The sequence below is a fragment of the Nilaparvata lugens genome, chromosome 2, assembly GCF_014356525.2.
Source record: "Nilaparvata lugens isolate BPH chromosome 2, ASM1435652v1, whole genome shotgun sequence".
Lineage (NCBI taxonomy): Eukaryota > Metazoa > Arthropoda > Insecta > Hemiptera > Delphacidae > Nilaparvata > Nilaparvata lugens.
In genome coordinates, this window is record NC_052505.1 from 45,617,847 (window position 1) to 45,678,794 (window position 60,948).

Genomic DNA, 60,948 nt, shown 5'->3' on the forward strand with positions numbered 1-60,948 from the left:
AAATTATGAATACAAAAGAAAAAAATAAATAGAACTCAACTAAACATCCAAAACGATTCAGTTTAACTAATAATATTAGATATATTATTGTAGAGAAAGACTCCAAAAAGTTAACGAGAAGGTAAATTCTGTATGAAATTAAAAAGAAAAAGAGGAATAAAAAACATCCTAATTCATATTTGAATATTCAATCTAGTATCTATGAACATCTACGCCCATTTGTATAAAATGTGTGATTTAATCAAATAGAAACGATTTAAAATATTGGTGTGGAATGAACTTTTGCCTACGGTACATCATTTTCCCATACTATTCTACATGGATATTCCAGATGCAAATACAACACCAATTCATACACAGGGTTTTCTGTGTTGAAATTTTCGTACCGTATATGAATCGAATCAACTCAAACTAGGTCATCAACAGGAGTCAGATGCCTAGCAGCTAGCAGCCTGTAATAGAACATTGATCATCGTAATGTTGACTGTCACCAGACACTTCTACTGTGCATTTCCTTGCTAAAAATAATATTTCACAACTGTTGCAAGGTTTCCATCTTGGAATCGAATCGGCACAAGCGTGGAGCGCGTGTGCCTCTCGATGTGTCAAATATTTTCGATTCATGTGCCTGGTCAAGTTGATCGTTCTCAGTTGATCTCATGCATATCAAATGTAGGTTTTCTGTGAGCATTATTTTTATGCATTACGTACGATATCCATTATGTATTATGTGCTGAACAAATTCATCTAATGTATCTTGAGATACGTGTAGTTCTGCTCTATTTGGTTTCTGTGGGTCATGTATATACTATTTATTATATATATATATATATATATATATATATATATATATATATATAGGTATTACTTGAAACTAGATGATATAAAATAAGATAAGAAGAGGTTGGGTTATCTTCAAATGTTGAAAAGACATGGAGCGAAGAATAGGCCATAGGCACTTACATTGAAAGTAACCAATTCTCTTGTTTAATTAGTTTTTCGAGTTTTATTTTATATGTGAATCTTAATAAAGGTATACTGTGTTAAAATAAATTTCCATTGGTTACTAATCTAAAAATCTTGAATAATTCAATCCTAAACAACGATGATAATTGATTTGCTTTGCGAATGTATTAAATTGCAAATGATCTATTGTTGGTTACTATTCGTAAATCATATTTGATTTTATTTTATTCAGAAGACTATTCATAATAGCCTATTTGTCTGTTTTTTAATTATACAGGGCTACTTAATAGTTTTTTATAGATCTACCAATAGCCTTCTAATGGTTACCTTTTGAATATAGTCGTATCTTCAGAAAATAAAGGGTAGGTCTACTAATAATTCTATAAAAAATTAATTATTATTCAATGAAAGTGAATGCCAACACTTCAATGAATAGTAATTATCAGTAGAAATTGTGCATCTTCTGATTCATCATTACGAGTTGCATAATTTTCAAGCGAAGTAGTTATAACGCTTTTAAAAACCACAAATCACTCTTTCATCATTGTGCATCATGAACCACCATCCTCCAAAAATCTCTGCCAATTTGGTACATAAGATTAAGTCATTATGTACTGCGAATTACTCATTATTGTAATTTTTATTACTCTTCAGAGATAATCAAACAAAAAATCAACAGGAATAATCTTAGCATCATTGTCTGTTACTTTTGAAGACGAGGATTTTTTGTGCATCTGAAGAATTGAGTAACTCAATACTTCTACCTATTACTCAACATAGTGAAAGGAGAAACGAGTATAGTCTTTAATTTTCAAGTTTGTTCTAGCCGGTTACATTCCAACTTCAGGACGTAGTTCAACAATTTGTTAAATACGATTTAGATTTCGTCAGTGTTAATGAAGTGAATCTGAAAGGAATATTAGACGAATATCAAATGTGAAGGGGGTCTCAGTTCAGTATTTGAATGTTGCTGAACTTATATAATTTATCATATAAAACATGATCTATCAAGCTGGTGGATTATCTAAATATACTTTTTATGATTATTCCAATGCATATAATCAATTAGATTTAGATCAACTCTAATAAAAGCTTTGCGAAGCTGTAAGTGGCCTCTACAGATTCAAGCCCTGCTATTTTCAAATCTTATACAATTGTATTTGTTTACAATAATGTGTGTACAATACAGAGTTGATAACAGATTCTCCAATAGTATCATCTACAGAGGGGTCCAAAAAATGTATACACAGTTTGACAGTGAATATCTTGGTTACGCACTGGTTGACCGTTTTGGATCGCCGTACGTACGTCTTAGCTTCAGCGACGTCTTTTGAAAAAAACATATATTATATTAATGCTAATCAATCTGTCCATTTCACTTTACATCCTGCTCCTAATCCTGCTCCTAAAAAAAAGTTGAAAAACGAACAAGGTTCTCCGGATCATCACCTCGTCTCATCAGCTGTAACACTTTGCGTCAATCTTTAAGAGACTGAATATTATGAAAGTCTAAAGTGATTTTCTGTTTAATTCGCTGTTACTGTTGAGAATAGGCTAACATACCTTTCAGAATACTGGGTTGATGACCTTGAGGTTGTGAATGAAAGTCATACATAATTTCGCTCCTGGGTTTTGGAAGATTTTGTGTTATAAATAGTCACGGATAAGTACAAATTTTGTATTAATTTCATTATTAATGTTTCTTGATCACGTTTTATCATTTTGTTTTAGATTTTAATTCTTAATTCTATTTTATAAGCCAAACATCGTTTAGAGGTTATTTTGAGGTTAGGTTTTCGAGATTTAAAAATAAACATAGATAGTTTACTTGACTAAAATTATAACCTAATTAAAATCCTATCATTTATAAATCAATTATTATTATTGCAAGTAATATAATTTCTTAGATAGGAAGATGAGCTCAAATAGAACACCGAAGGTTATTAATAGAAATGTAAACATTGCGGGAGTACTTACGCGTTCCCAAAACCAAAATTCAAAAACGCCAAAACCAAAAACCCCAGTTCCTCAAACTACTTTAGCCGAAAAAGTTGCTCAACTACAAAGTAGCCACACTAATTTAAAAAACCAATTAGAAGTAACTCTAAAAACGTCTGAGGAAGAAAGGTTAGGGATGGTAGAAGAAATTAAATCTTTGGAACTGATTATAAAATTACAAGATGAAGACCATAAAAAAGAAATACTAAATCTAAAAAATCAATGTAGTCTAATGTCGGAGGAAATAAAGAAACTAAAATCTAAATTTGATAATACTAAATGTATGATAGAACCTCCGTCCAAATGCAAAAAAATAGAATCTAACCTAAATGATGGGAAATGCTCTGAAAATGGTCGAAATAAAACGTACAGTGAGGTTTTGAAGACAGCAACCAAAAATATAGCTGAGGGAAATAAAGATAGGAAAGGGAGAGTTCTGCTACTGACGTCCAGTCATGGACGTGATTGCAGTGATCTCCTTGATAAAAGATTGAAAAATAAATTTGATGTCCAATGTTTTTTCAAGCCAAGTGCATCAATTAATGCAGTTGTAGAGTCAGCTAGGGAACAAACTAAAGACTTTGATGAAAATGACTATCTAATTGTACTGGGTGGCTCAAATAATATAAATGAACCTAACTTGAATCATCTTCCTCAAGTAACAGAAAAAATCAAGGAAATTGTGCCACTCAGCAAAAAAACAAACTTAATAATAAGTACTATTCCTAATAGGTTTGATAGGCCAGAATTAAATGAAGCAATCAATTCGACAAACAAATCAATCCATAATACAATCAACAGCCTAAAAAATAAGAATTCTAAACAACTGGGGATTTGTTTTCTAAATGAAAGGCTGAAAAGACATAACTTCACTAATCATGGGTTGCATCTAAATCGATCTGGCAAAGTAATATTTTGTAATAGATTGGCAGAGCTGATTGAAAGCCGTTTGCAATCCTCTGGTTTAAAAACAGTCAAAAAAACAAATAACGATTTTTTAGTAAATTGGCTCAAAACAGGGAAAGGGAAATAGCTACAAATGCTAGAGATAGAGTAGCACAAGATGGTAAGGTTTTTAGTATTTATCATCAAAATATTCAGTATCTTCGCAACAAAATTGACAGATTAGAAGTATTTCTTAACAGGAGGATCCTGACATTGTTATTTTCACAGAGCATGGCTTAAAAATAAAGGAAATAAATCAAGTTAGGATTCCAGGCTATTCACTGAGATCAGAATTTTGTAGAATAGCTCATAGAAGTGGTGGTGTATGTATATTCACTAGCAATGCTAAACATACCCAAACTTATGAACTGGATTTTGTTAAGAGATTTTCTGTTGAGATGGATTTAGAGGTGACGGGACTAAGGTTAAAATTGATGATCGATTTGAGGTAGCAGTGTTAGGTATCTATAGGTCACCAAATGGAGACTGGCAAAAATTTTGTGAGCTGCTCCATACACTTTTGGAAATTACAACCGCTCGTTTCACAAATGTTATAGTAGTAGGAGATTTCAATACCGATTTTGCCAGGCAGGATAAAATGACAGAGGATATTAGAGATATTATTAATATGAATAATTTAGAAATTAAGGTCCACGAATATACAAGAGTAACTCGAACTTCACAGACAATTATTGATAATATCCTCACAAATATAGAAGGTTGTAATGTCAGGTTAGGTAGCTCAGATCTATCAGATCATAACTATCAAATTTTAGATGTTAAGTTGCAGGGCCAGAATCCAAGCAGAAAAAAAACTTTTGTGAAAGAAATTCAGCAATATGAGCTAGGAAATATAAATTGTTTGAAGCAGGAACTGCTTCAAGAAAATTGGAGTAGTGTTTATAACAGTTGTAACCTAAATTACAAATATAAGCAATTCATTGATACTCTAAGATTTCACATTAGTGTATGCTGTCCAATAAAAAAAGTCAAAGTAAAAAGTAAATTAAACAAAGTAGATGAATGGATAACTGAAGATATTCTTACTCAAAGAAATATTGTTAGGGAAGCTTATGAGGAATTTAAATTAGTGAGGGATGTTCCGAGTGAAGTCAAATACAAATGTCTAAAGAAAAACTATGCAAAAGAAGTGAGGAAAGCTAAGTGTAAGAAAACAGCTGAAATATTAACAACTAGTACCAATTTTAACTCTGCTGTTTGGGAGGTAATTAATAGAAATAGGAGAGCAGCTCAAAAAGATACAGTTACTAATGTCCCTAGGATAATCGATGAACATGGAAATTATATGGATGATAGTATAGACATTTGTAACTTTTTCAATAAGTATTATCAACAGGTTGCATATAATCTCCAAAAGTCACTGAACACTAATACTTGTAATACAACTACATTAAATGCTGAGCCAATTGAAAAGGTATTTAAATTTCATCCATTATCAAGAGATGAGTTGTCAAGAATAATAAAAAATTTGAATAACAAAAAAACAGTAGGATTGGATGGGGTCTCAAGCAAAATTTTAAAAGAATGTGAAAATGAATTACTGGACCCTTTATTGCATCTCCTTAATACTTCACTAGAGCAGGGTATTTTCCCTGATGATCTGAAACAAGGAAAAATTTTGCCAATTTTCAAGAGCGGTGATTCTGAAAGAGTTGAAAATTATAGACCCATTAGTATTCTAAATGTAATAAGTAAAATTTTTGAAAGAGTAGTTTTAAATAGGCTATTGATGCACCTGGAAGAAATTAATTTCATATGTGATGAACAGCATGGGTTCCAGAAAGGGAAATCTACTAAGACTGCAATAGTATCCCTTGTTGAAAGACTAATAGATATAATAGATTCAGGTGAGAAGGCAGCCGCAATATTTCTTGATTTATCCAAAGCTTTTGATTGTGTGAACCATAGAATATTATTGGAAATACTAAAAACTGTAGGTGTGAATGGTATAGAACTAAAATGGTTTGAATCATATCTCATAGGTAGAAACCAGTGTGTTGAGCTTACCAAGGTGGATGGGAATGAAATAGTAAAAATTAAATCTCAAAAACTGGAGGTCCAGGCTGGAGTACCTCAAGGCTCAATTCTGGGTCCCTTACTGTTTCTGTTGTATGTGAACCAATTACCAAAAGAGTTAAAAGATCACAGAGCTCTGTTGTTTGCTGATGACACATCGCTTATCTTTAACAATTATTTATTAGATAGTCTAGAAATAAATGCTTTTACTGGAGTACAGTCAATTGTCCAATTCTTGAAGCAAAGGCAATTAACAATAAATAGTAAGAAATGTCAATTCCTACAATTCAAAAGTAAATATAATTCAGTAGAGGATAGAGAAATAAATGTGTTTGTAGAGGAAAATGAATTAGACCAAGAAGAGAAAGTAGCATTCTTGGGAATTTTATTGGACAGGAAATTAACATGGCATCCTTACATTGAGAGGATATGTAATAAGATATCATCTGGGGTATTTGTCCTGCGGCAGCTTGCTAGGCTGAATGATAAAAAACTACTGTTAACTGCTTACCATGGACTTATACTATCTCATATTAGGTATGCTATTTTAGTATGGGGTAATTCATCTCAACAAAATATGGACAGGGTGTTTAAGATTCAAAAGAAGGCACTCAGATGTATAGAGAAAGTGAATAGGTTAGACTCTTGTAGGCCTTTATTTAAAAAGCTTGGTCTATTAACTGTGCCATCTTTGTATGTATATGAAGTTGTAATGCATGTGAAAACGAGTGGTGTGATCCAGAATTCAGATGTTCATGAGTATAATACGCGAAACAGAGCAGATTATCATATAATGGGTCACAATAGTAGGTTATTTGAACAAAAACCAGATTATCTTGGTTACGCACTGGTTGACCGTTTTGGATCGCCGTACGTACGTCTTAGCTTCAGCGACGTCTTTTGAAAAAAAACATATATTATATTAATGCTAATCAATCTGTCCATTTCACTTTACATGAATACGTGCTACATAATATACGTTGTCAATGCTATATGGTTTCCAATGTAGCTGTCGCTCCGTATCCGGGCAGCGCATGCGCTTTGCGATTTTCATAGCTTGTATATTAATAGTTAATACTTTCTACAATTCCCCAGTCAATAGACTGTGGCGAACAATAAACTAAACTGGGATACGCGCTACGGCGGTCTGGAACCGCCTTGAAATTTCCCAAATTTGAAAAAACTCTCAGCCAAAAGTACTTGTTCCCTCTAAAAAGTGAACACAGAATGTGTTGCATAGCACATTGGAGGCTACGGGAAAACCTCCAGACCATGAACGTTATGCCCCCTGGCACGCTTGGGCCCAAAACTACAAATACCTGGGCCCCCCAAATTTTTAGGACATATTAAAAATAATATGCTTCCCATAAAAAATTCATTTCAAGCTTTTTTGTTCAGCTCGCCAACATTAGTCTGTATCCATAGCTAAATTTTGACCAAATTCAAAGGGCGACCTAGAGAAGGTAATTTTGATCAAAAATTTGAAATTTTCCAAACTTGAAAAACTCTTAGCCAAAACTACTAAGGATATTTTGTTCTATTAGATAAATACATAATATTTGTCATATTTTGCATCATATCCTGCATAATATCATAATTCTTATTCTGATACAGTCACCCCAATGTTTAACCTAAAAGTGACCTCATATTCAACTAGTAACAGAATCCTAACCAGTTCAGCTATGGAAATTATGGGTATACCAATAATTGGCATATTCCAATTATTGAAATATAATAAAAGTACAGAAATAGAATCTACTCAACGATATCATCAGTCTTTTAAAAATAAGTTTTCTAATACCATGTTTTACGACAAAGAAATCACAAGATGAAGTAAAGTTTTATAAGTCGATAGTTCAACTAATATATCGAGATCGAGATTCGTCAAGATATTAATTTATTTATTTACATAAAATACATACAGGTATGGGAAAAACAGGCATTATAGCCCAAAACTGTTCCCGATTCAACATCACAAAGTTCTTCATAATTATTATCAAGAGAAAAAAGTTTATGAAAAATTGAAAATGATTAAAAATAAGAAATAAACCAATAGGAAATATTAAGAATATGAGTAAAAATAAGTACTAATATAACCAATAAGACAGAATATGATTTATGAATATGAGAGAGTACAATAAAACAGAATTTCGTTCCACTCCAAAGAAACACAGTTAAGAGAAAAAAATACCAATGAGAAAAAATCTTAATATGTTAAGTTATACTAAAAATGTTATAAGAATTAAAAAATTCCATCAAGAGACAGGCCAAACAACTCATGCGTCACCGACTACATAGGCACCAACCCTACTTCCGTACTTCGACACGCGCGCACCAATCGAATCAACCGACCCACCAAATATATCCAGACCGATACAGCTCACATTGAATAGGCGCTGCATCCTTTTAATTGGTTCATAATAACTGTAGTCCGTTCTGCAGAAGGCAATTGTAAATGTGTTGCAAGATCTAGCTGTCAATCGCGGAACATGGAAATTAATCAATGATAAAAGGGGAAGGGCTTTTCCACGGCACCATTCACTAGCTTACATAGAAAAGTAATGCCATGCATATCCCTTCTAGAAGCCAGCGAATGTAATTGAAATTGTTCTCTGAGACCTGTTACTGAAAAATCAAATGGACATACAATTTTATATTTTATCCAGTATAGGTATCTCAGGAATCTGTTCTGTACTCTTTCAATGTCGTGAGTCATGCCGGTCCGGTAAGGTGACCAAATCACTGAACCATACTCCAATCCACTGCGCACCAAAGCACTGTACACTCTAATAACAGGGACACCACTCTGAACTCTCTGCACTGCCTACACACAAATCCCAGAATCTTGAAAGCTTCATTCACGACAGTCATGATCAATATGAACATCAAATCTAAAAGTTTCGTCAAAAATGATATTTTGTTGTTTTGCATATCTCCAATTCCTGTCCGGAAATCGAATACTTATTATCTATAAAACATGGGTCTGTTTTTCTGGAGTAACTAACTACATAACATTTTTTAATATACAAATTGAGCTTATTAGAACGACACCATTAAGTCAGATTATTTATATCTTTCTGCAGAGTAGCTTTGTCATTTGCATCTTTCATATGTGCATATGTCTGAATATTTTCACGTCATCTGCATAAAGTAATATTCTGGACTCTTTTGACTGGGGCAAATCATTTATTAGAAGAAGAAACAGAAGAGGTCCTAGGTTTGATCCCTGAGGAACTCCTGCTGTACATATATACTTTTTAGATTTATGAAACCTCAACTGAACATATTGCTGGCGATTACATAGATAGCTGGCCATGAATTTCACTGCTTTGATAGAGAAGCCGAAATTATTATAAAGTTCTTCCAAAAGTATGTCATGATCAACAGTATCGAATGCCTTGGATAGGTCCGTGTAGACAACGTCCATGCGACCACCATCAGCGAGCACGGAATGTACCTCATGGCTAAATTGCAGCAGATTGGAAACAGTCGAGCGACCAGGCATAAAACCATGCTGAGCTTCAGCTATTCCAGACCTGGTGAGCCAGAAAATTCGACCGTGCAACAATACTTCAAAAAGCTTTGCTATCACATTGATGATCGAGATAGGACGATAATTCTCAACATTTTCTCCACTGCCAGACTTGAATATTGGAGTCACACGCGCAATCTTCAAAGCATCTGGAAAGGTTAATGTTTTAATAGCAAAGTTGAAAATGTATAACAAAGGTTCAGCTAAAATTTCTCTGCAACCTTTAATAATATAGGCTGGAATATCATCAGGACCTGCAGACTTCTTGCCATTTAAATTTTTGATAGCTGTTAATACTTCATCCAAAGATAACTCAGTAAAGCCCCACTCATCGAAGCCATCATTCATCCATCTGCAGTCTAGGATAGAAACAGGATCATATGATGATTTATTATCAGGATAGACGGAAGAGAAGTAGGAACCAAAAGCATCTACAACAGCACCACCAGTACACCTATTACCCTGCCATTAAACCGCTTGAGGTACCTTCGGCACCACTTCCCTTTCTTTTACTTTTCACAAACGACCAGAAAAGTTGCGGATTTGTCCTTATAGAAGTTTCAAATCCAACCACATAGTTATTGAATTCCCTGCGTACACTGATTGCAATTCAAAATATCATTGCGCGACTCCAAACCCAAGAAGGCCAGAGTATCATTGAGCTGTCTAGCTATGCATGAGCCATTGAAAAGATAATAACTCGATCCAGTAATCTCGGGAATATTAAAGTCTCCAGCAATAATAACATCTGTATCCAATAAGTTGACACTGGCCTCGAGGCAATCAAAATATTTGCGATAGACAGGCAAACGAGCTTCAGGCGGAAAATAGACTGTATTTATGAAATATCTTTTATTATTAGAAAAATATACAAATACACCTACTGTTTCTATATATACATTTAAATAAAGAGCGCATAATTCTGCTCGATACTTCTTATTAACTGCTATCAGCACACCCCCTCCATCCAACTCATTGGCACTCACACAGTCCCTATCCATCCTAAATACTCGATACCTGCCATCAAACACCTCGCAGTCGGCAACAGAGTCATTCAACCAAGTCTCAGTACAAATTATGACATCATAATTTTCGGCAGAAATGGCATTATAAGAATCAATCAGTTTACTTCTAAGTCCTCTCTCATATTCTGATAATAGATGGATAAACTCATTATTGTATGTTTTTCAAGAATGAATAAAAATGTAAGTAATAGAATAAACGTAAGATATTTCAAATCTAATTTTTTATAAATCAATTAAGATGATATTTAAAGTGATCAAAATAAAAATATAAATAATACTTTTCACTTCAAGCCGTGCCTCAAAAAATTTTACAATCTCCCATTACAACTTTGTAAAAATGTAAGTAATAGAATAAACTTGAGATATTTCAAATCTCTTTTTTATAAATCAATAGAAAAATATTTAAAAAGATGAAGATATTTTAAAGAGATATTTAAAAAGATGAAGATATTTTAAAGATGATATTTAAAGTGATCAAAATAAAAAATATAAATAATACTTTTCACTTCAAGCCGTGCCTCAAAAAAATCTTACAATCTCCCATTACAACTTTGAAATAGAATTCATGAAATAGAAGGAAAAAGTCAAGAAAAACAGTTATAAGAGAACCAGTTATAACAAGTTATAATCCCCTGAGAGCCCGCCGAATCCGTTCACCCTCATTATCATCTGTCTCTCTCTATTATGCCTCATAATAAATTAAACCTGGCATTTATTTATGCATCGCAAGAAACAGGTCAAGCTATAGACAAGTGTATTAATTTAGCTTTGTATAAGAATAAAATATAGAGTGTGAAAATCAGTTAAATCATAAACAACCGAAATGTTCTATATTCCATGCTGACTGTCTCCTCTAAACAATAACAAGAAACATCACAGTATTATCTGTCGCTTTATCTGCCAGATGACGAATCATAGAGATAAACATGCTGAGAATAAAAAGAGATACAGAAAGTGAGCCAATTATCAGCAATTGTTTTTGCCACAGAATAAGGATATACACTAGAGAAGAATAACGATTGATAGCCTGAAGAGACAACTCAGACTTGTTCAATCATCATTCTATTCACGTTGAAATCAATCAGTAATCGCACTAAACTTCTCCGGCTATATGACAAAACAAAGCTTTACATCAAGTTGCCAACAAACAAATGTTGATTGAGCATAGCACCCGACGAGCCCACAACAGATCAAAAATAAATACTAAGAATACGAACAGAAATATATATCCATTATAATACAATTTTATAGATTATTTTATAGAACTAAAAAAAAAAAAATATATAGAACCTCAATATGAAAAAATATCGAACCCTGATAATGATCAGGGCTACGGCTATCAATGATTTTGTTGAACATCCATTTCGGATAACGGAGATCGGCGATAAATGGATTTGAATATTTTTCCGCGAGGTGGGTCAAAGTCACCCCGGGGTAGACAAAGTCTACGCTCTACGGTATATCTCGAAAACTAAGGTCGATATAAGAAAAATTTTTGTTGTAAATTTCATGTCGAATGTTTGGTCCTCGGCTGTTACACCTTTCGTGGGACATCCCATAAAATTCTTTTCTATTAAAAAAAATATAATTATCGAATTATGTCATTTTTGTCCCTTTTTGAATTTGAATAGATTATCTATCTGAACTAAAATTACCAGTATAGTCAAAGATATCTCAATTTTATGACTCACCTTAAAAAGTCTTTGTTACTACGTCAGAAGGCCAAAAATAGATCAGGTGCTATTTGGAGAGAACTATGAGACCTGAGGTCAAGTCATATATGCGTCAATTTTTTCATTGAGCATCAATATAGACTAATTCAAATATTTCATTTATAAAGAGATGCACTTGAAAAAATCAATCAACATTATTTATCATCAGTGAAGCTCAAATCGAATTTTGTTGATGCAGCCTTATTAGCAGTCTGCTCTCTAAATCAACAAATCAATCTTTATATTGTTTCGGTGAAAGCTGGGCTGAAGAAATAAATTATTGCGATTCCCACACTTATATAGTCTACCTACTAACTTACCAAACAGTAATGCTTGTTAATTATCTGTTTTCTTCTGGTAAATCACCATCGTAGATTAACACCCCGCAATTCTTTTGTCTGAAACAGTTCTTTGCTTAAAAAGAGCACTTATAGGTTACTAAAGGAAGAAATCCTTCGCCTCGTTGTAAAAGTCATTTTTAAAGACTGAAAACCGAAGACGCTCCAGATGAGATCAACTTTACTCCTCTCCAGGCTGCAGTGCTATTCGTGTATAATTGTGACAAATCAATTGCAGTGAATAATAACTGCTGCTGGGTGATCAAAACTGTGATAATGTCCCTTTCTACTGTACTTTCACTGGTGGATTATTCTTCTACGTAACTTTATTTATAAAACAGAGAAAGTACAAGTTTGAAATGAATTAAAGTAGGTACTTATTGTGTTTAAAGATATGGCCATTATTGTACGGGTCATAATTCCATTTCATATAGGGAATGTACTATGAGGTTTCTGATTATCATCTGTGATATCTCGTTAAGTAATAGACTAGTGATTGATAAATGTCTTTCCTTGCATCGTTATCTGCGTTATCTGCACAAACATCTACATTCGAAAGTATCCTGAGGCATAATTCTCATGGACCAACTTAATATGAAAAATGATACTGATTTAAAACTACGGTAGCCGACTGTATGATAAACTGTTATTTTCTCACTTCTTATTTGTCCAGTTTTTATCCTTCAGTTATTTTCCTCTGAATGTCAAATCATGCATGTAATTAATATATACTCGTATAATGAAATTGAGATTGGATAAATTGATGATTTGAATAGAACTTGACTTCATCATGAAAAATCCAATAATATCTTATATCCATATTTATTATAATAATAAAAAAAGCTCATCCACTACGACCAGATGCTGCTACGGCTTTCTTCACATCATAGTTTTGATGAATAAACCGTATTCTATCAGTTGACTGTAAGCTGCAATCTTCAAATTGCAATCCATTGCAGTTGAGTTATTAAAATACTAGGTACCTACATTACAAGTTACAAAATACCTACATAATTACAAGCTACTTATCTCACTAGTAAACTTTATATTGACATTTATGATACACTCGGCGTTTCATAACAGCTTCGTGCTATAAATTTAATGAAAATGAAGTTATATAATATTGCATTGCAGTCGCTATTCGTGATGATAAAGGAAACTTTATGGTGAGTTGGATATAAAGCGAAGAGAATGTAACTTGTATAACATGCATGTTAAATTTGCCAGACATAGCCCTGGGCAGCTATGCAGTTTAGCCTTTGTGCCTAGTGCTCACCGATACATAAAACATAGATATTTGTGCTATTATTTATTGCTGGTATCTGTGGCTCGTGGCAATTCATCACAACTACTAGTGAATGATACAGAGTCAGAATAGTTGTGTTTTAGTTGTATAGTGAAGCATGCGAACTAGAATTGCTATCTCTTATGGAGACTGTTTACCACTTGTCAAAAATAGTCACAGATTGTACGTAGGCTACACTTGCACGTCAAAAACGAGTCGCTGATTTTCGCGTGAATAATGTTTTATCTAGAAAAAAGCAGTTAACGCGCGAAAATTCATAGAACTTGCAATGCAGCTGCATGCCACAGTCATATAAGTGCAGCATAAAATGTTATCTCACTTTAAAGATTTTATTAGCACATTCTTCGTTAAATTCAGCCGTACTATTATTATATTTTTGACATCGAGAAGAATATGAATTTGAGATATATTTGAAGATTCAAACTATGTTTGAGGCAACAGACAAGAGAATGGAGATAAGTTGATCTGTGATGATGCATCATTCAAATAAGAACGTTTTTGTATGAGATTTTATCATTCTAAAAGAGGATACAATATTACCTGCAGGTATGTATGATTGGGAAAAACGGTTGGCGCGTCGATATTATACTACTTGTAGGTTATCGCTCAGACAATTCATGCACCTGCTACACTCCGTTGAAACAGAGGGTGAGCATTTGAAGAGCTTATCAAAATATCATTTATGAGTTTAGAGATCGCTTTCCAGTGGTTCGGAACCCATTCTAAGCTGAAGGTCCATATTCATCACTCTCTGATGAAAGGGCTATAAATATAAAAATGTGTAAGTACAACCAGAGACAAGCAATTTAGTTAATTACAATTATAATAATTATTGAAACAAAACCAAATAATAATAAAATATATAATATTGGCGTTGCCAGCAAAACAAAGTTTGTGCGCTAGCAACGAGCATTCAGTAAGCACTCCAATTTGAGAAAACTAGAAAAAAGTAACTGTAGAAGCAAAAAATTTAGCGAACACTTCAAACAAAAAAGTAGCATACTTTCAAAAAAGAAAAAGAAAAAACATGATGGTGGAGTAGTTCATAGTATAAACATAAACGTAAACAAAATATAATTCGTTAAACAAATATTCATTTTGATATAATTATCAAGAATTGGGAATTAGTGCAGGATAACATTGTATAAATTGGGTTCAGTTATAATTATGCTTATCCTTTCTCTATGGTACAACTCTCAAAAACTCATTATATTTTCTTATTTTAAATATCTTCGAAATAAGTTTTGTTTATCAATGATTTTTATAAAAGGCTTGTAAGCGGTGTTTTGTTTCCGAGTAAATTGCAGGATTATTTAATTTAAATTATTAATTGTTAAGGATCATACCCAATAAGCTTTGTTCCCTCAATTGCTTTAGAAGTGATATTTATTGAGATTCACGTTATTAAGTCAGTGAAAATGATAGGTAGATAGTAGAAAGTTGTTGTTATGTTGTATGATCTGTTTTTCATTCAAGTTATCCCGGTAAATGGGTATATTTATTTGATGTAATACTAATAATTTTTTATTCTTGTTAATAATGATCAAATTCATCTCAAATATACTTCATTCGTCAAGAAAATATAGTACCCACTGTTTATAGTACCCTTAATCATTCATTTTGAGAATTTAGATGGTATACTTTGGTACTTCATCATTCCTACATTCCTAGTCTACCGGCAACCTGAGTCTCAGTATAAATAATGAGAAAGCACACATGAAGTACGCAATCCACAAATAATTCTGGATAAAAATACTGCTGACTGCTTTGCAGAGTGAATTAGGTTCAGCATTGCTACGCATCATTGTGTACTGGGTATCTTAGGAGTATTTTTTGACACATTTCCTATAGTGAGATTCACTTAAAGCTGTCAGCATTTCTTATAAATAATTTCAATGCTTCCTATTCAGCCAACACTAAAGCCAGTTACACATACATCGATTTTTAGACGTTTGATTTTTTGCCGTCCTTATGAATTCTATCAGATTAAACGGATCTTTTTAACAAACTTGATCTGTTTGAATATAATTTATAAGGACGGCAAAAAATCGTACGTCCAGAAATCGATGTGTGTGTGACTAGCCTTAAGCCCCGCACACACACATCGATTTTTGTTCGTACGATATTTTGCCGTCCTTTCAGATTAAACGTAACTTGACAAACATAATCTGTTCAATCTGATAGAATTTATAAGGACGGCAAAATACCTTACGAACAAAAATCGATGTATTTGTGCGGGGCTTTACAGTTTGAAGATAATCTTACCATAGACATTAACTGAAAGTTTAGTAAGCTTTAAATTTGAAAGCTAAAATTTTGAAAGCTTCTAACTGAAAGTTTTAGTCACTGACAAGTTTTGAGTTGTGCAGTAAATCATGAGAAGATGCGTACCGTAAATCAGGAAGGAAATCAAGCCTGTCCATGTACAGTATGATTTAATTAATGTGAATGTTTATTTCTTCCTTCTCCGGCTTATTACCAAACTTTTCCTACAGAAGCTACTAATTCCGTAAGCGGTAGTCTACTACTGTACGACTACATTTCATGCGTTAAATAGACCGTGCTAAATAAGGAAGTCAATTCTGTGAAACAACAATATTTCTGTAAACTCTTATATCCTAGATTTCTATTTTCTCATTATATTTTTGTAATTCAATAGTCGTTTAACGGTTCCGATTAGAGCTGAAATAAGTTGAGTATCATTGAAAATGAGTTTTCAATAGTAACAATATTTTTTGACTTCAATTCTGTGTACTGCGTTTCTAAACGGATATTGCTGGTCGTTATATATTTCTGTAAATAGGAACAGTGAACTCTTGTAATAGTTGTTCTTGATTAGTTTTTCTCATAATAGTAGTAGGCTACCTAGACAACCTATATTTTTTTCAATAATTAGGTACATACAAATCCTAGATTGGATAGCCATTCTATTCACGAATTTCATCATAGATATTTACTCCATTCCTGATTCTTCAATAGCTCATTATATATTTATACTTTCTTTGTCTGATTATGATTATTAGAGCATAGTAGTTACCTATACTAGTAGCATCTCAATTTGAATTTATTCATGTAGATGAAGAAAGCTTGATTGTAGACAGAGCAAAAAACTGAAAGAAATATACCTCTCAACCAATATTACGGTCCTGAAAAATTGAAAATCTAGTTTTAAAGGAGGCATTAAAAATACGAATTTGTTTTTTATTTGTTTGTAGTAATTGTAATTTAGTTGTAGGAACCAAGCAAGATTGTGCGCAGATGTTTTTTGTAAGTCGCTCTGACTCACCTAAGAAATGCGCTTTTTATTCGTCACCACTGGCTGATGTCAACTTTCGTAGTCTACGTTGGCAATAAGATTAGAAATACAGTACAAAATATCTACAATTCTCTTATTTAGTCAAACATTCTATATCATCATCCTTACCAACATCAAAACCATCAAAAACCACTACTCTCCCTCATTAGATGATAACATGATCTAAAATCCATGAGCTTGGCGGGATTCGAATCAGTGACTGTAGGTCTAACTTGAGTGACGTTAGCTCTTAGGTTATGACAATTACCAATAGTCGAATTGTAGTGTAGTATCACTAGTCATAATTTACAGCAGTGGTAGTTTTGTGCATGACAATTGATTACGCTCTCTATTTTTCTCTTACATAGGGAGCGGCAAAACATAATGGAGCGGCAAAGTTAGTGTTTCAGAGTAGGTGCTGAGACTCTGAGTGCTGAGACTCTGAGTGCTGAGACTCTGAGTGCTGAGACTCTGAGTGCTAAGACTCTGAGTGCTGAGACTCTGAGTACTGAGACTCTGAGTGCTGAGACTCTGAGAGTGTTTAAATTAAAAAGATACATGAATTACATCTATATGTACCCGTTCTTTCTATCTTCTACACTACCTTCGTAACTAGAATATGTACCGACATCTACCATGTACTTTAAGTAGTCCTACCTGCATTATTTTCAACTCTCTCGGCTACCTTCTCTGATACATTCTACCTTCGCCGTTACATTGTGTTTTGATCCTATGTAAGGAACAAATAAAGTTGTCAATTGTTACCCATGTTTTGACCCTTAGTGTGAAATATTAAAAGTAGTCAATAGTTGGCCTGCAATTAGCATTATGTTCAAATGACAACTGACAAGTTGGCTACAATCAGCAAGATGTGCTTGCTCAGTTGAAGTGAAGCTGTAAATAAGTTGGATGGGAAGTTTGACCTAGAGCGCGACCTTGGAACTGGAACAAATAGAAAGTGCAGCAAGCAGCAAGCAAGAAGGCGGAATTGTTTGTGGCCGGGGGCTGCAGGTACCTGGTACCGTTTTCCAACTTTTTCGGGCGGCGTGGGCGAATCTGAGGCGCCTTAAACAATCGAGAAAGAGAAGGAGGAGAGATGCGATCTGCCTGCCTTGCACCAGATAAAGAAGTGCAGAAGAGAAGAGACGATAAATAAGGATGATGATAAATTGTTATGAGGAGTATTAGAAACCGTTAGACGGGACAGAGGGCATACCAGGCTGCCTTGACCTAATAGGGACTTGGAAGACTGGCGGTGTGGTGCTACGAAAACTGCTTTTGTTTGTGGTGCTCTGGATATGTTGTAAACAAGGCTTAAAAATAGAGTGGTTTGAGGGACGAGTTTCTGGAGGATAGAGGAAAGGAGGAATGGATAAGGAGGTGGAGGAGGAGATGAGGAGGTGGGGTATGAAGAGGAAGAGGAGGTGGAACAAGGGGAGGACGAGATGGAAGAAATTGTGAAGGAATAAGGATGAAGAATATGAAAGATGAAGAGGTTTAAGTAAAGACGAATATGGAGAAAGATGATGAAGCTGACAAAACGCTGAAGATAAGAAGAGTGAAAAGATAGATAAATCGGAGATATTCAACATGATGGATAGGAACCAAAACAGTTAATGCTTCATTTCCAAAAGCAAGAATATGGATGGAGCTATTGCCTGTTCCGACTCACATTCAGCTTATAATATTTACGAGGCTGTTTGTGAGTTTGTCAGTGATTATTAAATAATTTTATTGACCAAAAGGAAGAAGTGATAACACATGACACATGTATAGAAAAACCAAGATATAGGAGCAAGGAACAAAGAGATTGATTGATTGCCTTTATTAAGGACGGAGTTAGGACTCCAGGTCCTTTCTGCCATACAACCCTAGAGAGAGAGAGAGAGAGAGAGAGAGAGAGAGAGAGAGAGAGAGAGAGAGAGAGAGAGAGAGAGAGAGAGAGAGAGAGAGAGAGAGAGTGAGCGAGAGGGGGTAATTAGAGAACATACTCAAAAATGAGAAAATTTTTTTTGAAATCATGAATGAATGGAAGAATAATATGATGTTGGATAAACGAGTTGGAAAATGAAGGCGTTTGAAAAAGTATCAGTTCATGATAACGATGATGTTGATTAAAAGGGAGAAGACATTATTCCTGTAAGGCATTATTCTCACAGTGCAGTCAAGATATTAAAAGAAACTGAGCTAGGATATAAGTGAGTACGGTATTTGTTGTTCACCCACTAAGCTCCATGTGCTAAGTAAAGCAGGAGTGAGCCACTGACCTCCTAAGCACTGTCCTCCTGTTGCAGCTGATACACCCTTCTGTGGCTTTCTCCCTCCTCCTACTCTCCTCCTCGCACTGTGTCCTTAGCGGCGTCCTTCGCTTCTCCTCCTCATCTTCCTTCTCATCCTCCTTCTGCAGGTCCAGTTGTTGCCAGTATCATCTACTTTCTCTTCAAATCGATGGATAGATAGCCGCTGCATTATTCGAACATCTCGACACCTCGAAACCGGCCCACTCATCTCTTATCTCAAGCCACTCATCTTCTAGTTGATTAGGTGATTAAGTTGAGCCATAAACAGGATTGGTTCCATTTCCGGAATACTATGAGGAGAATAAAGTAGTAGCAGTTGGTTTTAAATTTACCAAAACACATCGGCAGTATATTATTAGAAATAGGTTTGTTGATATCTTTTGCGAACCTGGGCTTATAGGTTTCTAGTTCACGGAATAACGACTATACTCAATCTCAATTCATTGGCTCATCGTTTTCGCGGAAGATGATTCCCAAATCAGAGTTGGTTTAGACGCTGTTTCTCAATAGCGGATGATCAGTTTTGCTGATAGTTTTGAGTTCACAAATATTCAAAACACGTTACAACATGGGCTAGAACAAAATAATACTCTCAAATGTACAAGAGGAATAGCTTCTCCTCATTGGGATCTTCCTTTTCTCACTGATATTATCAAATTTAATCGAAGGTATCATGATTATTTCAAACATCTAATTATATAAATAATACATTACAGTAATTACATCAATTACAGTAAGAATATTCCAGCATTTGGTTGAACTGCAATTTCTAATAAAATCCTTAATCGAAGGTGGTTGTTGGGTAAGGGAGAAATAGAAAGGATATGGTATCAAACTAAACTGTCTGATGGCACAAAATTATAATGACAAGGCGTGGGACTGGAGTCTCGGATTGGCTCTGAATCTGAAACAGACAGAAAAGTGATAATTTGAGCATATTTTTGACCTGCAACTATTTTATATAATATCAACTGTTCCATGGAATTTTAAGCTCTTACATGACCATTCTATGTTTCTTCTAGATGGTCCCAGTTTTTCTATACTTCTTCTAGTTACACTATATCATAATATGGCAATAACTCTCACCATTCACGCGAATGAGGATATTTACCAAACCACTCTCTCAAACTGCGGGAGTGGTTAATATTAAGAGAAGTGAATGGAATAAGTGTTAAATGAAGTTGTTATGAATACGAATACTAAAAAGAATAATAATAAATCATTTGATTTCTGTAATTTAATTCTTTGATCAGAAGAATTAGATATTGAAGCTGACTATCATTTCGCCCTTATGATAGCTGCTTAGATGCAAACTCTGTTAGAATGTGATGTCTCTACTAGTCTAGTGAACTGTTTGAGAGACTAGTGTTGTCTAGTGGGCTATTGGACTAGTCTTGTGGAATGTTCTAGTGATCATACATTCCAATTCAAGAACTTTTCGTGTTGAAAAATCAACACTATATCATTATTCTCGAATTCTTGAATAATGGAATTTGTTTCTTGTCTATAGAAAAGAAACAACCAAAACTAATTTCATCCAGTCTAATAGTTCAGTCGCTCTCCAATAGATTATCAACGAGGTCATTAGACATTTTGAAGTCTAGACACTTTATCTCACCAGTAGAAACCTCTCAAAGTGATGCAACAACCTTTTATCTTCCTGAAAGTCTTCCTAGCACCCTAAAATGTAGATCATGAAAAGCTGAATGGTGTATGGAAAGTGAAACCTTGAACAAAAAAGAAGTCAGTGTTATAGATTATGTTAAACTCTCTTCAATGTTTATCTCTTTTCAAGTGAAGCATAACTATGGGTATTGGACGCTTTGGAGTATCCCTTTTCTCACATTCACTAGAGTTCACCAGGAGGTACTAATTTTTACGTAAACTGTAATATTGAGGTTTCAAATTTCGTTTGAAATATCACCGAATGACACTTCATTGTATTTTTTAAATATGATTGTGTTATGAGCTTGTACAAGTGTAGATATGTCTTCAAAAACTTTGAAACAGAGTTTCAAATTGAATTTCGAGTAAAAGTCAATTAAAAAGAATCAGGACTTGGGTAAAAAGATCTCTTAATCTTTATTACAATCGATTTATAACCCAATCTTCTTTTCGCCTAACTCTCTTGATTAGATAGATCTCTCGCTTCCAAGTAAGCATGTTAGTTTCGAAAAGCTGTTATGAAATAGTGAGGAAAATACAATCTCACTTCAAGTAATATTGATAATAATATGCAACTTTTAATGCATTCCCATTTTTCACAAACGGAGAGGTTAATTTTGTATATTTTTCAAATCCTATACTATCAAACGAGCTACTTCTTTTTATATGTTTATATGTTCAGATGTTTAGATGTTTGGATGTTTAGATGTTTATATGTTTGTATTCCACCGGATCTCTAAAACGGATCTCTAAGATCTCATAGAGAATCTCTAAGATTCTCACGAAATTCAGAACATAGTAGGTTTATAATATAAATATTCGATTACACTAGGTCTCATCCCTGGGAAAACTCGCTGAAGGACATTAAAAGGATAATTATTACTCATCCTTGGAAAAACAGATTATAATTTCGTCGTCTGTTGGTGATGGAAGTGAGTGAGCGAGTTCATGTGTGTGGGACTGTGTCTAAATTATGACTCAGCTGTTGAAATTTTGTAATCATTCAATCAGGTACTTAGTGCCGGTTGCAAAAAAAGCCGGGTTATTTTTAATCCTGATTAATTCCAGTAGAATCATCTTTCTGAAATAGTCTTCACGTGAAGTTAATCAGGATTAAAATTTAACCGGCTTTTGTGCAACTGGGCCTTTGTGAGGGAAATTTTTATATTCTTCCGGGAATTAATCTTAATTTACTGTGATTAGATGAAACATTTCTGTATAAATGTTATTATAATTTCTTCTTTCGTAATAATTTTTTTATGCTTTTGTACTCCAGAGCGAAGCTCGGTCCCCGATATTAATTTTATTATCATATGATAAAAGTTATTATCCACAACTCATGTTCATTTTGTATATACTTTTTCATCCGCAAGTCATGTTCATTTTGTATACAATAGGTACTCATTGAGATCATTTCGTAATCCTGTAAGCTATTTGCAGCTATCGATCATCTTGTGTGAATAAGTGGTCAACTATTTATTATCTATCACTAGACGCATCCTGAACACTATCATTCAAATACTATAAGACCATCTCCCAACTCACTACTATTTGTCATTTTTTCTCCTACAACGGAATTGTGTTGACGTGAGGTTTGAAGTTTGCTTCCTTCTTGTATACTTTATTTACCAGTCTCTTAACTTGTGAGGAAATCGTGCACAAGATTCAAGGAAGTGTCAGTCGGCGGCATTGTGGGTAATCTAATGAACAGAGAACAGTTTATTGGGTGAAACTGTGTTGCGTTCAAAGTCAAGGGTGACGTGTGGTGTGTGAAAATAATGAGCGCCATTGCCAGTCAAAGCATGTGTGCTCTGTGCTCTGTGCTCTGAGCTCTGCTGTGTGCATTTTTATCAGCAGCAATTTCACTCGCTTGATTTGCGATTACGATTCAGCAGCAGTGAGCAGAACAGAGCAGAGCAGAGCAGACTTTGACGCGGCATACCACCAACTTTCCCTCTCAACTTCACTCGGCATCGGCCGTATCTCACTTCTTCCTTCTTCTTTTAGACTATACCTCTTTCTCTACTCTTCCTATATTTTATTTCCTATCTATTGATCATAGATTGCCCATGTTCATATTTCTCATTGTACTGTGTTCTGTTCTGTGTCCTCTCTCAATTCATTATATTATTCTTGCTATTTCTCTTGCTCTTTTCGTGTTCTTGGCTTTTGTTTTTGTTCATTCTCGTCTCTTGTCCTTGTTCTCGTTCTCGTTTTTATTTTCATCTGAATTTTCTTCTCAATTTCCTTTTTCCATTCTCTATTGATTTCTTATATTCTTAATTGCCTTTTCCTTATGCTTCTACACCTCCTAAACAATTCCTACGCCTTTTTTTCCTAATTTTAGTCTTTTCCCTGTTTCTCATTATTATCTTGCGATTGTCTCATTATTGCGAAGACTTCTCCTGATGTATAGCAAATTTTGGGGGATTTCTAAAAAAAACGTATTTCTGTAAGATAGCATTCATTTTCCAAAGTGAGGTATCCTAATCCTGGTTCTAACAAAGGGCAATAGAATAGTTTTCGAATTTCATATTTGGTCAATTTCCTCTTATAACAAGCATATGGACTCCTCATATGGTATTTATGGTTTTTCTTCCTTTTTTGATCGACTAATTCTTCACCTAGTGTGGAAATTGGAACATCGGAAATTGAACTGTTTTGAAAATTTTATAGCGACAGGAGAATACTAAAACAATCTTCAGGAAGTTTGCAGGAAATGTGGTTCGAAATCGTGCCACTGAACTCAACCTTTTTTGGGCCTACATTTTAGAAATAATCGGTTTCCAGCCCAAAAGTTGGAAGTTGTCAGTATCTTGATTTGCATTGTCTCATTTTCATGATATTCATTTCGTCCTTGATTTCCATGAATCAGGAGTGTGAGAATGTATGAAGTTAAGAATCAGAAAATATATATTCTAGTATATTGATTTTCAACATTGTAAATCAACCATAGGCCTAACACCTAACGTCCACGTTAACGTGTAGAATGACATATTTTACACTCCATTAGAATAAGTATCTCAATAAGCAAGGTGATCTCTACTTGAATGGATCTCAAGTTATACATTCATGATCCTTCAAATGTGATTGATGTAGGTACCAAATCACAATATGAGTTCTAATAAGGAACGCTTCTTTGAAAAACAAATAATGCAGTTCAGAAATTTTAATAAAGTGATAGGTAACTCAGGTAATTTCATTCATGGATTCTAAATTCAAACGATAGGGAAACTTTCAGAGAAATAATCCATTGAAACAACTTCAGCCAATCACGAGTTAATCATATCAACCTGTTTCAGTCTTTAACAGAGAATATAGACTAGTATAGTCTAGTTCTCTATACTCTATTATATACTCTGCTTTTCAATGTTGTAGTTTTTCATAATCATATCCATATTGTCAATCTCTATGTAGTAATTTAGTCTTGTAATACTCGTCTGAACCAACATTCAAATCTCAACAAGGAAAATATTTTGATTTTTCTCTGCTTTGGTCTTTCTTCTGAGAGCTATCCATTCGAAACAATAGGCTACCGGTCACTCAAACTCTCCCATAGCAACAGTTGTCAAATTATCGTGCTCTATTCAGAATTCAGATCATATCTGGTGGTGCTTCATAATAACAAGAGAGGTACAATCGGCACGGCCTTTCCCACTTTGAGAGGACATACAATCAGCTGAGAGTGAATGGAATGGCAAATTACGGGAAAATGGATCATAGACTATATAGTTTTTCGTTCGGAAACGGGAAGAGGTTGTTCAAACAAGTACCTAGGTGTCTGTCTCATTGTGAGGCAGATGACCATTTATTTCGCTTTCTCACGGCATCACTTTCACCGTGAAAATAGTTTATTTGAGTAACAAAAATTTGGACGAAAACATTGCTTCTACAATTTGCTATCTGGAATGCAGCTGATGACTACTGTGTACAAGAGAAGTTAGCATTACTAGTTACCCCATTAAGCGTACAACATCTACTTGTTGGTGATATTTTTATCATCGAAACTGTATTTTTTAAAACTGCTTTTATTTTTCTGCTTTGTTTAAAGGAATGGATTTCTGACTGTTTAAAACATATCAAATCTATTTGTCGATTTGATTTGTCGATCTGTATAACTACAAAACTGGAGTATATTTGAAAGCACTAAACTATTGAACCAGCCTGGATCCGTACTATATTTTTGTGCTGAAATTTATAAATTTGTTGACTTCCATGAGATATAAGGTCTTGATCGAATTTCAATATTCCCACTAATAATTTGAGAGTATTTGTGAGAAAATTTTTAATATTTCCGAGTACTGTGTACCAAACAGGCAATTCATTCAAATTAAAATTATTTTATTAGCTAGCACAGCTTTCTGTAAGTACACAACTCATCCAAGTGCGGGTGTTGCAAGTCGAAAGTTCGTGCCTAGCGAAGTCCACAATTGGCCAACTCATCGTCGGCCAAGTCCCGATTTAAGTCCGTAGTCAAGTTTCTCCTCTGCACAGGTTGCTTCTTTCTCGCCTTTCCTCTCCCCCCCCCGTACGGCGGTACTGGTTCAAGTTGGTCTTCAAGCACCACTACTGTAGCAGACGTCAAGCAGACGCTTTCCGCGTTTGCTCTTCACCACAACTTGTAAGACAATCTTCCTTTTCATTCCTCTCATTTCATCTTCAACCACCTTTCTCTATTACAATCTCTTCCAGGAAATCTACACTGAGAGACCTAACTAAACATATTTACAGAAAGAAATTCCTCCAGGAATCGTCTTGCTACGATTAAAGAATGGGAGGGTGGTATTGTTGAATAATTTGAATAAATTCTTTCATTTTCTTCTTGCAGTGGTTTACAATCTCTTCCAGAGAGAACATTCCAAATGATTTCATACATAAGTGAATTTCTTCATATGTTGAAACTTGCTGAAATCCAAGAACGGTAGGACGGTATAATGTTGAATAATTTTGGTATCATATTGCTCATCCCAATCTAACGGTGAATTATTAATGAGGTGATTCTTAAAAAATAGTTCTATGATATTGATATTATTGCTTTTCATAGTGGTAATGCAAACTTTACGTTGCAATACAAAGCAATTCATCCAAATATGGTGAAATAGCATTCAAGCTTTTTTTCAAATGAACTATTCTATCAATAATTGAAAGTTCAACTAAATATTTCTTTATTACAAGTATCTTATTTGATTCAAATGAATGTCCTGATTTGAAAATGATTGGCCCGTCAACTGGATGACTTACAGAATTTCTAGAATTCTAATCTTGAGTAGTGGGCTAGCATGAACTAGAGTTTGGCCATTAGATGTCACGCTTTTGATTGGCTAGCTCGGTCACGTGCTACAAATCTGCCATTAGGATTCCAAACAAACATTATAATCCTATCTTATTGCATTGGAAATTTGAAACCTATCACTAATTATGCCGATTGGAAACATATTTTGATATTTTGAACTTACGATGAGTTCGGTATAACATTTTGGAAGGGAAATTGATTATACTTTAATACAGACCAACATAGATAATTTAAAAAAACACTAATAAAGTTCCGAACATCAATTTTTCTTCTCTCGGGCTCCTCGCGGACCACTTCCAGAGCTTTCACGGATAGGACCACTTATTGGGATCCAAAGATCTAGATGGAAATGCAGAAAGATAAATTTCAATTTTATTGTATTTCCTTATCCCCATTCATTACATAATGATTTATTGGATCCAACTTCTAATAATCTAATATCAAAATATGTTTTGTGGCTCAATTGAATAATATAATTATAACGTCTTATGAAATATTTAGCTGCAATACCACAAGCATGTGGTTGAGATTTGCAATATCATTGAATATAAATAATAAAGGTAATGGAGGTTTTGTGTTTTCTTTTTCAATGGTTTACATGCTTATTAAATTTGTCAAGTAGTACTATAACTAGAACAATTGGCCGCAATTTTATATTCAATGTTGTACTTTAAATTTTTTCGTCAGACTGTCAACTAATAATTGAGAGTCTCCAGCATACAGTTTGAATGATCATTCTCCAATAATTTGTTTAGTGTTTGTTGATAAGTGGTCGTTCGGACTTTGTGTAGGATTTATTTCGGTGGAATGTGATATTGTGCATGTCATGTCTTGTATTTCTGATTCAGTAATTATTATGTAGCATATTTTTCTAAAATTATTTTTAAGGAAGGTACTTTATTTATTTTTGAGTTCTCTATCCACTCTCTCTCTCTCTCTCTTTATATGATTTCCTATAACTTATTTTCACTGAATTCTTCCTCTAATCTTATTTTACCATTTTCTTCCACTTTTTTCAATTTTCTGTACACCTGCTTTTCTGAATTGTATTTTAATGATAGTATTTTGTGTTACTTGTATTGTCTATCTTACATTCTAACTGATGTAATTTTATTCATGAGTGCATTTGGGCTATGCATGTAGCACTCATATATGTATATATCAATAAATGAATAGAGAAATAATTAAAAAATATTTAAATATCATGTAATCCATTGTCATGATTATTTCAACATTTTCCTACAAATAAATATATATAAGAACTTGATTGTTTTTGGTAAATAGAACAAGATATATATTACATTATCATGACATAGAATATCATAAGGTCATTGGTAATTTTTTGGAGATTTAGCTTTCAGGTTACGTTACCTACCTTCATTTTTACTTGCAAATATCTACCATTTACTGTTTCAAGTTCCAAAAACTATATTGGGAGTATAAAATACAATTTGAAAGAGATTATATCGAAGTTAATAATCACGAAAATATTCTTGAATAAGTACAGGCGAGTGATTTTACTTATAATCTCATATAAGCTCCATTTTAAAGTTGAAATATTTGGAATCTTAATGGCGGCGGAGGGGAAAGACTGTATGGCCAGACTGTATTTTTATAGTATTACAGGTGCGGATCCAGCGAATTCCAGGCGCGGACTCAAAGTGGTGTTGAGGATGCAGTATCATGACCTTGGCATTGAAATGAACAACATTTTAATGTCTATTTTCAACAGACGATGAAAGCTTTGTCAGCTGTATCTCGAAGTATAAATTTTCCCCTTTCAATATCATTCAGCGATTTATAGAATGGATGAGACCTGGAACCATTGAATTTCTAGTATCACAAAGTTCCTATACCATTATTATATTCCTATATCCAAATTTCGTCACAATAGTTGAAGCGATTTAGTCAAACAAATACAAGTATTGATGCAGAAATCGGTGCCTAAAATATGATAGGATTAGACATTAGCTACAGAACTTGCAGGCTGATTTCGGGAGTCCAATAACCGAGCCAGGTTGGTGATGATCTGCTAACAGTTATGATTAATAGTGGAGAGCTGGAGACGCGGCCAATGAATGAAGTGGATGAATGGATGAATCGTGAATTCACCGGCTGGCCGATGCATCACCTTCTTTTTATCTCTCTCTTCCCATCAGCTCCTTCTCTATCTTTATTCTTTCTATGTTGTCGGCCCATTACTTTCACTCGGAGTCCGATTACCGGTGCCGAATTAATGCCAATGGAAACGTGTTACTACTGACGCCTGCCCAATGCCCAATCAAGAAACCCATGTTCAACCGGACAGTGATGTGGCACTTGCATGGCATGTCTGCTTCATGCATTCATTGATTACAGTTGATCCATTATCAGTGGATGATTGGTTACAAATTTAGTTATTAATCTATCATCCTTGGTTGTGTAGAGTTTCTGAGGTTTGTTGAAATTCAGGGTTCAAGAATGGGATGTTTGAAGTTTGTGCTTGCTGGAATTTGAGATTCAGGAATGATTGTCGGGAGCTTATACATCGATCTGTGCTCTTTTGTAAGAAAAAATGAATAAATAAATAAAACTCTGAACTGACGTCTTATCAATGTCTTCTCTTATTAGAAACTTTAAAAAATCTGGATTCCCACTTATCAGTATTCTATCATAACAGTGTTCGATACACTGTAACTTGAATATTATTCCTCTTAGTTCTAACGGGACTCGCTCGGTTGGGCTTAGTGGCAATTAGACCTTATGCTAATAATTTCTTCACTACACTGGACACCCACACTGATAGGCCTACTAATTTGTGTCAACCCGTATTCATTTAATAATTATTGAATTCTATCATTTTATGATTGGTTAAAAATGTAATTCTAAGATTTTTCCCATTGGAATTCTAGACAAAGTTTTGGAGGCTTGAATCGATGCATTGAGAGTATACTGAGCGTTTTAAAACTCCCTACCAAAATTTTGATTGTATAGTATGAGATGTTGTGGTATTTCTCCATTATTGAAAGAATAAGACTTTGATATTGTCAATACCACTTTTATTTATTCGAAAATTAATTCATATTACAGAACCAGGTTTATAAATAAAAGTAGTATTGACAATATCAACGTCTTATTCTTTCTCTACCAATATTCTAGAGCATTGTTCCCGGGTACAATTTTTGATTGCTCAATCGTTACTAGGCGGAGCAAAAAAAAATTATGATAATACAAAATAGCGGCCGTTTAAAATTGTATTTCTTAAATAACCAAAAACCGTTGATTAAAAAAATGATGAATAACTTTATTCCAGTAAATTCAATTACAAATCGATTGACGCCTCATTTTGCAAGATTGAACAAATATCAAGATATGGAAGTTCTAGTAATAAGTGACTGCTGACTGTTTGTTGCAGTGCACATCAGACATGCTGCTAAAGTCTGCCTCAATATCTGTAAGCGATTTTAGATCATTTCAAACTATAGCAAAACATTACATAGCCCTCTAAATGTAGGTAACCCATCACTAATGATGCCATATCTCACTCAATATCCCTTCAATCTTGAAAAATGATTCGTCAATCGATCTGTAATTGAATTTACTGAAAAAAGTTATTATTGTATTTTTTTGTAAAATTAACGGTTCTTTTGTTATTCAAGAAATACAAATTTAAATGGACGTCATTTTGTTTTATGGATTTGAATTTTTTATAATTTTTGTATCCCTGCCTGGTAGTCATAAATGATTGTGCAAAGTTTCACTTCCACATAATGTTCAGCCATTATTTAGAAAAAAGTGATTAAATATAATATAATTAATATAATGGCGGCTGTTTCAGTAACTAAGGACTTTCGGACAGTCTGAAGATGATATTTAGATAATTATGTTTCTTACCCCGGAACAATACCCTGAAATATTGGTAGAGAGTACGGAAACACTATGTATACTCTCAATGCATCGATTCAAGCATTCAAAACTTTTCCCTACCTTTCAAATTCAATCGTGGAATATAACATGTAAATTGTTGTAATTTGTTGGTCGTTGGTAACTCCTGAATGATCATGTATGATACATGATAAATCTCATATAGATGAAATATATCTCATACGCATGCACATGCAATGGTGACCAAAGGTCAGATAGAAACCACACAAACCCTCGACTCAAAACTCAATCCAACTACAAAACTGCCACTCATTCCTAACGACTGCAAAAAGTACATTGCATGGACTTGAGTCACTGGACATCACAGATATCGTACAAACGTTGATGTAGTGATATCTGATGGCGTTTTCCAGAAAAATTTCATTTTTTCAGGTGAATATTTTGAAACAAAGATCAGGAGAAATGTAAATCGTTTGATTCCTTAAATCCTCCTGTGTTTTCATGAAGTTATTGATGGAACGTATTTCAGTATATAAATTTTTGATTGGTTCTGTCTGCCCTTCAAAGCTCTTACTTTCAAAGCCTGAATTATAGAATATATATGGTAATCTTCAGTAGTGATTGAGCATGAGAACTACATTACTCGAATTAATTATTTAAAGTGTATCTAGAGTTTATTATGTACGATGTGAGAATGTGAGATGAATGAAAAATGTACTTGAAGAATTAAATACGATATTCAAACAATGTTAGTCAATTGCTCTTATCAATAATGACAAGCCAATGTTCACTGTTCATTCACTGTTTCATTTTGAAGACGCTTGATAATAATCAGGAGAAAATCCTTTCAAACAGAAACCAGGCTAGTTACGCATGTACGTCTGCAACGATTATGCTATAAAAATGAAACAATTGAGGAGAGCAAGAGAGAAGTACAGACTGTGGCAAAGAAGGAGAGAGAGTGATATGTTAGAGGGGTTGTGTGAACGAGTGATAAGTCGTTTGATGGGGAGAGGAGAGTGAGAGGTGGTGTCCTGGAGAGAGGTGCTCTCTCCAGGTGTCTGAACCGTCCCTCAGTTGAGTGTGGACCGCGCAGCGCACAGAGTCCTACTGCTCCATGTCATCATGATAAGGCACTCCATTGTCAGTTTGAGTTTTCCACTTTAACAATTATTACAGTTCTACTAATAATAGTGATAAAGTTCATAAATCATAATCTTTTTACCGTTCAAAATTTGGTGTGGTTTGGAATTTTCTTGATGAGAAGTGCTTTTATTAACAAGTGTGCTTTGGTCAGTCGAATTCGTCACTTTTGGATGGATGCGCGCAATAGTTGGTTAAGTGCTGTTGATGAAGCTCCGAGTGTTTGGTTGTTGGCAGGCTTGTGCCCGTAGGATTAATTGTTTTAGGGTTATTGATTTTTCTCCATGTTTTTCTAAATAATTCAAAGGGATTTTCGCTTCACACTGCTGCCGATATCTGAACCTAAAATCTAAATCTAAAATCTGAGCTTTTGTGCAACTTGACGTGTATCAATTGATCACCAATAGTTCACATTGTGACGAAATTTCAAAAAGTTTAACACGGCATCACGTTAAATCGGTTCTGCGCAAGAGGCAATTAGTTTCAAAATGCTATTCTATATAAACTGAAAGGAATTCAAAATCATTCACATTGAAGGCCCAAACATATTCTGTACCCACATTCGGCTTGAAAGCTGTTGATTCCTCGATACTACTCCAACAAATCCAAATATTTCATGTAAAATGATAGTTCAAAATGTATAGTTTGTAGAGAAATTATCAATCAAAATATTGTTCAATTTCAGTATAATTTCAGCACTCAAATCAGTATACGAAATCAAATAAAATCAAACCGAATTTATTCACTCAAAATTCGAAAAAATATTCACAAAAACGTCAAGTAAAGCACCAGACCAGATCAGATTTCTCAAAACAGTAATGTCTTGACTTGAAGAAACCGTTTTATACCTGGAGAATTAAATAATGCAAGTTAAGAATAGACCCGAGCAGTGAATATCTTCCGCCCCCTTTAGCAACTCTTTTTCTCAATCACAAAAGTATAAAATTGAGGTGGATATTAAGAATGAAGGAGTCTATGTTAGAGGACAACTCTGATTCTTGGATCATGTTACCCTTCAATAAAATCAATATAATGAAAACATATGGATTGCATAATGTTAATCTCGAGCTAATAAATAGACAAATTCCAACAATGAAAGAGAACTACTGATACTTTCATATGCCTCTTGAGTTCACCATGCATAAGTAATTGAATACATTATAATTGGTACGAAATGCAAATCATTCTTTTGAACTCATGAAGTATTAGATAACCTAATATGGTGAAATACAGTTCAACTTTGGAGCTAGTGATTTACATCTTGAGAAACTGTGCCTTATTGCATATGCGTGAATGCACCATGCAGATAGCTTGAAGCCAAAGCTCACAATCATACCAGTTGTGTTACAGAAAGCCGCTGTCAGATCCGGATAATAACTATAATTTCAGCTAAGAAAATAGCAAACTATTCATATCAGCTGCATTTGAGCAGAGAAGTAGCATATCATGCTTGCAGGCTAAAGTTATTAATTTATCTCGAAGATAGAAATTAGAGATATACTCGCGCTGCATGGTGAACTAAATCTTCGAGAACTAGTCGCGAAAAAATCGTGGAGTAGTCTACTTAATGCCCATTAGAATTTGTTATCATTTCACCTGAGGTCAGTATGCAATCCAAATGTAGTAATCGAAGTTGTGGAAAGCGGGCTTGGTGAATAATCAGTATCTCAGGAAAAAGAACGTGCATTACTTCTAAATGAAAAATCTTCTTCCAACACTGTAAATAAAATCATTTGTTTTGTTCATCACCTGTAAGTTTTGAAAGCGTTTTGCTCATATTTTCAGTTGGCAACAGGTTACTTATAGGAATAATTAGTTGATACTACTTGATAGACGTTTATACCTTCAATGTTTAATATGAATGTTTAACTAAATTTAGAAAGAAAGAGAAGTTTTTGGCTGGCGCCTATTTTTTCTTTCCAACATTGTAATGTTCAAATCCTAAACCTGATAGAGATATTTAGATTAGATTTGAGTGATTCCAATATTCTAATCTAATGTTCGGTAGAGATTTGTTGAAAATGGTTAGCCTATAGATATTTCTAGTCGAAAATGTCTAAAGTGTAGTGTCAGCAAGTGGAAAATCTAGCAATTAAAGAAGTAGCCATTACCTCTATTGTCTATTGTGAGAATCCAGACAGTAGACACATAACTAAACGCATGTTGTGTTCAAGGACCAAGAAAGTCACTGAATGCCTCTCCTTGTAGACAATGTCAAGTTGGAGATAATTATTTCTCCGTGTGAAATTTTCTTTCTTCGTTCATTTTTTTCATTCTCTCATTCTCATCTTCATGGATGGAGAGCGTGGCACGAAATTCCCCTGAAATACTACGGATTAAGATACAACATTCCGTTCAAAATGATTCTACCTGTTCTAGAACCTTAATCCGCTGGACATGCCTTGATCGTTTCAGTTTGATAATAAAGAGATCACGTTTACTCCTGAATGTGACTGGCTGTACAACAGCCGGTACAACAGACATGCTTGTTGTACATCATGTTGTATTGCATCGCATGCTTGCTTAGATGCCTAATGAAATAAATATTGTACAATCTTTCTTTACAAGTGAAATGTCTCAGCAAATTTATGAAACATGTTGTGAAACAACATCAGTTTATACAGTTATTTACTGTCCAGGCAATTGGATCGAATTAGTTAGAGAGAGGCGACAAGGTTGAAAGCTGCCTTCATGACAAACTGGATGAGAATGCTTAAGAATTTTAAATCCAGGAGCGTAACCAAAGGCAATATCGGAAATAATGAAATGAAAACATAACAAAAAATTCTCCTCGAAATTAAAAAAAAAACATAAAGAAATTTATTGGGTATGAATATACAATATGAATATCCAAAATTTAACAAAGTCGATGACCAAGGAAATTCTGAAAATAATGTGAATTCTTGAGAAAACCTCTGGATAGTCCTAAAAAATTGTGTAAAGTCTGCCCTGGTTAGTAAACTGGCTTTGAAATGAATATCAAATGAACTTAGGGTGTTGGATAAGAGAATGGGCATGTGAATAGCGATCTATGTCAGTTGCAAGTTAGTGCAAGCACGTGGAGCATCAGTGTTCAGTGACCACTGTTCCACTGAAATTAATCGCAATCCCTTTCAATTGTATTCGTTTGTTGCTACTATGCCTTCATGTATTATTTTGATGTATTGATTTACAGCTTTTTGCGTTAGAAAACAATCTGTGGGTTCCTCAGTCCACTTCAGTATCGAACTGAGCACAATGTGAACGGCGATGTTTTTCAAGTTTTCGCAATTGGAATGAGCGTGCAAACACACAAATCCTGGCTTGTTGAGCTTTAGGCTTAGACTCCTCATAATATTTCTCCAGATTCTTCGACAGCCACAAGAGAATTCAGAATCCGATACAGCCTACACACTTTAACCTGTACGAATTTTGAATCTGCTGAATGGGACTAAGGCCAAGTCTATGAAGTTTGTGTGATTTCAGCGACTATAACGAAGCGAAAATCCCAAAACAACACACTTTAGTCTTGATGTTCTATAGTTCAGATGATACTCCTCTTGAAAATTCAAAATCTATCCATTGAAATTTTAAGGTAGCCCCTGGTTACGAGCAAGTAAACCAAATAACACAGCATTATTGCTGTGAATTGATTTGACACTATAAGTTGCTATCCTAATCATCCTGGCCGGAACAGATGGATGTGTAGCAGCAGCTACAGCAAGCAGTGCAGCAATTGTGGTAAATGCCTTTAGAAATGGTGACAGCATTTTTCTCTTGTTATTCTTCCGATTTCCTGCACTGGTCTGATAAGGATGATGATGGTGAGGAGAAGAAGAAGAAGAAGAAGAAGAAGAAGAAGAAGAAGAAGAAGAAGAAGAAGAAGAAGAAGAAGAAGAAGAAGAAGAAGAAGAAGAAGAAGAAGAAGAAGAAGAAGAAGAAGAAGAAGAAGAGAAATGTAGGATCGTCATTCTGAGGAGAGTGTTGTCTGACTGGTTCTTCTCTGTACCATTGCTTCAGGCTTAGGCTAACATTTATCTCCCTTTTCTTATCAGTATTTTTCTTATGTATATATAGGCTTAATACCTTCATCCCTCAATAATTACTAACGGAACAGAATTAATTTGATAGACTTGACGTTTGGTGGAGCAAGATGAGATAAGGAGATATTAGAAAAAGTGTGCAAGATCCCAATGAAAGAGAGAAAGAGTGATTGGAATGAAAAAGGAAGGAGATTGTTTTATTGGCCAGGAACATTTTGCAGGGTCAAAGGTTACTATCGTTGTTGATGAAAGTGAAACTATTCTGGAAATTCCTCTCGTCATCCTTTTCCATGGCTACTTTCTTCTTTCTCCTTTCGTTCGACTTCTTTCTGCTTCGCATCATACTCTTGTTCACATTTTATTGCATGCGCTTTCTGGCACCTCCTTTTCACTCTTGCATACCTTGTCCCTTTTCTTTTCTCACGTTTACTATGCGGTTTAATTATCCCTTTACACTTTCAATACAATTTAGTTTTCCTCCTATCCTCTCTCACCTATCTTTATCATCTTGTTCATATTCCTTCTTTATTTTTCTCTCGTTTTTCTTTTTCTTATTTCGTTTGCTCTTCATTGTCATCATACTGCTCTCATTTCTTACTTTCTAATCCCTTATTCCTCTCTCTCTTTCCTATCCTCTACTGTCCCATACATTTATTCCAATACTATCTCTTATCGAATATCCGTAGTTATTCTCATCCTCAAAAGCATTTGTCATAAGCTGATTTTTGAACTATTCTCCTCTATTCACCTAACTTCTGTGGTCATTGTAATGAAAAAGCAGCCTTAATTTGCGGTTGACTCCGCTGTCAAGCTTCACCTTCCAGGTCCGTTTCATGTAAATTATGCATTCAACCGCAGAATAATTTGAACCAGCTATCTCTCTTCACTCGTCAACTTCCGGACTGATAGCCTGTACCAAGTTCATCACAGGTTCAAATCCCGTTCGGTAGACGATCAATATCTTCGGATCATCCGCCATCCGATTCAAATAATAATTTCGTTTCATATTTTTGTTGTACATAAATTTCTACATCAATCTACTAATGCAATATTATTGATGATTTTATCAATCATAGAAAATATTCTGCAAGGCAGCATTTAGTCCTGAATCTTCCAAAGAATCCTGTGTCAAAAGTATTTCAGTAAGTAATTGGTATTTCCTCATGCTTCAATATAGGGATGTAGAATACGGATATGTAGCTCAACAAATACAATTTCTCTATTGAATATTCATTATTTCCTGTAGAGGAATTCTATTGATTGGATGGATCGGCCCGAGAAGCCGCCTTTGTGTCATTGTTGACAGATTTTGTCACAAAATGAGAGTGCCAGTGATGTCTACTTCATTTGCATACATTTTTCAGTTTCTGTAGAGCATGTAACACATTGTAGTAAGATTCGTTTCAAAATGTCATCATTGGTTGGATTGGAAGCATCATGTTATTTATAACGAATGCTGAGTATTGGAAGTGAATCTCACTATAAACGGGTGAGATCTATTGATTGTGGGAGCATATGGATCACAAGAACGTTATCATGATTTTCATTTTGATTGGCCTGCATTTTTTCTTCTTTCCTTTTCCTTACTTCATCGTATTTTTTCATTGCTCTCATCTCCTTCTCATTTCTCTTTATTGTTTCCAGTAAATTGAATTCTACTACAGTTGAATAGGAAAAGCATTAAAGGCCGTACCCTATTCCAAATAGTTTATATTAATAATACAATCGTATTACAATATTAGTTAATTCAATTCTCAAGTGCGACTGTTGTGTTACGTTAATTTAGATTCATTCCATAGGCTTCATCCATGATGTTTTAATATTCTCTTGATTATTTCGAATTTGGAATAAAAATCATTATTTCGTACAATGCATGTATGGACCGAGGCTGCTCCAGTAATTTATTCGCTCCTTGAATACATTTACATTTTCAAATTTGGATATTTTCAAGACAATTCAATGAGAACATAAGTGATTTCAGAGTGTATTCTGTCCAGGTCTTACCACAGAACGCACTCATTGATACCTATGATAGAAGAGTAGGATAACGTATTACTTATAGAATAATCGAATTAGGTACTTCTTAGTTATATTCAATGTGCTTCAAAAATTGCTGTGTGTTTCTTAAATCTTTGTCCTCTCAAATTTTCTATCTGCAGTTCAAAACTTGCATGAATGACCACAATGACAAGACCAAGACCACTAATCACAAGTACAGTCTATTTCAATACTAAATGTTATCCCCTGAATATGTAGAGATTGTTCGTATGACGAATTTGCTTTCGATAACGCAATAGCATTACCTATTCAATTTTTTGCGGACAATACCATAAATTTTGTTGGCTTGAAAACCTCGTATTATTATCAATATTGATAAACCGAACAGTTCAGTAATGCGAAATATATAGTACTGGTAAGATCAATATGCATAGTGTTGCAAATGCGTAGCAATTCGTGAAGCTAATTTAGGGTGATTACCCATTTCGTAAAAATATTGAATCAAACATTTTGGTATAGGCATGTAGTTCATGGAAATAAGGTCATTGTGTTGATAATACGATACTTGAAAATCATGGGAATGAGCAAATGAATGAAATACTTGGATAAAGTGATCTTTTCAGAAGTTAACAAGACCGAGGCTACTGGCTCAAGCGTGAATAATAAACAACGCGTTTTCATGAGTTGTTTTTTTCTAGTCTATTATAGATTCTCCATTGTCGTGGCTCCTATGTCAACCTACGGGTAAACTACATTTTGAGTCTCATTGAAAATTTCATCAATTTATAATCAGCTTTTCATCCTTTTTCATATAGATCATTATTGTGTGAAAATATAGGAACCAAATTCTGGAACTTATTAGTAGGGAAAATCATTGATCACTGGCTAATCAGACGTATATTCGAATTGGAGGATTTCACGTTAGTCAGCACTTAATCCAATCAATAATTCAATGTTCACTCAAATCAATGTTAGGTTATTCTAATAGTGCTTGAAAAACTAGGCCTAACATCTGAATTTTTGTATGAATGTGTGGATTTTTGTTTATAGTTTATAATATGAAATAAATGAAAAAAAATGTATGATATAGTGTATGTGTCATCCAAGAAATAGTTTCAGAATCTGGAAGATGAGAGTGTAGTATATACAGTAGTTGAGTTTGACAATATCTACACCATTCATGTCATAATGTGAAAGATTCGCCATATTCCTAAATCAAGTGTAAAAATATCAAGCTTGATACTTCAGATCGAAGAATATCCATCACCTCAGTCACAGTGCAGCCTAATCGGTTTAATCAGTGAAATCTATAGCTATGATATGTGACTCGGCCTGGCCCGGTGGTGTCAATCCAGTTATTTCCATAGTAACTGACCTCTCAGAGCGTTGTTATACGGAGGACAGTGCTCCAGTATTTATTTATGTTGCCGTTGCTGTTTGCTATGCCCATCCCATGAACCTGAATTGGTTGTTTTAGTTTCTGTTTTTCTCGATTTGGCACTGATTGCATTCTCTATGCTTCCAACTGCCAATCAGAATCGACGGCGAGTTTTTTCCCGTGTTGACAAGACGACTACTTTTCTCACGATCTTGACCTTCCGCGTCGAAGTAGTCGACTTCAAACCGTTTTCCTGTTATCTCTGTAGAATATAGGCGAATGTGTCTGTCTGGTAGGTAGAGATAATTGCTATTGCTATCTGAATTTCAGATTCTTATAACCAATTGTTTGTTATCTTGATGATGATAATTATTACCTATTATAGACTTGAAAATAAGTAAAAACTGATTTCAATTTTATCAATCTATGCATCAAGGAAGCTTGGTGGAAATTTATTTATTCTAGTGAAAGTTGACACGGTACTCAAAGCTAGGACTCTTTTGAGCCCTAGACCTGTTGAAGAAATTACGAGAAATGAGCGTAACTACAGTTTTAGGTGGGCTTCGAGCCCACTAAATTTAAATTTATTATTATAAATTGAATTTATTTGATTTTGAAGCTTTAAATTATCAGAGTAAGTAAAGAAAGCTTGAATGAATTGGAAAGACACTCTCTGGTTCAAAGCATTTGTTTGAATGTTCGAAGCATTTAAGATTTTGATCAATTGTTATGATTTATTGTTTCCAACTAATGCCTCATGAAACTCTCTTACTCCAAAAATATTACTCCACAGTACATTATTGAACATATTGAGTATAGAATACTATGAATTAGAGTAAAAATACCAATTTCCCTGATAAAGTTCAGTCATTATAAAAATAGAATAGGGGTGGATCTCCCTTCTTAGAGTGGGGTCTAAATGTTATTCCGCCACATCATCGATTCTCTCTTAATTATTATTATAGCTTAGAGTGATGTGGCAATTTATATTGATCTCTATTAATAAGATTTATACATTTGAAAAGTAATTTCTTCAAACAAATTAAATCCAAAATATGATACATTGCTGAAATTTTTATTTTTTGGAATTGCTCTGTGATGACGTCTGATAGAATAACCAATAATTTTTATTATAAGCATGCAGCTGCAATTACCAAATATCACTCTCCGATAGAATTAAATCGAAATGACACAACAATATAATCGAATTGCATGATTTCAATTCAAGAATAAAAGTTATGCAATCGCTTTGATTCATCTCAATTTTTATGGATAATAATATTATGTCTTTCGCCAGCATGACAGATAGATAATTCCTGGATTCCTGGTGCTTGAGACAGCATTTGTTGTAGACGAGCGAATGCCACTTCACAACTTCGGCTTGAAACTAATGTGCTTGCGAATAGAATCATTGACGGGTGGGAGGAGGGGTAAATAGTCAATACATTAGCCTCTGCAATACTGCATACTTCAAGACAACATAATCAGGAAGTAGGAGTTGGATTCTCATTGAATTTTTGCAACGATCAATCGTTGATGGTCATTCACGTATTCGATCAACAGTAAATCAATAATGATGACATCTTTGCATAATCAGCTTCAATCCTGAAGAGAAAGCGGTACTAAAAATTAATTCGTTCGCCGTTAATGCTACTGCATAACTCATTGAGTTTGTCGTCCTATCTTCCGTTTCTCTGACGACATAGTAGCTCCGCGAATTAAGCTGCAAATATCGTATGAAGATATTATTTTCTCACTCAACTTCCTTGTGTATTTGGGACAACCGCTAGTGAGAGAGGTCTTGCCAAGTTATTTGAGAAGAGCGTAAGAGGTCGCGAAATCGATATCACCTATTTATGGAATTTGGGTCGAGCTACATTTTTCTCCTGGTCCACAGTTTTATTATGTCTATTTGGATCGCAACTCAGAAATTATACTTGGATGCTATAGCCTATTATAGAGTGATAATTCTGGATGTAGGCATTCACAAAACTGTACTGGTTAGAAAATAGGTTTTGGGAAGAAAATTTGAAGTAATAACATTTCCTGCTCCTAAATACGTAGTTGAAATACTTCAAATAACAGAGAGGCTATTCTCATTACTGTATAAGGCAAGTTGGCGTGGATTAGTCTCAGGCTTCTCCGAACAAAATTTTAGAGGAAGGAATCCTTCTCGCCTTCACCCTAAAGCCTTGTAAAACATAAGCATAAGATATATTTTGAAAAATCAGTTTGAAAAGAAACAGGTCTCTACTTTGCCAAAAATTTATTCTCAATACAATTGGGAGGAATCTTCTGTCTAGCATTTATATGGAAGTTGAATTTTCTATAAACATCTCGCATTTCCTATACAAATCTTAACGTATTCATCTAATCAATAACTTGACTTTCATGCATAATTCAACAATTATTAAGAAAATTAATCTTCCATTTCCAAAGAACAGCTCATGAATAAAACTTTGAAGGTTTGCCAATTCTCCAAAAGTATGCTGTAGTCTTATCTTTATGTGAGCTAAATGTTTCACTTGAAAGAGAAACTGACTATTAGCCTACCTACGCAAATGATTCTGATAAGTACAGTTATCTTCAAAATATTTACTTCAGACACTTGTCACCAGAGGCTCAGTACAATTATTGTTCCGTGTTTCAATTCTTTATGTAAATGAGTTTCAAAATATTGAAATTAGAAAGTATTTTTCGATAGAAGAAAGGAAAATATCGCGGTCTCGATTTCATTGAAAGTAACAACACACAGTACCATACTGTACTCTATATTCTATAAATACTCGCAGGGATAGCGGAGTAAAATGTTCTCCTTTCATTCACAATTCTATTGTTTTCGACTAAGAGAAAAAGTTGTGAATTCTGTATTGAAGAAGTTCCAACTGTAATTACTTACCGTACTTTCTATCCTTTTTACAATAAAAATTCCGTACTCCAACTAGGAAACTAACTAGTAGTTTCAAATTGGATTGAATACTCGAAATGGATATACTATTTACTTTATCGAACTTTTATTTATTTAGAGACTTTCAAAAGTATGTACTTTTCAACTCAAGGTTACAAATTCCTTCTTCAAATTTCTTTCGTCTTTGTTGTCTTTGACTTATGGTTTTTCAAGGGATCAGTACGTGATATATAGTTTTGGGATCGAAATTCAGTACCGGTGCCGGTGCGGTATTTAAAATGTCCAAAATAAATGTTAGGTGTTAACAGAATCAATCATAGATCGACGTGGAAAATGCGAGAAACGCTTAGAAAGTGATGTGAGTGATTCCGAATAGACCTATTCACTTGCAAAGATAACGTTCGTTATTTTTATTTTAGAATATTGGAAACCCTTTCCTGAATATTCAACTAGACCGTATAACTAGGATCCAATGATCCTACTAATACACGATCCATACGAATTTGAATAGGAATAAGATAGGTACTCTGATGAATATCAAGTTCGTGTAGTGAAATACGCTACCTCTTGTTTATAAAAAGCAAGTTTCTATCTGAATTGGGAAATTTATTCTTCACATTCACATGTTCGCATTAGATGAAAAATGTGATTTACGAGGAAGAAGCTATTCGAAAGAATCGACCTCTTCTATCCATTGATAATCAATTTTTACAAGCGAGAAAAACGAAAGTTGCTCAAAATTCTCGCGTTCCGACTTAGAACTAATAGTTTAAGTTTGACTCATCGCGTGAGAAAGATCGAAATCTACTCACTTTCTCAACTTTGGGCTGGAGTGAAAATATTATAAATGTCGACGAAAGTCATTTAAAATATGCAACTTGTTATTAGATAACTGCTCATTGGTGTGTCACAAACTAACAGTGAAGGCTAGGCAAGCTCGAACAGAGATTGATGGATCTCCTCCAGAAAAATACTCATGAATTCTTGCAATTTGAATTGGAAAGGACAAGGACACGTTCTACTCTCCACTAAAAATGATTAATAAAGGGTACAGAGGATATATATTTCATCAAGAGTAGCGACATATCAAAAACAATGATTTGTTGATAGTATTCAAGAACGTGTTACAAGAAAATCTGGTGTGGTGCACTCACACAACTTTCCTTGCCGTTATGAAAATTAATCACCTGTCGCTAGTGTTCACACGCATCACTCAAGTCTACTATTCAATGATCCAAGCCAGCTGGTGACAGGACAATAACGCTGGAGACACACGAGGTCTGCTATCTCTTCATAGTGAATTATTTAATAGAATCAACAGTTGCCAACAGTTTGCAATTGAATAATCACATTTTCTCGAATTCCGAGCTTATTTTCAATTTTAAGTGAAAATGTTACTGAACATTAATTGTAGAGATTTTCATGCACAATCTTTTCCACTTGAATTTTTTTGATTAAACTGTATCAGAAGCCTGATAATTAGGAATCTAAAATCAAACTTTGCATAGATGGGGCGGAACTCCTGAAATTTTTACAGATAAGGGACTTGTGGCAATTGATAGAGCTTATCAATGACTATATTAGGTATAAATTTGATCAAAATCGTTCAAGCCATTTTTGAGAAAATCGCGAAAAACCTTGTTTTTAACAACATTTTCGCCATTTTAGCCGCCATCTTGTATTGCATTTGATCGAAATTGTTCGTGTCGGATCCTTATAGTGTAAGGACCTTAAGTTCCAAATTTCAAATTATTCCGCTAATTGGGAGATGAGATATCGTGTACACAGACGCACATACACTCATACACACACACACACACACACACACACACACACACACACACACACACACACACACACACACACACACACACACACACACACACACACACACACAACACACACACACACAACACACACGCACACATACAGACCAATACCCAAAAACCACATTTTTGGACTCAGGGGACCTTGAAACGTATAGAAATTTGGAAATTGGGGTACCTTAATTTTTTCAGAAAGCAATACTTTCCTCACCTATGGTAATAGGGCAAGGAAAGTAAAAATTCAGTGTTCGGTAATGATAACACATGATAGCTCCTCACATAAATATACCTTGGAGTAAAACAAACCAACTGATCTAACATAAAATTCACAGATCACTTGATGCTCTTTTCAAAGCCTTATTACATTAATATTGATGATCAATATTGATTATTATCTGAACATGGTATTATATTGTTCTGCTAGTATGATTTTGAACTAATACTAGTAGTTTTGTGAACAGTAGACCTCACGCAGTATTCTCATCAACAAGTATCTGATTGAAACTATAGACCTTATGCAAATACAGCAATAGACCGGCTTCTTCACACATCTGTGTAATCACTTGTCAGCTGATTTATGATGAATAATTCTAGTCTGATTTTTACTCTAATACTAGCCGTCAGGCTCGCTTCGCTCGCCATATCCGTCTAGCCAGGGGGCTCCTCCCCCTGGACCCCCGACTGGATCGTCCAAAAATGAGATCAGCGGGCTCGCTTCGCTCGCCTGCATATAGACCTCAGCGGAACCTCTGTACCGAATTCTGGACCCCCGACTGGATTGTCCAAAAATGAGATCAGCGGGCTCGCTTCGCTCGCCTGCATGTAGACCTCAGCGGAACCTCTGTACCGAATTTGAACGTATTATGTCAATTTGATCTCGAAAAACACCTGTTACTATATCGGCGTATCTTTGGCAAACAAAATTCTTCCACCTCAGCTAAACCTGTGTACTGATTTTTTTAAAATATATTTCTATCAATTATTGAAAAAGGTGAGGAAACGCAGAAAAGCTGAGAAAACGCTAATTTTGGCTAACTGGATAATTGGTATTTGGGAGGTCCTGGATAAATGCATTTCAATCTTCAACTTGGTGCCAACCTAACAAAATCAACTCAACTTAATGTCAACCTGACAAAATTTTTAATTTAGTTACCAGAACAACTGTTTCGAAGAGGTACTCTCTCTAGATTATAGTTCTATATTAACATATGGTATGGACATTTAAATAAAATTATAATTTTAAGATATTGGAATAAGAAGAATATACATGCTAAAAGAACTTTAAACCCTTAAAAACCACCCTTAGAGTTAAAATATCGCTAAAAGATTTCTTAGTGCGCATCTAAAGGGCCAACTGAACATACCTACCAAATTTGAACGTTTTTGGTCCGGTAGATTTTTAGTTCTGCGAGTGAGTGAGTCAGTCAGTGAGTGAGTGCCATTTCACTTTTTTATATATATATATAATATAGATTGGCATATAAAGGAGGCTCCTTTTTCCTTTTATATTATCCTTGAAATGCAAAATTTCCATTTCCAAAAACCTTGTATATACGTCGACGCGCCATTAAAAAAGGAACATACCTGTCAAATTTCATGAAAATCTATTACCGCGTTTCGCCGTAAATGCGCAACATATAAACATTCAAACATTAAGAGAAATGTCAAACCGTCGACTTGAATCTTAGACCTCACTTCGCTCGGTCAATTATAGATAGTAGAAGCTTCTAATATTGAACTACTTTATATATAAGTAATATGATATTATCGATACACTTTTATATTATTAATATAATAATTATCATCAATAAACATTTACACATGGCCTTTAAATCAAATTCATTTTTACATAATTTTCCATCACATACCTTATAGGACCAACTCACTTACCCTATAGGTATAGGCTATTCCCAAACAATAGCACAATTATTTTATCAACGGTTGATTAGCCTAAATTTCTCAAACTTGTCATGTGAAGATTGATCATAGTTATCCTGTATGTGGAGTAAAAGATGCTAATTAATCATTTGTTACAAATCAGTTTGAACCTGAAATAGGTTACCATCCGAACTATCAATAGCGTACCTAGCCAAACCATAGATTGAGAAAAATGTCACGGTCCAGCCCGGTAAAAAATAAGCGTAAACTTCTCTCCACATCCAAACAACGCTTTACTTTCACTGCATGACAACACTAATGCTCGCCGTAGTAAAGTCAAGCTACTTTTGGTCATCATACGTTTACCAACACAAAGGTACTCACTAATAGCAGATCGCCTGTCTTCTTATGACGTTAAGTAACCTATTTAGCTCAATGGAACAGATTGCAATAGAAAACACACTCACTATACAACAAGTTATATAATAATGACATTTGAATTTTTTGAAAACGCCATCATTTTATACATTCTGCATTATCATAATAGCTATGATAAAACAAACTAAATGTCGCCATCATTATGTTATATATTAAAAAAATATTTTTGCAGCCTAAACAAACGTTTTTTCAACTTCACCCTAAACGACTTGCGTCTAATGTGGTGAAACTTGAGAGCATGGTCTGCTTGTTTTACTGTTAAGATGAGTTTTACTAGTCCCTAAAACATCTTTATCATTTTTATTTTTATTCCGTAGCTATAATTTTACTTTTAAAAGGCGAGGACATGTTTCCTCTCATGCGGAAATTGCACTTTAGTTTGAGATTATTTTATATTCTCAAGCACCGTTGAACTCTTCTACTCAGCATTCTTCAAAATAATTTGAAGCGACCATTTTTTTATGCTACTGTATTAACGTATTACTCGGAAATATGATGGCGGGCTATTATATTATTTAGGTGAGAAATTATGCTATAGTGCAATTATTTAATAGTCCGTGTTATCGTATGGGCACGTTTTTGTCGGTCCCGGCTGAAGTATGACAGTCGTAAGGCTCATTGACGGCTTAAATTATAATTATATTCAGGCGGTGGGGCCTTCCCGCAAGGGACTCCCCACAAGAGCCATACGAATTTACGTTTTAATTTTTTGCAATAGTGAATAGTTTTCCCCTGTGCATGGAGTTATAATATCTGCTTGAATGAAATATCATTCATTTAATTCCATTCATTTAAATGAAATATCCAGGCTGTATAAAATATTCACTAATTTATTAAATTCCTCGGATCAAATCTCTTGCTCAGCATTCTCAGGTCATAGAATATTGATTTGACATAGATTTCGCAACTTTTTTAACTCCATCAGCTACTGATTTTCAATTTCACTAGTAGAACCTTATCAAGTTCCAGCCATAAATCTTAGATCACATGAATGATGCTGTTAGGTTTTCGTCAGCTCTGACTAGTTCTAACTGATTAATGATAGAAAATCTACTCAACTCGATCTGCTGAATAAGAGAAGGGGTTTTTCAGAAGTTTTGTCGAGGAGATCACTTCCATATACTTCAAGAGCCTTCTCTTGCTCTTTGAAATCTCATAAAATATTGTTTCCAAATCCAAAGATATTGTTTCCAAAGACTTTCCAAATCTACTATCATCAGTATACGCTAGGTATTATATGCCTGCTTATTATAACCCCAAAATAATCAATTACCGGACAAAATATTTGACTTAAATATTGGTCAGTGAGTCAACTGAGAATAGGATGAAAGAAAGAATACAAAACATTACGGTTTATGTATGATGTTACTGTCAGTTAAATTGCTTTTGGAAACATTACATGATGCAACGTTCACATTCTACGGCTGAAGAGAAAGTCAAATGATTTAAATTGTCTCTATAAAAACAAACATCAGTAGTCTATCTTGATAGTAACATAACTATAAACCAGCATCTGCCTTGAGATATTCTCACAGGAAGTCAATTCTGTGTAAGGAATCTTCTCACAGCTTACATGTCCAACTTCCATGCCTCTTCAACTGTTTACGGTCTATCTGTGTTTATAAACTGTACCTATATTATATAGGATCTTGCAGAGTAATATTTTCTAGTAGCACCTTAAATCGTAATGAGAACTGGTTCATTAATTAGATGCAACGAGAAAGTCGTAATACTGTATAAGCCGCTGGGTTCCCATAAAATATCCACTACGAAAAGAATGATCGAGAAGTTCACTATTAATATTAATCCCTCCAGTGAGATTGAGCTAAGCTGTTATAGTTCTTTCGAAACTGACATATCTTCAGCTTTATCTTTTACCACTCATCAACAATAACAAATTTGCTTTCACTTCCTGGTGTTTGAAAGCGATATAGATTTTTTCCATAAGCAGACCCAACAAACGTATGGGAATTGAAAACTAAGAAAAACATAGATCTTTGAGCTTTGTTCTAGTAACCTGTCGGTTGGTAATCATTCATGAATGACTACTTTTTAATACTAAGAGGTAGCTCATGCTCTGATTATTTGACTTGAAGCTTTGAAAATACATCAGCTATCATTAGTAATAAGAAATTTCACCAAAATTTCAATTGAACGAGCGTTAGCGAGTTCTCACTTTTTACTTACTGAGGGTTAAAGTCATTGTCCGTCTGTAAGAAAGAATTGATCAGCTTCAAATTTTGAACACGTATTCTCCGAACCTTTAAACAGATCAAGTTCGTTGTACAACAATATTGACTCACTTCTTTGTCCTTTTTAAGGATATAAAAATAACATTAAAAGTGCATAAAAATTATTTCTAATATCCAATAATTAAAGCTATACTAAGGACTTCTGATACTGCAAATATTTTTTGGACAGTTTCATTCATCAAATTTATTTTTGCTATTTAGTTACTTTGGTCAATATTTGCATTTGCAGAAGTTCTTAGTTCTATTTATATAGCTTTAATTGTATTTTTGAAATAATTATCATCTATACTGTAATAAAGGAAAGAACTGGCTTATACACGTATGGGATAGGAAAATTATGTTTGACGCATCATCACGTCCGAACTACTAGACTGATTAACTTGAAATTTTGCATATAGATTCTTAATTAACCGCGGATGGTTACAGGCTTATTTTAAATTTTTCAAGATTTCATCACGTCAAGTTTTCAGTTTGTCAAGTTCTTAATTAGACCCTTGCGGAGCACGGGTTACGTGCTAGTACAGTAATAAAAGTTGCGGGTTTCAAACATTACAATACAACAGTTCTTAAGCGAGTTCTTCAAACCAGAGGTCACTAGTATTCTTCTAGAAGTGTTGTTAGATATGGCTAGGAGACGAAATCAATATAATACCGGTATATTGCTATAAATAACTCTATACACATTTTTGTTAGAGTTGCAATAAAAGTGTAGGCTTCATTTTAACATGATGATTTTCCAATTTGGCTATTGGCTTTTACTTATTCCACAGCAGAAAAAAGTATAAAATGGTGAAGATGAAGTTTTATTAAAAAAGTGAATCGCGGTTATTTGTTCAAAAAGGTACAAAATGTCATTATTATAGGCCTATAGATATAGACTACATTATTCGTGTGCAATGAATGGCTTGTAACTGATGAACAATGTCTACAATATGTATGCTTGATACAAAGAAAATAAATTTTTAAAAGAAAGCTGACCATATAAACTTACTAGCGATGCTTGGCTCTCAACCTACTACCAAAATAAATTATTAGAAGAAAGCTGTTCAAATACCAGAAACTAACTGTATTGAATAGCAATAGAATTTATGAGCTTGCTCTGTTAACTCTCTCACTCATGTAGGAGGTACTTTCGTTTTAGACGTGACAACAATGCCATCTGATATAATAAAACATGAGTGATATTGAATCACTCCTCTATCAGAGTCGCCAGTTGCCAGTTGCTCTTGCTAGATTGGAAGATAGGTAGGCCTACCACATAATCGTAATGGTTGGGCAACTACCGGTTCACGCTCTGCACATCATCATGTCTTGTATGATGTCTTCATAAAAACTTGCTACTTATCACAATGCCATGTTGAACTATTAGTGTTACGGCCACCGAGGTGGCGCAATAACAAATTACTTAGTAGCTTCTACTGGTGGAGCCAGGTTGGACTGAGTGAACACAAATTGAAACGAATACACTTTTATTAATAATCGGAGGACCAGACCAACAATAAGTTGATCAAATAAATTACTCAAGCACATGAATCAAGTTCAATACAACAAGGCGGTGTAAAACAAAGTCTTTCATACGAAGGCGGGAATCTCACTACTAGGCGGGAGCACAACTTGCTTATTTCTATACTGTCTTTATGAATTATACTCAACAATAATAAGTCTCAGGTTGATATTAAAGCGGTATCACAGTAGTAAAACACTTGGAGCGGATTAATCTTGTAGAGAATCGACATGAATCTAACTTGGAGCGGGAAACGACATGATACGTTGCAGGAAGCGGGATCGACTTTGTACTTTTAGCTGAGTGAACGATGACTCCAGAACGACTCCTTCAAAGAACGGTTCCTTGGTGAACGACAGTTCAAATAGCTCTGTAGGAACTAGAGGCAGCGCTCGTAGCGGTTACTTACCATAACTGGTTGGTGGTAACAATTAGTGATACAACATACAAAATATGAGAGAATAATATAGTCTTATTATTTTTTGTCCTTGTCCAACTAATGTGCATCAATTAGTTTACAATTATTTCATGAAATTGTAGACTTCGCGGTACTATGTTTGCGCCCTTCTTTCCACGCTTTTATTACTAGTTACTCAAGACATTATTTTATCATGATGCATTGATTTAATATTTAGTTCTAATCAGGAGATGCCAGTTTTCTCATTCATTTCATAATTATTAAGCCTTTTCTAGTTTCCACTTCAAATGAAATAGGCTATATTCCATGGCAACTTACGATTTCTTTCTCTGGAGACTAACAAGTATTGTTCTTAATACAACATTTGAAGATTTATTATGTTATCAAGAATTAACAAACAAATAAAATGCTAATATAAAGATAAAGAACAGGTGATGATTATTTTCAAAAGCCTATTTATATACTTTGAGCTTCATGTGGTTTCAGAACCAGATCAATATTGTAACTCTGTAAAGAAAATTCAATGTTTTACTTTCCTTGCCCTATTACCATAGGTAAGGAAAGTATTGCTTTCCGAAAAAAATTAAGGTACCCCAATTTCCAAATTTCTATACGTTTCAAGGTCCCCTGAGTCCAAAAAAGCGGTTTTTGGGTATTGGTCTGTACGGTATGTGTGTGGGGTCGATGTCAAACGAGGCAAACGACAGAAGAGACCAGCGACAGTCGAGACCAGCGACGGTAGACACCGGCGACATTCGAGGCCAGCGACGGTAGAGGACTCCTGAAAAAGTGGCCTCAAATGTCGCCTGCGTTTGGCGACAGTTGAGGCCTCTCTAATTTCTATACACTCCCGACAGTCGAGACCTGCGACCGTAGAGGACTCCTGAAAAAGAGGCCTCAACTGTCGCCTGCGCTAGGCTCTCCAGAATGGTAGACAGCACCAAAAGAATATTATCATTTAATTTGTATGGATTTACCAGCAATTGAATAATATCCCATTATTCCTTCTATATTATGAATAAGTATTGCAACTTTACAACTGTAAATAAACCTTAGTTGCTTCATCATAAAAAACGAAATTTTCAAACTCGTAAATACCTTTTTGATACTTTGATGTCAAATTCTCAGTTCATGATAGATGTAGGATATTATTCTACAAATCAATATCCTGTTACAAACCAATAACTTTTATCAATTTCACACATTCACATTTTACATTTTCTTGATCTATGTTCAATAGACATTGAGCTTTTCCCATAAAAACTAAATTGTTCATTTATTTCATTAACGATGTTGCTTATGGAATTAATCACATGATTACTTTCATATGATGATAACATCATATGTATAAGTTATAATATAAGTTATAATCATTATAAAATGTATTTTGTCTGGAATCGCAGTAGGATGTGTCCTCAACTGTTGCCTGCTGCAAGCGAGTCTCAAATTTTTGTACAGGCCCGACAGTCGAGACCAGCGACATTTGAGGCCAGTGACGGTAGAGGACTCCTGAAAAAGAGGCCTCAAATGTCGCCTGCGTTAGGCGGCAGTTGAGGCCACTCTAATTTTTGTACAGCCCCGACAGTCGAGACCTACGACGGGAGAGGACACCTGAAATAGTGGCCTCAAATGTTGCCTGCGTTAGGGGACAGTTGAGGCCACTCTAATTTTCGTACACTCCCGACAGTCGAGGCCTACGACCGTAGAGGACTGTTTTACAGTCGGTGAATGTCGTCGGTCTCGACTGTCGCGCCCCCCATGTGTGTGTGTGTATGAGTGTATATGCGTCTGTTTACACGATATCTCATCTCCCAATTAACGGAATGACTTGAAATTTGGAACTTGAAGTCCTTACAATATAAGGATCCGACACGAACAATATTTCGATCTGATGCAATTCAAGATTGCGGATAAAATGGTGAAAATGTTGTCAAAAACAGGGTTTTTCGCTATTTTCTCAAAAACGGCTCCAACGATTTTGATCAAATTCATACCTAAAATAGTCATTGATAAGCTCTTTCAACTACCACAAGTCCCATATCTGTGAAAATTTCAGGAGATCCGCCCCATCTATGCAAAGTTTGATTCTAGATTCCCAATTATCAGGCTTGAGATACAATTTAAACAAAATATTCCAAGTGGAAAGATTGAGCATGAAAATCTCTTCGATTGATGTTCACTAACATTTTCACCTAAAATTGAAAATAAGCTCGAAATTTGAAAAAATGTTATTATTTCACTTACAAACTGTTGGCAACTGTTGATTCTATTAAATCATTCACTATGAAGAGATAGCAAACTTCATGGTTCTCCAGCCTTATTGTCCTGTCACCAGCTGGCTTGGATCTTTGAATAGTAGACTTGTGATGCGCGGGAACACTAGTGTCAGGTGATAAATTTTCATAACGGCAAGGAAAGTTGTGTGAGTGCGCCACACCAGATTTTTTTGATATTCGTCAACACCAACTGGGCATTGAAATGTAGGCCTACATAAGATGGAATACTGTTCATAAGTTAGAATAGGCTATGTATAAATTTACGAAGTTCCACTTTATTGAGACATCGGTGGTGACTAACAATAATAGCTTATTAAATTGATTTGGTTTTATTGAAAATAAACTTCTTCATCAATATTGTTGTCACTGCACTGAGCCTATCCTAGTATCTTACTGATGATGTGTTGATTCTATATTCATTTATAATAATTTCGTTGATAATCTGGTAATCAATTAATCTGTGATATTTTGTTTTTTATTATATTAATTATGTTTTTGTTCTCTTTGTAGGTGCTGGTACTGTTGTCTGGTATTTCAGTATTAGTATCAAATGTAGGAGCAGACGATGAGCAAGGTGTGAAGAGGCTGCAGGCGAGGAGGATAGCTTCAGGGCCGTTGCCGTTCCAAGGTCACTACCGGGCTGGCGGCAATGGACCCCGCGATGGGCGACGCCCCCGCCCCTCGCTGCCCGCTCCACCCTATGCTGTGCAAATGGAGCCACTCGTTCAGTACTCGCAACGAGACCCTCTCTACCATCAGAAGAACGCCATCAACATAACCGCAACCAATGACAACAAACTGGGACTGTCACGTGCTGACAATCAGCCTGAATCAACCAACAGCATTTCAGACACATTGAATAGCCTATCAGAAGCCCAAAACCGCTATGACAATCTTTACCCTCATCATCACTATTATAAGGAACCTGAACCAATCATTGAAATCATCATCAAGGAATCAAATGAATCATTGCCAGCCCCACCCACCCCTGCTCCAGCTCAGCAGTTGCCACCAAAGAAGGAACCAGTTCAAGTTTTCTACATCAAATACAAGAAAAACCCGAACTCGTATGGTAAGAATGGTGAAGATGATATCATTTATGAGCCTCCAATTCCAGCCCTAACACCTCCACCCGGCGAACTGGAAGGTGACACAGAGCATCAGTCTTCCATAGCTCATGCTCCCACACCTGCACCGCCACCTCCACCCCCACCTCCAAGCACCACCCTTCGAACCATCATCCATCCAGATTCTGAAGTTTTCCATGGATCAGGACTGCGTGTGACATTTGGAGAATCAGAAACACACTACTCTGATGCTGAGCAAGAAGAGCAGAGTGCACCTGAACCTTCCATTTCCCTACCAACTTCACAAGGGCCTGCTGCTCAGAACAGAGACTCAACAGGTGTTCAGATTAAGAGGCAGCAGCAATTCCCTACTTACACTCCTCTGCAACCAGGAACCTATCAAACACCTCCTCCACCACCTTCCTCTCAAAGCAGTTTCCCACAGCCATCTCAGACATCCTCATTTGTAAAGGATCAATTTCCAAGGCAGATATCTCAACATCAACAACCAGCTTTCAGACCACAGCATACTGGCAATCTTCTTTCACAGTCGCATTCCTCCCATAATCATGCTAATCCCTCACATACATCACAGTTTGCTTCACAGCAACAACAGCCCAAATTCCAGCAATCAGCTCAGCAGATACAATTGCATCAGAATCATCAGCAGCAGCAACGTGAAAGACAACCAAGCAATCAGCACTTCAATAGTAATGGTCAAGGAAATACTTTGAGATCACAGAATGTGAGACAAAATCAGCAGCCTCAACAGTTTCAGCACTCACCCCAGCAGACACATCAGGCTCAGAGGCCATTCTACAAGTCAACTGATCAAGCACCACCAAGGCAGCATTTCCATCAACCAGTAGCACAAGCCACACAGCAGCACTCTCAGCTGACACATCAGTCTGAATTGACATCTCCAAGTAACAATGTTCAATATTCTCAATTCCGCTCTCAACCAATCCATGTTCAAGCCCAGCCCAACACTTTCAGCAGCCTCAGCAACACCATCATCACACTCAGGTGGAACAGAAAAATCAACATGGGCAGTACAATCAATTACAAGGACAGAGACAAGGCATAACTCAAGCACACTTTCAACAACAGCAAAATAATCATGCCCCACTTGGTAGTCAAGACCATTCAAAACATCAGCATAGCCCCTCACCCCAACCAAGCATTGCAAGTATTCAACCATCTAGTCATGTGCAGCAACCTACATCTTTAAATTTCCCTGTTGTTAATCGCCAAAGACCAAAAAGTCCCTTACAAATTGAGTTTGAAAGACAACAACAACTGAGGCAGCAACAGTTGCAGCAACCACAACAGCAACAGAATTCTCAGCAACAACTCAATCTACAACAACATCAACACCAACAACAGCAACAACAACAACAGTATAAACAGCATCAACATCTTCAGCAGCAACATCAACAGCAGCAACACCAACAGCAACAACATCATCAAACTCAACAGCAACAACAGTACCAACAACAGCACAAACCTATTGGTAATTTGCAGCATCAGAAGCAAAGTCATAATAATCAGCAGCAACAACAACAATATCAAGCTCAGCCACAACTTAATGTACAAAAGCAACAACAATATCAAACTCAGCCACAACTTAATGTGCAAAAGCAACAACAATTTCAAGAATATCAAGTTAGTCAACAGAAACTACCACCTGCTAGACCTCCACAGTATCAAACCCAGCAATTCAAAAACAATCAACCGCAAAATCAACAGCTGAATAATTATAAAACAGCCCAACATCAGCAAGTGAATGTGCATCAACATTCTCACTTCAATAGTCAGCCAACACCTTCAAGTGGAGAAATTATCAAATCGATACCAAAGCTAGAAGAGCATCAAGTCCAGTCTACTCCCCAACCATCTCCTGTCTACTTTGAGTCAAGTCAGCAAACTTTCTCATCTAATCAGAGAAAAGTGCCTCAGAAATCATCTCACAGACATAATAATCTTGAACAACAACAATCAGTGAAATATAACAAGGAACCTATTTATACAACACAGCGTCCATTCATTTCGTCCACTACAGTTATAACACCAAAGCCTTTTAAGACATATGCTCATCAGCAACCATCTTCTACTACATCTCAAAGTATAACTCAAGATGAAGAGATTAATCCAGAGCAGGATGAGAAGATACTATATGAGCGCAGAGAGAAGGAGAAGAAGAAACATGAACAAAATGTTGCTGCTTTGCCAAGTGAAGTACCTGATGATCTCAGAGAGCAGTTGTTGTCTTCAGGTATTCTAGGCAATGCTGACATTCAAATTTTAGATTATGACAAAGTTGGGGACATTCCAATTGAAAGTTTGCCTCCTGAAGCACTTGAAAATCTGTATGGAGCTGGAAGTGCACCAGTGCCAGCAGTGGCTACGCCTGAGGAATCAGAGCCCAAGACACCAGTTGAGATGAAAGTTGTACGTTACGATCCATCAACAAAGGAAGGTCAAACACTGGCTGAGACTTACGTGAAAGAAGACGCAACTCAGCTGGATCCTGTTGTACTCAACGATTCAAGGTATAACCGATATCTACCACTGAAAGTGAATGGTACAAACTTCCCTCTTCCGGATGCTCCGCAATTGGATGGAAGAATTATTAACAGTGTGGTGGTGCTGGCACCAGTTGACTACGACTTTGTGCATCCACCAGAACCGAGTGCGGAAGGCGACAGAGACGGACGATCTACACCCATCCAGGTGCAGGGTGTCAGGTTTATTGCCGGCGACATCCTCAAGGATCTAGTCAAAGAGCCCACCACTGAAAAAGATAATGAAACTAGTCTATAAAATAGAACACATTAGGAATTAATTTCCCAAAAGAGCAAGCTCGAGCTTGGTAATCAAGTACTGTACTATTTTATGGTTTAGAAATAAACATCTTTAAATCATCCTAGAGTACCTAAGCAAGTATAAGTTTATACTATTTTTTCAATATTATGAGCCCACTCAAAGTCACAATAACTTAAAATAAATGAGTCAATCAGAATAAATAATAAGATATTAATAATTTAACAATGAATAAATGAATAAAATAAAATAATAAGTTATTCAGAGCTCAGTGGTTGCACTATAGTGATGGGTCCTATTATTGATATTATCAAATAAAAGTGGTAATGGGATGTAGAAGTCTAAAGATAAATTTAATTATTTATCAATGAAACTTGATGCTATCCAATTGATAATAATACGAATTCATCAAATATATTGAATTGTTGACTTTAGGTACGAAGTTAATATTATTTGGGTTTTACCTGTTTGTCTACTACACGCATATTATATATGTAGGCTTATTTATTTTATTTATTTATATTTTTTATAAAGAAACACTGATTGGGAGAGAAAAACTAAGGATACTCCTTGTACTATTTCTCTCCCAAATTTAGATAACATTTTTAAAGTCCAAAATAGGGTTATGATTTCACTTTACTGAAATTTAGTTCATTTCCACTCATAACAACGAAAACTAAGCTTTTTAAATTTTGACGGTTGAAAACAGAATAAAAAACAAAAATATCACACTCAAATCACCATTAATTGGAAAATTTTTGAATAATTTTTCAAAATTTAGAGCCAGAAAAAACACAACTAACTATTCAGCACAGCTGGTTACAGTTCTGATATATATGTATCTAATTGGATAAATAATCATTTCCCCAGAAACCACAATAATCATTTCATATTTTTAGTTGAAAAAAATTGTTGATTACTTATTTATTGCTAAATGAAATTGAGCCGTGTGTCACTGCGTATGGGGTCTCCAAGCATGAATCAATCAATGAGTGTATATAATTGTTAAAGCAAATCTTCATGGATGCTTGAATCTGATGTGCAAAATTCGGGAGGCTACTGGGAATCTACTTGAATAAATAATAAATACTTGAACAAAAATGTTTACACAAGGAGAGTTCTTATAAATTTTCCATGATTGAATAAGATTGACTCAAGTAATTTGATCAAATTAGAACCGTATAGAGGCAGCATATACATTTATAGAAAAATGCTCTTACCGTATAAAATGGGGCCTAGTGTTTAAAACCTTCTTTGTTTTGTATTATTTGTTTCTTCAACCAATAACTATTATTTCAATTCAAAAAAGTTGTGGCAATCCATTTTTTTATTCAAGAAGTAATTATTCACATTAAATTTTTATTCAGATGACTGATTATAATAGCCTACGGTACTAAAAATGATAAATACCGGTAACCGGTACTTATTATTTATTATCAAATCAAACAAATCATATATACCGGACTATCATACCGGTACATATAACAATTTTATTGAGCTTAATTATGCATTAAGCCTTTTGTATCTTTCACCTCCTCTCCTTCACAGGAAACTATAGTCGAATTAAAAGAACTTTAGACTTGAAGGGATGTTTGGCGCAGAGAAAAGTAGGGAGACAGCGGCGACGATTTGCTAAAGTGGAAGGTGTTCTGTTCAGCTGAAGTTTTTGGTAACTGTTCAACACCTCATGATACACATACCTAGATTCCTCTCTGAAACCACTGCATCGAATGAGCCTGATCGTCAACTTGGCAACCACGCTTCTTTCTATGACTATTCATCACTCTCATTGACTAAATTGGTTCTTCATCTCCCTGCTCCGTATATCCCTCCAAGTCAGTGGTTCTACTATGAATTCTATTTCTCAATATTCAAGTAATTTCTGGAAAAAATACCATCTGCTATTGAATAATGATTTTGCATACTTGCACACCTGTTCACACGATTTTATCTCAATAGTTGGATTATCTTCATTTCAGTTTATCGAACAGCAAGGAGAATGGCGGAAAAGAGAAGGAGATCTTCATGTACGATGTGAACTCTACAAGAATTAGCAAGCTGCGCGGAGAACTAAGCTCGGCATTCGTCGACGTGGCAGAGTCGAACGCGCAGAGCCAAGACCTGGACGGTCTGTCTTCAGCCGCCTCCGCCGCCGCCGCCTCCGCCAGCCAAGAGGAGGAAGAGACCGAAGCTGCCGCCTCCGAGTTCCAAAGCTACAGAATAGCGTCTCCCGTCTACCAGGCACCGAACAACATCAAGCTGGCTGGATTCTCGAACAGAGATATCGATCTGGCAATGTCCGCCTCCGAGCCTGAGCTCCAGCAAGTTGACCAGGATACCACTAACTTTGGCGACAAATTATCTATCCTATCAGGCTACAGCAGGATGAAAGAGTACTGATCATTTATCAAGCTACAGCAAGATGAGATTACTGAAACAATGAAGACTCTATGAGTATTTTCAAAGTATTTTTGCCATAGCCACCATAATGGCAAGCAGTAAGGCAGTATGGTGGTGAACAATGTTACGTCATGCAAGTGATGTATGATTGTACTGTATTTATTTTGAGACTTGTTCTTCACATGGATTATATTCAAGGCATTCAAAAGTCAGCCAATGTCAGTCGAGCAGAATACCGGTGAGAAGATTTATCATTATGATCAATATTTATTATCTAAAAAAAGATTATATGTTGATAGTGTTATACAGAGTGTTTCAGAGAAAAGGGAAATTTTAGAAGTTGAATAATTTCAAGTAAAACAAACCTTTAAATAAAGTTTTTCATATCATTCAATAGTAAAAATAATGCCATTTCAGAATAAATAATACCGTAACATTCATTTTTTGAAGATGACATTTTGCAGGTATTTTCCTTTTCTAGGCAAACATTGCTGTAGACTCTTCATCACATTGTCCATGGCTATTAACGTAACATTACAACTGGAGTTCGAAATCGCTTCTTGAATCTTGGCTTTCAATTCTTCCGTTGTTGCAGATTAAAAAGCCAAGATTAGAGAAGCGATTTAAAATTTCAGTTATAATGTTACGTCAAACCATGCATGGATAATTTGATGAAGAGACTACAGGAATGTTTGCGTAGAAAAGGAACATACCTGCAAGATGTCATCTTCAAAAAATAAATGTTACGGTATTATTTATTCTAAAATGGCAATATTTTTAATATTGAATGATATGAAAAACGTTATTTAAAGATTTGTTTTACTTGAAATTATTCAACTTCCAAAATTTCCCGTTTCTCTGAAACACTCTGTATTAGCGAACCAAGGGGGAAATATTAGTTCGTTCTTTTTCCTGGTAGGCCTACAATATCATTTTTGTGTGGTTAAAAAGCGTTGATACTAGTCGTCCAAATATCGACGTTACTGCACCAGACTATAAGATATTAAGAATTAGGACTTACCCATGCAAGCCCACGTGATTTAATGAATTTAATGTGACAACACTGTTGGTGTTTGTGGCTGCCTGAACAGTGTTGTCGCAATGAATATATTCAATGACTTTGCTTACAAGAGAGAGAGTGACAATCTGGTAACGTCAATACTTGGTCGACTGAAAACTCAAATCTCCACGTAGCTTATTTTATCATAGTATATTCAAAAGTTGTATTTATTTAAATGTAGCCTATCTCTATATTATTCAGGGCATGTCAAATAATACGAGTAGCTCTTGAACTTCTTCCAGAGTGCACTTGAGAAAGAACGTACGAAAGTAGGTAAAACAATAGAATAAGAATAGTGAACCTATGATTTTAGATACATACCTTTAGTGCCAATGTTTTCTCTATGATGAAACTGGGTGAAGGTTGAAAATTTCAGTGTATTGTGCTAAATTCCAGTATTACCGTACCACTATTGATTATATTTACAGTTGCGAGCAATTAAAAATCCTTCCAACTTGTTAGTTCCTTATTGATAGAACTTGAATGTATAATATAATATTATATAATACGATACACCAAAATTCCATGAATCATGTGAATGAAATATTTTTGTGAATTAGAAGTCTCTTATGAAATGAGAATGATTAACTGTAAAAATATCATGTGAATATAACTTAGATGTGCTTAGAAAAGTAAATAATTTTTACATTTTTTATAGAAGTTGTATTTCATTAACAATATATTATACTAGGTACTTACTTACTTACTCCTTGGCGCTACAGCTCATTCAGAGCCTTGACCTCCTTCGAAAAGCCTCTCCATTCGTCTCTATCGGCAGCCTTACGTCTCCATCCCCTGACACCCAGCTTCCTAATGTCGTCCTCCACATCCTCCAGCCAACGCTTTCTCAGACGTCCTCTCAGCCTTCTCCCTCCTGGGTTGTTTCTGAAGACCTTTTTTACAATCCTTGAGTCACTCATCCTCTCAACGTGTCCCAGCCAACTCAAACGCCTCAGTTTGATCTCGTCAACAATTTGACATTTCTGGTAGAGATCACGCAGCTCTTGATTTGGACGTATTCGCCATTCACCATTAACATATACAGGGCCAAATATCTTTCTCAAAAAAATATATATACTACCCATATTAATATATTAGATACTACCACAGTTAGAATACAAGATACGCATGCTGTATTCTGTGATACAAGATAAATTACAAGAAGAGCAAATTACAAGAAGAACGATTTGTTCCTAACTTGTGTTCTAACACTAGAAATGAGACGCAATATCATTTTGGTCAAATAAAAAGTATAATAAAAATTTAGTTGAACCGAGCATT

At 35.1% G+C, this 60,948-nt stretch overlaps 1 protein-coding gene across 1 annotated transcript; it reads left to right on the top strand.

Annotated features, from left to right (window-relative positions):
• The first annotated feature begins 31,293 nt into the window (after positions 1-31,293).
• On the top strand, positions 31,294-60,327 carry LOC111058667 (mediator of RNA polymerase II transcription subunit 15-like). The gene is given in 5 exon segments (XM_039420096.1): positions 31,294-31,419; positions 52,828-54,375; positions 54,378-56,199; positions 56,643-56,701; positions 58,167-60,327. Coding segments are annotated over 5 exon segments (3,888 nt in total). The 5' UTR covers positions 31,294-31,401; the 3' UTR covers positions 58,608-60,327.
• Positions 60,328-60,948: the final 621 nt, after the last annotated feature.